This window comes from Lathyrus oleraceus, chromosome 6 (assembly GCF_024323335.1).
Source record: "Lathyrus oleraceus cultivar Zhongwan6 chromosome 6, CAAS_Psat_ZW6_1.0, whole genome shotgun sequence".
NCBI lineage: Eukaryota > Viridiplantae > Streptophyta > Magnoliopsida > Fabales > Fabaceae > Lathyrus > Lathyrus oleraceus.
In genome coordinates this window covers 180405704-180477792 of record NC_066584.1, presented here as the reverse complement: position 1 = coordinate 180477792, position 72089 = coordinate 180405704, and the positions used below count along the sequence as shown (strand labels likewise).

Here is a 72089-nt window from a genome sequence, read left to right as displayed (position 1 = left end):
ACATCCGAGACAAAAGGGGGTGTGAAAACACAGTGGCAGATCATCTATCCCGCATGTCACCTATTAAAGAAACAGAACAAAAGAGACCGATAAAGGATGAGTTCGTTGATGAACACATCCTCGCTGTTATCGGTATCCCGTGGTTCGCAGACTACGCGGATTATTTGGTGGGGGGTGTAATCCCCCACGATTTTGATTCTAATAAAAAGAAAAAGTTTTTTCATGATTGCAGCTTTTACTTGTGGGATGACCCATTCCCATACAAAAGAGGAGTGGATGGGCTGGTCAGAAGATGTGTCCCGGAGGAGGAGCAAAGGGATGTACTTTAGAGCTTGTCATGATTCAGACTATGGAGTGTTGGTGTAAGCCCTAGAGGCCAATAATTTTGGTACTTGTATTGAATTATTTATTAATAATAAAAGGATTTTTCTTTATTATGTTTGTCTAATAAAGTCCCTAGAATAGATAGTCTGTTTAATGTATCAAGTGTGACTTAATCATGAGATCACATTAAACATAAGAACACTATTCTTAAAGTATCCATAGTCGAGCTTTATTGTGAAGTGGGATAACATTAAAGCATTAAGACTATTATGTATATAGACTGATGATCACATCTCATGGATCATGAATAAGGAGTTATCAAGTCTTAAACATAGGTATGAATATTAAGAGTAATATTTATACTGGATTGACCCACTATGAGAATACTATATAGAATGTTATGCAAAGTGTCATAAGTTATTCTCATGGTGATAATGGTGTATACCACCCTTCGACCTGAAACCACTATGGACCCTAGATGTAGAGTCGAGTGCCTTATTGTTGATCAAACATTGTCCGTAACTGGATGACCATAAAGACAGTTGATGGGTACTCAACGAAGCATGTTAAGGGACATGAGTGACCTAGATGGAATTTGCCCATCCTGCATAACAGGATAAATGTCTATGGGCCCAATATTGAACTGGACAAGGATGACACGGTCTATGCCTTATGTTCAATATAGACATAAGGGCAAAAGGGTAATTGTACACATAAGTATTATCACAAAAGGATTTGTCATATCACATGACATTTTCGCGTCTTGGGTAGCAGTGATTTGTTGCTAGATACCGCTCACTGTTTATTATGTTAAATACATGATTTAATATAATTGTCAATGTCACGAAAACCTACAGGGTCACACACAAAAGGACGGATTGATGAGAGATAGAGTAACTAAGGAATACCGTAATGTACGGTGCACTTAAGTGAATTGTAGAACATCGTAAGGTACGGTGTACTTAAGTAGAATACGAAATATGGTAAGGTATCACGCGCTTAAGTCATTTTGGCATATTATAAGATATGGGCCACATACACTTGAGTGGGCTTTTTTTAGCTTGTAGCCCACACAAGTGGTTCTATAAATAGAACCCTTGTATAGAAGCATTTGTGCAGTTGCAATTTCGTTTCTCTCTCTCTCTCACTCAAAGCCTTCATTCGTAGCAGCTAGCACTAAGATTGAAGGAATCCGTTCGTGTGGACTGAGTAGAGGCGTTGTCATCGTTCAACGTTCGTGATCGCTCCGTAGATCTGCATCAAAGGTTACAATCGCCACAAGAGGTAACGATTCTATCATTGATCATGCCCATTCGTAAGGATCACTAAAGGAGAAATTTTAAATTCTGCTGCATTTTGGATCGCTCTTCTCCTTCATGGAGAACATTTCAGTGGAGACCGAACATCAACCAAAGTTCTTCAATCAGGTATATATTGGCCCACTTTGTTCAAAGATGCCCAGGACATCATCAAAGAATGTGACAAATGTCAAAGAACGGGGAATATTTCTAAGAGAAATCAAATGCCGCAAAATGATATGCTGGAGGTTGAATTGTTTGATGTCTGGGGAATAAACTTCATGGGGCCATTTCCACCATCCTGTGGGAAAAATTACATCTTGGTAGCAGTTGACTATGTACCCAAGTGGGTGGAAGTTGTGGCATTACCCACCAATGACGCTAAAGTGGTGGTGACATTTTTGAAGAACAATATCTTTTCAAGATTCGGGGTGCCAAGAGCACTTATTAGTGATGAAGGCATCACTTTTTGAACAAACTCATGTAGAATCTGCTAAAGAAGTATAATGTTAAATACAAGATCGCCACTCCGTATCACCCTCAAACGAGTGGCCAGGTCGAAGTGTCCAACAGGCAGATAAAGAAAATATTGGAAAAGACTATGTGCGCATCTAGGAAGGATTGGGCACTTAAGTTAGAAGATGCACTATGGGCGTACAAAACAGCTTTCAAAGAAAAGACAAAGAAACGACACGATCAGAAGCTGCAGAGAAAAGAGTTTATCAAGGGACAACTGGTGCTCTTGTTCAACTCCAGATTAAAGCTTTTTCCAGGAAAGTTGAAATCCAGGTTGTTGGGTCCGTTTGTGGTCCACAAAGTGTTTCCCCATGCAGCTATCGAACTGAAAAATCCAAATAATAGGGATACCTTCAAGGTAAATGGACAAAGGTTGAAGCACTACTATCAGGGACAAGAAAGTGGTCTGATTGAGAATGTTCGTCTCCAAGGATGAGGGAGACGATCGTCGAGCCATGCAACGTTAAACGCAGCGCTTCGTGGGAGGCAACCCAAGCGGTTTTTATCTAACTATTTCCATGTTTGGTGTGTTTATAGGTTTATTCGTAGGTTCACGGTTACATCGCGTAGTTCATAAGAGAAAGGTTGAGTTAAACTCATATAAGATTGTCGGATACCGGAAGAAGAGGGATAGAACCAAAGACAGTGGAAAAATCGGAAAATTTTGAAAAAACAGGGCCCTGACACGGGTGCCCATGTCACCTGACACGGCCCGTGTCAAGCAAAGAAAGGAAAAGAAACTTTTTTACAGTAGGCTGACACGGCCGTCCGTGTCAGCTGACACGGTCCGTGTCAGCTCTACTAGGAGGAGCATCAAATTACAGTGGCCTGACACGGCCACCCGTGTCAGCTGACACGACCCGTGTCAGGCCCAACGGCCATATTTTTCAAATTTCGTCTTTTTGTGTTTTTGTGGACCCCACCCCAAATTTTCACCACTTAAACACATTTTACCCTTAATCTACCAATAAAATCCTATTTTCTTTCACTCTCTCTCATTTTCACATCATCCTTCTCCTACCTCATTTTTTTTCTTAACCTTCCTCCATAACCACACCACCTTAAAGCTTCCAACTTTAGCACCGTAGTTTGTCCAAATTGCCGGCACCCTTCACGAAAGTTGCTATACTCGCCCCATCCTCTACAAAACTACGGTAATCTTTTTATGTTTCCTGTATTTTTTTGGGTGAGAAATTATGTTGCAGGAATAAAAAATGCCACCGAAAAGAATCTCCAAAGGGAAGCAAACAGATGCAGAATCATCCAGTCCACGGAAACAGACAATCCGTCATCCGAATTCACATGATATCATCTTTGATAACCCGGAGCATGAACGGAGGTACGCATCTCACGTCAAACGGAAAATCACTCCGACAAGGTACCTTTGCTCCGATACTTTATTTCAACTAGGTTTGTCTGAAGAATTGGATAGGATGTTCCATGTTCTAGGAATGCTTGAGTTTGTGCATTGTGAAGCGTCAACCTATGAGCGCATCACCTTAGAATTCTTGAGCATAATTGAGTTCAAGCTGAAAAAAGGTTGGACGGGTACAACGATGTACTTTGGAGGAACAATGTCTTTCAGGTTGTACAATGTCGACCATGAGTTGACAGTGGAGCAGCTGGGTGAAATTCTTCGTCTACCCCTTTATGGCCTCGGAGCCGTACCAGATAGCTTTGATACTAAGACTTTCTGGTTGGCCATTACGGGACGATCCGACTATGTGGCTAAAGGGGCGAAGGCATCGGGTATTCAAAATCCCTGTTTCAGGTATGCCTAGAAGGTGATGGCTTTCACACTTTTTGGCAGGGGCGACAGCACAAGTGTAGCCCGTCAAGGGACTTTGATAGACGAGTTGCACACGATGATGCAACGTCTGATGTTGCAATTTCTGCCACCACAGTGAACCGGTGTGAGTCCCTCTCTATCTTGGATTAAACATTGCGCACAATGTTTAGTTCAAGTGTGAGGTGTTTTTTATTATTTGTTATTTGTTTTGTTTTTAATATTTTTGTTTTAATTATTTGTTTGGTACTTTATATGTTACAGATAAAGGACATTCGTGTCAGATGAATGATGAAGCTTGGAGCGATTGGATGGAAGACACACCCCTCTACTTGCTCTTCTGGAAACCCCCGAAGGTTGATGCTACTGGCCTGAAAAATCGGACGCGACTCTCTGTCACTGGATTTCGTAGGGATACTTTGTAACCGAAGAAAAGACGAAGCTACATCACACTGAGAGATATCTTGGAAACCTGCAAGCTAGACAAAACATGGTGAGGACTACAAAAATCCAAACACTTGTCATCATGAGAGTTGTTCAGGTATGTCTTTGTCTCTCTGGGTTTGCATTAGAGATACTGAAATTTCATAACACAATGTACACACTGCTGCTTGTGTCAGCTGACACGGCCCGTGCCAGCCTCCCTGAAGGGGCGTGTCAAGGCATTGTACTCCAGAAGCCTAACACGGCCTGTCGTGTTGCCTACGCGGCCAGTGTTGGCTTGGGCACTTAATTTTCCAGTTTTGTGTTGTTTTTTGCACAGCTTATCCCAGAGGGAATTTTGGACTTTTGCTAGAGAAAAATTGTCATCAGGAACTATTTACAAGAGATTTGAATATGGAGAGAGAGACTTTTTACATGATCAAAAATTAGAGACAATCAAGATTGAAGGAGTGGGAAGTGAAGAAGAACAAAGATCCTTCAAGAGCGGACGCGATTGAAGATCAACGGAATTCCGAAATTTTTGTAATGTCTCAATTTTACCTTGTATCTGATTTGAATAATATGAGAGGCTAAACACCCCAATGTCAGGGGGTGTCCCTGAATTGATCATGTAATGACTCTGATGTTAGATTTTCCTTAATATATGTTATTTGTTATCAATTTCACTATGTAATTTGCATAATGCTTTCTTTATCAGAAAAATTAAGATTGGCGTATGGTTAACGATTAGCAGGATTGCAATTGTTAAGGTTTTTATACAGTGAAACCATAGTAGATATCACCTAGGACTAGGGATACCCTACGGTTACCGGTTTATTCTTGTTAAATTAAAATGCTTGGTTTCATCATAATCACCTAAGGACTTAGAGGTTAGATTGAATACCAAAGGTTTCCCTCTGAGGTATTAGGGGGAAATAATCTTAAGATCCGATAATTGAAACAATTTTCAGTATTAAGGAGATATACACTCAAGGGTCATTACAGGAGATTTTTATACACCCTCCTTGGCATATCATATTAATCTGTGAAAATATTTATTTATTTTATTTTTCCTTACAGTAAATTTTACCAAACCATAACTATTACTTTTGTTCAATTAAGTGACTGTTTACTCTTATATTGCTGCTCAATCCTCGAGATCGATCTTTGGGAAACATCCCTCTTATTACTACATCGGCAAAAATAGTTGTAAGACCCCAATTTTGACCCTAAGATCCCTCAAGCAATTTCATCATATGCATTAGCATTGGGATGGTGTTTTGATTCTTACAACTATGGATGGTGAAGAGTTCACTCGTCCTGTGGATGCAGATGCAGTCAAGAAATACTTCGCCTAAAAGGAAAATAACAACTTGCTAAGTTGAAAACCCGAAAGGGCGGCTTACACAAAAATGAGTGTCTCGGTGGATTGAAAACCTGAAAGGGTGATCCAGGCAAAAGTTAGAGACATAAAACAGAAAAGAATTATCCTGATAAATTGAGTACCCCATCTTGGGAAAATTTATGCAAAAATTAGGGATTGTGGAAAGTAACTGCCTCCTACTGATCTTCAGATTTGAAGACTTTGTTGAACACAACGGTCGACGATGATCCATCATCCCCAGTAGCGGCCAAGAGCACAATGGATATCAAGAGATGGTGGAAGGATTAGTGGTCATTTGTATTCAATGTAGCCCTTTTCCATGAAAATTACCATTTTCAACTTTGTAAAGATCTATGGAATCTTGTCATTTACAGACTACCATTCTATTAAATAACGTTAAGCTTTTATCCAATTGTTTCTACTCTTATTTATATCAGCCAAATAGTTTTAAATTTTATTATGATTGTGATACGGTGAACTGACTTTGTGTTTTTGCTTTGAAAAGCAATGTTGCGGATAGCAAGAGTCGCCACCGAAAAGGGGAACTTTTATTAATAATTTCTTTAATCAATGTTCATTACAAGAAAAAATGAAAGCTCAAGTCTCCCAGGGACGGCTTCTTTTTGGGCGGAGATATGCATTGAGACTTCGTTCCTCATTAAGCTGGCTGGTGAGCTCTAATACTTTCTTCCTTTCAGCACAGAACTGAGCTTCAAAAGTATCCCTTTCCTCTCTCAACTGGATCCAATATTTCTTCTGTCCTAAAGTACTTCTTTTCACCTAAAGTACTTCTTTTCACCTAGAGTTTTTCTGTCCTAAAGTACTTCTTTTCACCATGCCCCAAGCTCGTACAAACCTTTGACGGAGACCTTGAGAATCGTTGTCATAGTCAAACACAGTACCTTGGATAATTATTTCATGTGGACCATCTCTTCGAGCATAACCAAACTGACGTAGGGCTAAAGCAGGATTATAAGTAATACCTCATCTTATCCCCAGGAGTGGTACGTTAGAGAATTATCCACAACGGTCAATGATGATAACATTTTCTTTGGGTTGGGGACACCAATGGATGTCTGAATGGGAGAGCGACATTATCCTTTGAGACCATTTCAAATTTTGCTCATTCTTCAAGACTGATTGAGGAAGGTGCAAAATAAACCACCTAGATAATAAAGGTACGCAACACATGAGAGTCCCTTGCCTTTTCATAGTACGAGTGTGAAGGGAATGCAAAATGTCTCCAAGCAAGGTGGGCACAGGGTTATGAGTGAGAAATATCTTAACAGCATTCATGTCTATGAATTGATCCGGATTAGGAAATAGCACCAAACCATAGATTAGTAATGCTAGAACATCTTCGAAAGCGTGGACACTCATAGCTTTTAGGAATTCTCGGGCCTTATTTATCAGAAATTTGGCAAGTAAACCCTTAACTTCACTTCTTGTTACCCAATTAGTTTCAATGTCGGACTTTGTCATGTGTAAAGCCGCGGCAACCTCTTCAGACCTCGGAATCTTTTCTAAACCACTGAAAGGTGTTTGATCAAGGATAGGTATCCCAAGCAACCTGGAAAATTCTTCTAATGTGGGTACCAACTGATAATCTAGGAAGGTGAAGCAATGATGTTTAGGATCGAAGAACTGGAATAGAACTCTCATCATATCTTCCTTGAAACCGGTGGTAACTAAATTGAGGAGATAACCATGTTTCTTGATGAACTGAGCATGATCGGGAAGTTCCGACACTAAATCCTTGAGTTGAGGAGAGGTCGCTACAAAATTGATTCGGATGGTCTTCCTGGAAGCCATATCCCTACAAAACAGAGCAAAGTTAAATCCCTAAGTCCTCGAAATGGTTAGTACAATGCCATGATGTCATGATGTTATGATGTTTTGATGTCAAGTAAGTAACAAGCACAAACAAGTCACACCACAATCATTCCTAGGTTTTAAGGCTTACATGAGTTCCATAGGTAAGTACCCTCCCCACTGAAGTTTGGTTGGTTCAACCTGTCCTAGAATAGTAATCGGGTTCTAGAAGGATCTCAAATCATTGACCTTTCCTTAAGTCCACTTCAGTGCAACACCAAGCGGTTGACCAAAATTTCCCTAAAGTCCAATCTCAAAGAGTGTAGTATCGACTATCAACCAACCCCAGTCGGAACCGAAGTTAGTTATCTCACTACTTTCTAATGGCTAGGATGAGTCAATTAGGGTTCTAAAGGTCTGGTTAATGCTTTGATGACACCACGCAGACGCCAAATTTTTCCTCAAGTAAACATGAGGAACATCAGGACATCCAAAGTGTCACATTAACCGTAGCCATCATTTTAACCATTCCAGTATACGCCGGACAGTCGCGATGATCTCTTGCTACTTACCTAAGGTACACTAGATCCGGGTGTAGGATCTTTCACTCAAGCATAGAATACCCAAACAATCCCTTAAAAGTAAATCAGACAAAGAAACAATTTGAAAACATAAATGATCTTATCTTTAAGGTAACCTCTCTTTTTAAGATTCCCCAGCAGAGTCGCCAGTTCTGTGATACGGTGAACTGACTTTGTGTTTTTGCTTTGAAAAGCAATGTTGCGGATAGCAAGAGTCGCCACCGACTTTTCTTTTATCCAATAAGGAAAGGCGGAAAAGAATAGGAAAGACCTTGATTAGATTTTGAGTTCGGGAGGTACATTATACAAAGGGAAGGTGTTAGCACCCTTTGTATCCATGGTTATCCATGGGCTCTTAATTGCTTAACTCACTTATATTTTCCTTGTTTGAGAAAGTGTTTGAGAAATGTGGTGTGTTTAGAAAATATTTTGAAAGGAGAGTTTAACTTTGTAATGATTCTTGTATGAATGTATACAAAGTGTTTATCTCGTTTGATTTTGAAAGATGTTTAGAAAAATATAACTCGGCGATGATTTTGGTGCGAACGTATACCAAGTGGTGATTTTCTAAAAGATGTTTTGAAAACTGTGAGGTGTGAAAAGTATTTTAGTCGGTGAGCAAGCATTTAAGAGTTATACCTAACTAAGGTCTTTATAGGTATTTCCTATCCTTAGGAGGGTAAAACTGTCCTTACTATTGAGAAGTAAGTTGTCTTATCCTTTGGATGTAAAGGGACATCGTGGGGTCGTCGATTGGCCATTGAAGGCAACATTTTTAAGGATACCTTAGCATTCGAAGGGACGATCATCATTTAATCGTAGGCTACAACGAAGGGTCATTGAGGGACAAAGTCATATATTCGAAGGCAACGTTCGAGGGACTATGATTTATCTTGTAGGGACATTGACCTTTTGATCGAAGGGACTATGACTTATCTGTTTAGGGATGATGATGATTTAATCGAAAGGGTCTTTGCTAAGGGTATCCCCACATTCGCGGGACATGACTGTAATATCGTAAGGCAACAAAGAGAGGGTTACCCTAGAGGTGCTAGTGTGGAAATGATATATTATCTTGAATTAATTTATCTAAGTTCGATTATTTATCTTTCCATGCAATCCTATTAGCATACATCTAGACAGTTATATTCACAGTATGGAAAAATTAAAGTGCGGAAAATAAGACTACGCTATTACATGGCTTCGGGATGGGGGTACATAATTTAAAAGGGGATATAAAATATCTAAATCTTAATTAACGAGTACAAAATTAAAAGGGCATGCAAAATAATAAAACCTAATTAAACTAAAAAGAAAGAAATAAAAAAAATTTAAGAATGAATTAAGAATATTTTTAGTCTATAATAATAGAAACTTTGTTTTTATGAATTTATGGGAAAACTTAGACTAAATTGATAGAAATTTTAAAAGAAAAAAGAAAAAAAAATATAATTAGATTTTTATTATTCAAAATAGCCCATTTTAATTAATTAAGTGATATATGAAAATTTAATTAATAAATTAGATTAAATTGTATCCTAGTTTAAATAACTAATATAATATATTAATTAGAAATTTAATTAATGGGTTTTATTTTAATAATAGAAAAATAGTGGTGAATTAATTATAGTGGAAAGGGAGTAAACATAGTAAAAACACTGAAAAGCTAAAAAATAGGTCCTGGGGGCTCAAACACAGGACCTCTACGTTGCAGTGAGGGGGGAGCTACCAACGAGCCATGTTGGTCCATTCGTTATTTATTCGCCTTCATTAAAATATATATTAATTCTACATGGATTTTTCCATTTTGACACAACACCACCATGCATGTTACAACTTTCTCTCTTACGGCAAGCTACTTTATTTTTTCTCATGCTGTTTCTTTCATGTGAATACGATAAACCTGTAACTTCATCTTATATCAAACCACACACATAAAATAAGATCATATGTAATCATCATGCAATAATAAAAATAGTCATGCATAAATCAAGAAGCTTATATTATTTTACTCATGTATTAGTTCTCTTTACTGCAAGTGATAATGATAAAACAAACCTTACACATACATGTTAAAGACAACCAAGGATTTATATTATCACCGTTATATCATCATCATCATTATTATGTAATAACAGCATGTGAAATAAACATAATCATGCTAGAAACAACACTCATATAATAATAATTAAATGGCAGATATAATTCTTTAATCATGCAAACAGAATTTCTCCAACATGCTATGACATATCAAGAACAGATGCATACTTGAATAAAGCACTATCAACATCCACCAAACCATGAATACATCATCTCAATATATATATATATATATATATATATATATATATATATATATATATATATATATATATATATATATATATATATATATATATATATATATATATATATATATATTAAACCAATATTATTCATGCATGAATTAAGGAGTATTGCAAGGTAATCATGCTGGATGCAAATTCCATAATGAACACTTACTGGGGATTTGATTCTTCTAGCTTGCTCACTGTATGTGTGTTGTTCTTATTCAGGCTATGAGTGTTTTATGGTTGCTTCTCTTTTCCCTGCCCGTGAATCTTCTTGCTTCTGCCTTGCCTTGTGTATCTTCTTCTCCTGTATCTCCTCCTTTTTTTCGTCTCCTCTCTCGCTGCAGCCATATGAAGTATTTATAATGGTGTGGATTAGGGTTTAACCTTGCTAAATATTTGGATCCCTTCCTATACTTTAGGAGAGTTAGGGTTTAACCTTGCTAAATATTTGGATCACTTCCTATACTTTAGGAGAGTTAGGGTTTAACCTTGCTAAATATTTATTAAATACAAATATTATTATAAATAATGAATAATTTAAATAAAAATTAATTTAAATTTTAGTTACATAATTGAATTAAAATTTAAACCTATTTCTATTTTTACTTTCATCATTTAAAAAAAAATCAAAATTATTCTTACTTATATCAACCAAAATTATTTTATAATTTATGGGCTTAAAAAAATGTTACTCTTATAAATAAATTTTATTAAGTAAAAAACGTGAATTACTAAATAAATACTATTTATAAATAATGAATAAATGGAACATGAGTCACTAAATTATAAAAAATAGTTATTATAATTTAATGAGCTTTAACAAATAAAATTAATTTAAAATTTTAATTATACAATTAAAATTCAAATCTATTTTTATTTATCATTGAATTAAAACTATTTTATATATATATATATATATATATATATATATATATATAATATATATATATATATATATATATATAATTTATTTATATCATACAGATAACCAAAATTATTATTATTTTTTATATCTGTATCACATAATAAATAAATTAAAATTTATAATTTATATGAGAATGTATGCTAATGAATGAATGCAAATGTGAAATGAATGTCATGCATGAATCAATTTATCATAAAAATTAACAGGCAAATTTTGGGGTATGACAATGATCATTTTTGAAAATCAAAGTTTTAATCAAAACACATTTTCTTAAACATATAAAAGCAGTCATTTTAAATAATCGATTTCATTTAAAAGGAATATCAACAATGGCTCGAAAGCTGTAAGCCCTAAATGTGGAGCAGTATTGGTTCTCCCCAAGCAGTAGGCGCAATTTCTCTTTCATCCCCGACAACATTATTCAGCTCTCAATGTTTGTTGATTTCTCCAGACGATTGATTGTTCGCTATTCCCCAATAAGGTAGCCAGTCGAGTTGGTTTATTAGCCCCCTGCGGAGTGTTTCTTCCCCAACCGAGTTTATGATTATTCCCAACTGAGTGCGGACATTTCGTTACGGCAATTTGTGTTATTTCGGCAGAACGGTGGTTTCCTCATCAGTCGCCATCGGATTTGCTCCCAATCAGAGTTTCCTCCTGGTTCCTCAGCAATTATCCGTGTTTGTTCCCCTGCAGGGTTGTCTCCCATTTGATATGGTGTTGACCTAAAATTCCCCGCAGAATCGATAATGGTTTTCCTCAGCAGATCGCCTCTTTCCCCGGGTAGGTTTGAGCCTTTGGGATGTTGATCTCTCTTTTCTCCAACAGTTGTTTCCCTCTTTTTTTGGATTGACCGAGAATTGTATCGATGGTTTAATTCTGCGACACCCTTGTATCCTTTGTGATCATTTTGTCAGCATAATCATCATATATACATATACATATACATATACACTCATATATTTTCATGGTTGCATCATCATATTTGTTGACTCATTCTCGTGATTCTTACTCTCTGTTATGGCGGTACCTTATCCCCATACAAGTTTGGTGTTTGTCCTCCCTCAATTGTAGAGTGTTAGCCCCTTAAGCAGAAAGACTTTAACCTTTCTACTTTCCCCACTGAGTTATTTCCTCGTGGACGATTATTATTTCAGTTTCCTCCCCAGTTGATTATCTGGATGGAACCACTCCCCTTGAGTTATATCCTCACGGGGTTGAGTCTTTATTGACCGTTTCTCTCTAGATCTTACATAGATAGATGCTTTGGGTCCCCTGAGAGTTTATTACCCAGTAACTGGTAATATTCCTCAGTTTGCAGCTTGTTACTTCTTACCCAATCCCCGGCAAAAGTACCCCTGTTTTCTCCCTAGTGGAGTCCCCAGCGGACTCATTTTTATGTTTTCCCAGGAAGTATATTATTGATATGTTCATCTCAACCGATGATGAATATTTTCTTCCCCTGTTTGAGTTTATCCTTGATATGTTCATCCTAATCGATGACGGATACTCTCATCTTTGGTATTCTACCCAGTAAAAAGGTAGTTTTAATCCCGATTTTATTCCCCAGAGAGTTAATCCTTGATGTGTTCATTCTAACCGATGACTGATTTCCTTCTCTTTGTGGTCTTCTTCCCAGTAACCGGTAGTTGTAAATCCTGCTTTTCTTTCCCCTTGCATAGTTTATCCTTGATATGTTCACTTTAACCAGTGATTGATATTCTCTCCTTCGGTATTCTATCCAGTAACTAATAGATGTAATTCCTATTTCTCTCCTCCCAGAGTTTATCCTTGATATGTTCATCCTAACTGATGATGGATTTTCTCTTTGATGGTATTCTATCCAGCGTTTGATAGATGTAATTCCTACTTTTTGTTCAGTTGGTTTATCCTTGATATGTTCATCCTAACCGATGACGGATATCCTCCTTGGCATCCCCAGGCAAGTTTATCCTTGATATGTTCATCTTAACCGATGACGGATTTTTTTTCCTTTGAGTCTATCCTTGATATGTTCACCTTAATCAGTGACAGATATTCTCATCTTTGGTCTTCTGCCCAGTAACTGGTATTTGTAAATCCTATTTCTGCAGTTTTCCCCAGCAAGGCTATTCTTACCCAGTAATCGGTAATGAATACTCCCTCCTGGTGGTTCCTAGTGAGTCATCCTTGATATGTTCATCTTAGCCGATGACGGGTGTCCTCTATGTCATATCTTTATTATCTCTTTACCCAGTAACCGGTAGTGGATAATAAATTTCTTCTCCTCTTGTGCTAAAGTCTATTTCCTCCCAAGTTGAGTTGAGTGCGCATTTTCTCAGTGAAATCGCTTTTCTTGCATGATTCAAGTACTTCAGTTTTATCCCGATCTACTCGTTTCCCCTACAAGATGTTTTGTTTCCCCGACTGGAATTCCTATGGTTCCCCAACAGTTTTTAAGTCGTAGTCTGGCCTACGCATAATCCTTTTATCCCCTCAGAGTCTCTGTCTCCCCAGTGAGCTTTCCTTACAGAATGCATTCTGCTTCTACGGACCTTCGGTCTCTCTGATTTCTTTTCCTTTGTGGCAATATTTCCCCACAGAGAATTTGCTTTTACATTCATATCACATGCATCATGAGGTCTCTTAGGGACCAAAATTTGTTCCTATATGTTGTTATTTAAGCCCATTCTACTGAGTCGATAAGAAGATCTTAACCTTCATCTCCTTAGTTAGAATGTCCTTAAATATGGGCAGTTGTAAGACCCCGATTTTGAACCTAAGATCCCTCATGCAATTTCATCATATGCATTAGCATTGGAATCATACCTTGGGATCCTCCTTACCCCTCTTTCATTGGGTTTTGTTTTGGGAGAAATCACCAAGCACCATGTGATTGTATCATACTTGTATATTATCATTTCACTAACCAAAATACCAAAAATATGTCTTTATATTTGCCTAACTCTTTTGTAGGAAGGGCATGATCACCATTGATCTATCAAGTTCACATCTAGGGTTTGAGACCCTCATAGCTAAGAGAACAACCAAGGAATGATCCACAATGTCTCTAAGCATCATATATGAGTCCCAATGATCTTTGCATGTTATTTTGATCAAGATTTCTTCAAGAGTTTGGAGTTGGTTTGCCTTGGAAATCCTAGCTTATCTAGGTATTGTAAGTAACTTATTCAACAAGCTTCCTCACCAATTGATCAAATTTCTCAAGGGACACTTCAAAATCCATCATCTCATGCATATATGATCTACCATGAGCCTAAAAAGTCAAGAGATTTGCAAGTTAACAAGTTGGTTGATGGTGGTTGGCTAGATGGATTCATCTTATCAAAACTGGGTCTCCCTAGACCCTATCTCCTACAATTTTCATCATATGAAAATGAATCCAAGCGTAAAGTTACTCTACATGACATTCCAAACAACTTTAATGTTGAATTCTAGAGCTAATTTTGCTTGGAAAGTCATTTTCTATGTTGAAACATTATAGGTCATTTTGTCTAAACCCTAATTTGAAAGTTAACTTCCCAAGGTCATAACTTGCTCAATTTTTATGATATGAAATATTTTCAAGTTGTGTCATACCCCAATTTTATCCGGGCATATTTAAATTTTCGTAGAATTAGTTTCATTTTTAATTTAGCATCATATGCATAACATGACATACATTCGCATCATGAATAATACCTAAGATGTCAGTCAAAATGAATTTATTGAAAATACAGACCAATCAATCGAATCATTTCTCAAAGACAGGCAAAGTCAGCAGTGACTGTTTCGGTTATAGCTTGAACCGCCTGAGTCTTTTTAATCGATACAAAATTATTTCAGAATTTGAGGAAAAGACTGTATTTTTTTTAATAAATATGTTTTGTGCTGACAATTTTAGTGTGACCGGTTTAATTTTCCAAATCAAATTTGCATTCGATTTCTATTTTTTTAATGGATCAATAGTTTTGGTTAGTTAGTTAATTAAAGTAGTTAAAATTTATTTAAATCAAATGTTAATTAGTTTCTTTTATTAATTCTATTTCCTTAAAAGAATAATGAATATATTAAAATAAATATGTATATATTTGCATTGGATCCTTTTTTTTAAATAAAAAAAAACAAATAAATAAATAATAGCAATGCCAACAGCTCCCACGTCTCTCCATCTGACAGCTCATAAAGATCTCAAAAGATCCTTTCCTCCAACGTCTTTCTCCTCTCTACTCGCCATGTGTCCCTCAACCTTATCCGCTAACCTCACAAAATCTGAAAATAAATCTCTCTCGTCTCCACTCACAAACGAGGCCACCTCACAAACCTCACACACTCACATTCAAAAAGAAACGGACTCTCTCTCTCATTTTGACAGATTCACTCAGCTCTCTCACAAAACTACGCCTACTCACTCACGAATTTCTCATCCGAAAAACCCTTTCCGCTTCCCTCACACTTTCATTCTCAGAAATTTCCGCTCATCGATTCACCCTTCATCCTCACGAAGACCCTTTCTTCTCCACCGTCAAAATCGTCGATAACTACCGTCAAACCCATCTTCGACCTCTTCAAACCCTTAACCTCCGCTTCTTCATCTACCCAAAACCCACACAAATCCGCTCAAAATCGCACCACCCTCAAAACCCTCATCTCACCGTCGAAATCGTCCCACTACCACTGTGATTCAAACCCTCAAACCGTCACCAACCGAAAACCCATCATTCCGACACCGCCGTGGAAATCTCCGGCCTAACGTCTTCAACTTACACCGCCGACGCCATCACTGTTCATCACTTCGGAACAGCTAGCTCAAATCTCTCTTGCGACAACAACAATGCGTCATCTTCAAATTAAATCTTTTTGATGTTTTCGAATTCAAGGAGTTTTTTTTTATTTTCCGTTTTGGTTGTCATCTGTTGATAATCTGTACGCAGGTTGTGAGTGTTATTCAAAGTTTTGGCAACAGTTGTCTTGACATGGCTGAGTCCCGTTTCAATTGCGCCAACAAGAACGAGACATAGCAACATCCGTCACTGACAACATTACTCAGCGAGTCCCAACGACGACCTCAAGGTGACGAGTACAACGATACCAGCTTGCATCTTCGACGTCATAGGGGTTCGTCTTCTTTGGCTTAAAATCATTTGTCCTATGCGATTTTGGTTTGTATCTGTCACATTTTGATTTGGTTGCATCATTCTGTTTGCGTTCTTTTGGGGATTTACTGCGCTCTATTTGTTTTGTGTTGGGCTGTTTTGATTTCTAGGTTGAATAGATAATTTGTAAACCAACTGAATCAAGATGTCAATTAGTTGATTTCATGTTCATTCTGTTACTTGATTTCATGCGTTAAACTCGTAAATTCTACTGATGTTACCTCAGTGATAGAGTCAATTTGTGTTGAGTAGGTTTTTTAACTTCAATTTCGAAGTCGGTTTCCTTTCATTTGCTGTTGGATTTCATCTGCAGAATTGTGAGGAAAGGTTGTAGTGAATTTCTCAAGTGTTGTGGCAATTGCTGTGGAGTTCTTTAAATTAGTTACAGTCACATGTTAAGCTGAGTTTTAATGATATGTTTTTGAGTTGCATTGTATTTATCTAATGTGCCTTTCAATTTTAATGCTGCTTGGATTAAACATGTAAATATTGTGAGTTTCAATTTTGAGTTAAATACAGTTTTGAGCCCATAACTCGTTATCTATTCAGTTTTGGATTAAATACAGTTCTGAGTTTAAATCTTGTGACAAATCTTTACTAGGCCAAAAGTTTAAATTGGCAATGTTATTTAGGAAGAAAGATTCATCTCCATGTAAATGTTAGTTTTTATGTGAAGTAGAAATTTATCAAGTTACTGGACTGGTGTGGTGAGGACAATGTGTGGTATTATTATTATTATTGTTATTTGTTTCATTTTCTTGAAATTCAAAATAAACTTTTATCCACGGATTCGGTAAATTCATACCGATATGCCGCTCAAATTGTAATAAATCAATTATACGACTTCACCGCGTTTAGATCTCACATACGACTTTTAATTCCATGGTCGTCATGTATAAACCGGTTCCTAAGCACCTTTTGTCACCGATTCAATTTTTATAAATCAAAGTTGTCACTAATTTGTTTTTTTCATAAAAAATATTATTAGTTGAATTTTTGTTTGATTAATTGCTTTTAATTAATTAACCTTAATTAACTTAATTATTTGAGATAATTAAATAATTTTGATAATTAGTTTTAATTAATTCGATTAATCAACTTAAGTAAAATTTGATAATAATCAAAGGATTTTCTTTTCCATCACCATTTCATAAACCTTTTTTCAATTTTATTTCAATTTCAATTCATTTCCAAACCAAGTTCATTTGATTCAAACCAATTTCAAAAAGCACATCATAACAATTCTTGATTCAAGCATCAAGCCCATTTTAAAAACACCCTTGTAAGTCGATCGCTTTTAGCATCGCCATCAACCTCACATAGCTTACTCTTGGGCTTCCTTACAATGAAACCTACTTGGTTATTGATTAATCGAGTAGATGAAATAATACACTAAATACAATTCATTTCATAAACACGAATTCAAATCATTTTTCAAACCACTCAACTTCAAAAGAATTTTCTCTTTCAAACATAAACTTGAGATGAAAAGGGGATAGGAAGCGTACGCTTCACTATTTCTCAAGCACTCGAATAATTGGCGTACGCCATATTGCGCGAGTTCTTGTCATCCGATTAAATCTTAAATCACACAATTTCAAATCATTTTCTTAAAAAAAAATCAAATATAATTTCTAAATTCAAATTATTTTCAAACCACAATATTTCAAATCATTTCTACAAATTCCAAATCCTTTTTATTCTATATTTCAGATGAAAAGAGGATAGGAGGCGTACGCCTCACTATCTTTCGATTATTCGAATAATTGGCGTACGCCACATTGCTTGAATCTTCGTCATCAAATTAAAACCTTAAAAAACTCTATAAAATTAAAATCATTTTCCCAATTTAATTATTCTAAAAAGTCTCTATTTTAAATAATTAATCTTTAAATGAAAAGGAGATTAATGAGCATCCGCTCCATTATCTCTCGATTATTCGAATAATTGGCGTACGTCATATTGCTTGAATTTTTGTCATTTAATTAAAACCCCAAAACTCCTTAAAACTAAAATTAATCCCTCAATTAACTATAAATTCTAAAAGCTTTATTTTAATAATTAATCTTTGAATGAAAAGGAGAATAGTGAGCATCCGCTTCATTGTCTCTCGATTATTCGAATAATTGGCGTACGCCACATTGCTCGAATCTTCGTCATCCAATCAAAACCAATCGAATTCTTCAAGACATTTTCACAAATCAAATTTAATTCTTCGCCCCCGTGCGACCAACAACTTAAAAATTCTTTTCAAAAGAACACTGTTAATCCTTTCTAATGCGCATAACAAACCAACGCTTAAGCCTCCGCCGAGAGTAGACAAGCCAGCGTTTAGCCGTTAGAACGCCGACCTACACAGTCGTTCATCAAAACAAAACACGCCAAATATTCGTAGTAGCCCGAACTACGAATGCTCTGATTTCCTTATTGCACCATAAGGATACGTAGGCACGAGATTGCGAAATCTTGGCGAGCACACTAATAAAAAACCTCCCATTTCCCCCTCCTGAGGTCTTCACCCATATTTATCATCAACCCTAATTACTCAAAGAAAGCAAATAATAGTTAACTAACATTCAAATAGCAAATTAGACTAAAAGGTTCCCGTTGAGTACAACGGACGTGAGGGGTGCTAATACCTTCCCCTTGCGTAATCGACTCCCGAACCCGAATATGGTTACGACGACCATTATTCTATTTTCTAAGAGGTTTTATCGATATTTTCCTACTCCTTCATTGGGATAAATAAAGTTCGGTGGCAACTCTGTTCGAACTAAATTTTTCCGCGACCATCGCGAGGAATCGTATTTTTCGGGATGCGACAGATGGCGACTCTGCTGGGGACTATAGCTCCATGCTAGAGAGAGTCAGGCCTAATTTAGTTCAAATTGCTATGAATGTTAAAACATTGTTTTCTTCCTTATTACTTCTTTATATCTTGTTGTATTATTTATGCTATGTGATTTATTCTACTATTATGTTGGGTGATTTATGGTTTCTGACACATGTTGTGAGATAAGCTCCGTACCCGAGCTTTGAGAAGAACTTAGAACCCGGAGTTGTGTAGTATTGAACCGAGGGGTGTACACCTCATTGGGACAATACGAAAACTCCACCTAGAGTAGATGTGTTCAGAATTTCCATCATAATATGGCTAGCCCATTATTACGAGGAAACGTTGAACATGGTCCATGACTCTGGGAACCTCATCTTAAACTGAAGTCCGTCTTCATGATTGGCGATCGTGTAGTATTGAACCGAAGGGTCTACACCCTGTTCGAACAATACGAGGATCCCACTTAGAATAGATTGATTCAGAACTCTCATCACGATGTGGCTAGCCCATTATTGTGATGGGATGCTGAACACAATCCATGACTCTAAGTTATGTCTTGGAAAGGAACAACTTTAGGAGCCATCCTTTGTGTGTGGGGTAGAGAACATAGAACCTCCTTATAGGGTGTAGCATATGATACTCATGATATCCTGGATCCTAGTTATACCTGAATTACATTTCCTTTGCATACCTAAATACAAAATTTCATGCATTCTCATCTCATCAGCATAAAATGCATATCATTTTCATAAACAAAAAACTCATCCCATCCTTTGTCCATAACCCGCAGTTGAATTCCCGACACTCGTATCGGACTTGAAGTAGTTCTTGAAAGACCATGGATTCGCTAGAGCAAAGCCACATTGCTTTGAGAGGAGATGTGGACTCAATAAAAAAACCAGGTAGACCAACTTGTAGAGGCTATGATAGCTTTAGCAAAGAGGGAGGACAACATTCAGCAGACTTCAGTTATTGAGAATGTAGTTCCGCCTCCAGTAAATGATCTTACCCAACCTCGGCCTATGCAAACCCCAGTTAATAACTCGGTTGTACAAGAACGTCATATTGTTCGAGATAAGGGTTCCTCATATAATGATGATGTTGAGTATCATAGCTTTGCATTCTCTGTGCCGGATTCCCATGGGACAAGCCTTGTGGTTAATACTGAACAACCACAAGATGATGAGATTGCTAAAAGATGTTGCGTGCTAGAGAAAAGACTCAAGGCCATAGAAGGACAAGATACTATTGAACAGAGTGCCTTAGACATGTGTTTGGTACCGGGCCTCGTTATACCCTCAAAATTTAAAGTACCAGAATTTGAGAAGTACAAAGGGGATAGCTGTCCAAAGCACTATTTGGTGATGTTTTGTCGAAAAATGACCTCTCATGCTCACAATGATAAGTTAATGATTCACTGTTTTCAGGACAGTTTGACTGGGGCATCATTGAATTGGTATATGAAGTTAGAAAGGAATCATGTTCAGTCCTGGATGGACCTAGCTAATGCCTTTTTGAATCAATACAAATACAATTTGGACATGGCTCCCGATCGCATGCAGTTGAGAGCCTTATCTCAAGAAAGCAACGAATCCTTCAGAGGGTATGCCCAAAGATGGAGAGAGTTAGCAGCTCGCGTTGAACCACCACTCTTAGACAAAGAAGTGATGGAATTATTCAGGGATACCTTGCAAAGTCCTTACTTCGAAAGGATGATCGGCAGTGCAGCATCAGACTTCGCTCACTTGGTGTCAATTGGAGAACGCATCGAGAATGGCCTCAAAAGTGGAAAAATCCAATGCGCCTCAAATAGCCAGAGCAGGGAGAGTGAATCTATTCCTAGTTCCCAAAAGGAAGAAGAGGCTGAAATTAACGCAGTCTGGGAAGCTCCACAAGCTTCACACCAGACAACATTCTCTCCACATGGTCAGTATCCTACAACTCAAGGACCTCCTCAATATCAACGATGGATTCCACCTCAACAGCCATACAAACGACATAACACTCCACATCAGCAGCGCCAACATGCTCAACAAAGGCCAAGGAAGCCAGAGAGACATATTGATCCGCTTCCAATGCCATACAGTCAAGCACTTCCATATTTGATTAAGAGAGGATTGATAGTGTCAAAGGAGCTAAAACCAGTAAGTGCTCCATACCCACCAGGCTTTGACGCCAACGCTCGATGTGACTTTCATGTTGGGGCACATGGGCATTCAACTGAAGACTGCAAGGTGCTCAAGAGTAAGATACAAACCCTGCTTGATTCTAAGATGTTCTCATTTGCGCCTCGAAGCTTGCAAATCAATAATACTTCTTCTCCTAGCTATGTGGGTCCATCAGTCCAAACCATGGAAGAGATTTCCGAGAATATGTCTGAAGATGATTGTCATACTAGTCTCGACGAGCAGAACTACCACCACTATGAAGAAGGATAGCCCAACAGTGAACCAAACACGAGAGAGTTTCCTCTACACTAGCAACCATTTGGCTACTCCTCGCATTTCATTTGTGTTTTTCTTTGCATGTTAAGTACTTATCTGCTTTCAAGTATTGTTGATTTCCTTTAATGGTAATATTAATGAAATGATTATGCATGTTTTGAACGAATCCTTTCGTATTCACTCATTTTTTCCGTTGATATAAAAAAATATTTCTCCCATTCACTTATCAAACTGTTGTTTTAGCAAAGATTGAAGGGAGAATGACGAAAACTAAATACCCATAATTGTTGATTGTATGCTTTCAGATAAAACCTTGCTGATGATGTACAGGCATTGTTTCAAATCCCCAAACACTGGAGAGATAAGGAGTTAATCCCTAGTCAACCACTTTGAGCCTAGAAGTAGGAGTTTCTTTCGAATTTACAAACCCTTACATCTAACCTGGGGCAGGGTAGTGTTCAGTTGATTTGACTACGCATTCAAATTACAAGATGAAATATCTCGTACAAGGACCAATCACATGATGTTCTTCGCACACATCCTGAAGTGTCGAAGGAACCATACAAATCCAAATCTTATGTCGGTTATTCTTCAATGACCAATGACTTGGCAGTCACAAATTTTAAAAAAAAACAAAGAAAGAGCCCGCTAAGTCGAACACCGAAAAAGGAGACTTAGGCAAAAATTAGGGCAATCCCGGTGGACTAAAAAGCTTCAAAAAGCGGTCTAGGAAAAAGTTAGGGATCAAAGCAAAAATCAAAAGAGGTCATGAAAAACCTTAACAAAATAAAACAAGATTCAGTGACCATCATGTCAAGAATCAAAGGGTCACCAACATTCATGAAAAGTGAAATAAGGTGGCTGCCATTTCAGGAGACCTCGGATCACCATCTTTATCCTTACACCTTCAAAAAGACAAATGTGTATGTTGAATTAACTGAGCGTAGGGTTGGAGATCATCATGAAGAAGGGGTGGGTTAAAACAAAATTTGAGCCTTACATCCTTTGTTTCAATAACCATGAACCAAGCCACGTTACAACCCCTAAAAGACCTAACTGAGGTAGGGATTATTCTGAAAGCGTACTACAGCAAGGTTGCGTAAACTGACTCCTAAATATTTGCTAAATCACCTGTATTGGTATCATATTCTCGTTGTATCTTTCACACACTAGCTAAATCAGCAATGTGTTTGAACTAATGGTTCATTCGTCACACACTATCACTATCACTTCAATACATGATTTTTCAAACCTGCATGAGTATCGCATTAAAATTACCATTTATTGAATAAACAATTTTAACTGCAAGTAGGTACTTGACATCAAGGAGCTTCAAAGAAGCAATCAGAAAAGAATTTGATCATTCGTCAAAGCTGACCCAAATCAAGACTACTTCCTAACCCTATGGATCAGGGGCATGGCATCCAATGACTATAAATTGGTCAGTCAAAAAAAAATCCCTAAGCATCAGTGGATCAAGGAGTCAAATTATTACAACATACTCAGTCAATCTGGGGCACGCCTTTCAAAATCTCAATCAGGGGGAAACACTACAAGACTCATACACTTGGGCAAAATTTGGTTCAGTCCATGGTATAATCATTCCCAGGGTTTCCTTTCAAAGGCGGATTCCTTCAAAGACCCTACAGGCTGGGGCAGACAAGTCGCAAAGAGCCTTAGGACAGAGCAAAAGCATAATCGTCATGCATTAATTATGTCGCTACGCTCATTAAATCATTTGAAAGCCGTCATGGCATACCAGTAAAAGAAGTTGAGGTTCTCTCAAGAACAAACACAAAATCTATCAATAAAGGATCAAACTTGGGGCACCAAAAGCATCCACATCTATCTTCTGATCATCGCATCGTCAAAATTACAGAATGTCGGGAAGTCAAAACCTTTCACCAACAAAAGTCCAATCCAAATTGGCAATTACCAAAAAAACAAAGTCCAATCCATATTGGCAGCTACCAAAAATAAAAGTCCACTTTGTTGGCATCTCCAAAATCAAAGTCCAATCCCTATTGGCATCTCCAAAACCAAAGTCCAATTCATATTGCCAACCACTGAAAGTCCACTTTGCTGACATCTTCATAAACTCAAATCCAATCAACATTGGTACCCAGAAAGTCTCACCTTCAAAAAGGGAGATCAATCCAGAAACAACCAATAATCCTCTTGCATTACCACAATAAACACACATAACTTTCCTGCCAAATAAGGAAGTTCCATATCAAAAATCTCCTACACAAAAATGAGAAATTTTCATTAACATGCATCACATGCATACATAACATTATAATTCCTTCCCATCAATCCTTGGATGAGGACATAACCTGATCCCTCTTTTCCATCAGCCCTCTGATGATGACATTTCACAACAAATTTTTCCACCAACCCTTTGGTGATGCCACTCCATAGTGAAGTCTCTTTTCCGTCAACCCTTTGACGATGACCAAAATTTTCCACCAACCCTTTGGTGATGCCACTCCATAGTGAAGTCTCTTTTCCGTCAACCCTTTGACGATGACCATACTTTTCCACCAACCCTTTGGTGATGCCACTCCATAGTGAAGTTTCTTTCCATCAACCCTTTGACGATGATACTACATATACAATCTTTTCCACCAACCCTTTGGTGATGCCACTCTATAGTGAAGTTTCTTTCCGTCAACCCATTGACGATGACAACTACCTTTCCATCGGCCCTCTGATGACGACAACCTTTTCCATCAACCCTTTGATGATGCCACTCCATAGTGAAGTTTTTTCCATCAACTCTTTGATGATGTCACTCCACAGTGAAGTTTTTTCCATCAGCCCCCTGATGATGACGGTTACCTTTCCGTCAACCCTTTGACGATGACAGTTGCCTTTCCATCAACTCTTTGATGATGATATTCCCCAATAACCTCAACAAAAAAAACCCTACAAAATTCCAGAACTCGTTATATTTTCTTTCTACATTTCCCCATTGCATTTCAAAGGACAAAATTTGGGTATTTTCGTATTTAATTACCTTCCACCGCGAATGTATGAAGACCGTTGTCATTCTTACCTTCTAGTTCAAGCTAATTAAATAGGGGCAGCTGTCATACCCCAATTTTGTCCGGGCATATTTAAATTTTCGTAGAATTAGTTTCATTTTTAATTTAGCATCATATGCATAACATGACATACATTCGCATCATGAATAATACCTAAGATGTCAGTCAAAATGAATTTATTGAAAATACAGACCAATCAATCGAATCATTTCTCAAAGACAGGCAAAGTCAGTAGTGACTGTTTCGGTTATAGCTTGAACCGCCTGAGTCTTTTTAATCGATACAAAATTATTTCAGAATTTAAGGAAAAGACTGTATTTTTTTTAATAAATATGTTTTGTGCTGACAATTTTAGTGTGACCGGTTTAATTTTCCAAATCAAATTTGCATTCGATTTCTATTTTTTTAATGGATCAATAGTTTTGGTTAGTTAGTTAATTAAAGTAGTTAAAATTTATTTAAATCAAATGTTAATTAGTTTCTTTTATTAATTCTATTTCCTTAAAAGAATAATGAATATATTAAAATAAATATGTATATATTTGCATTGGATCCTTTTTTTTAAATAAAAAAAACAAATAAATAAATAATAGCAATGCCAACAGCTCCCATGTCTCTCCATCTGATAGCTCATAAAGATCTCAAAAGATCCTTTCCTCCAACGTCTTTCTCCTCTCTACTCGCCATGTGTCCCTCAACCTTATCCGCTAACCTCACAAAATCTGAAAATAAATCTCTCTCGTCTCCACTCATAAACGAGGCCACCTCACAAACCTCACACACTCACATTCAAAAAGAAACGGACTCTCTCTCTCATTTTGACAGATTCACTCAGCTCTCTCACAAAACCACGCCTACTCACTCACGAATTTCTCATCCGAAAAACCCTTTCCGCTTCCCTCACACTTTCATTCTCAGAAATTTCCGCTCATCGATTCACCCTTCATCCTCACGAAGACCCTTTCTTCTCCACCGTCAAAATCGCCGATAACCACCGTCAAACCCATCTTCGACCTCTTCAAACCCTTAACCTCCGCTTCTTCATCTACCCAAAACCCACACAAATCCGCTCAAAATTGCACCACCCTCAAAACCTTCATCTCACCGTCGAAATCGTCCCACTACCACTGCGATTCAAACCCTCAAACCGTCACCAACCGAAAACCCATCATTCCGACACCGCCGTGGAAATCTCCGGCCTAACGTCTTCAACTTACATCACCGACGCCATCACTGTTCATCACTTCGGAACAGCCAGCTCAAATCTCTCTTGCGACAACAACAATGCGTCATCTTCAAATTAAATCTTTTTGATGTTTTCGAATTCAAGGAGTTTTTTTTTATTTTCCGTTTTGGTTGTCATCTGTTGATAATCTGTACGCAGGTTGTGAGTGTTATTCAAAGTTTTGGCAACAGTTGTCTTGACATGGCTGAGTCCCGTTTCAATTGCGCCACCAAGAACGAGACATAGCAACATCCGTCACTGACAACATTACTCAGCGAGTCCCAACGACGACCTCAACGCGACGAGTACAACGATACCAGCTTGCATCTTCGACGTCATAGGGGTTCGTCTTCTTTGGCTTAAAATCATTTGTCCTATGCGATTTTGGTTTGTATCTGTCACATTTTGATTTGGTTGCATCATTCTGTTTGCGTTCTTTTGGGGATTTACTGCGCTCTATTTGTTTTATGTTGGGCTGTTTTGATTTCTAGGTTGAATAGATAATTTGTAAACCAACTGAATCAAGATGTCAATTAGTTGATTTCATGTTCATTCTGTTACTTGATTTCATGCGTTAAACTCGGAAATTCTACTGATGTTACCTCAGTGATAGAGTCAATTTGTGTTGAGTAGGTTTTTTAACTTCAATTTCGAAGTCGGTTTCCTTTCATTTGCTGTTGGATTTCATCTGCAGAATTGTGAGGAAAGGTTGTAGTGAATTTCTCAAGTGTTGTGGCAATTGCTGTGGAGTTCTTTAAATTAGTTACAGTCACATGTTAAGCTGAGTTTTAATGATATGTTTTTGAGTTGCATTGTATTTATCTAATGTGCCTTTCAATTTTAATGCTGCTTGGATTAAACATGTAAATATTGTGAGTTTCAATTTTGAGTTAAATACAGTTTTGGGCCCATAACTCGTTATCTATTCAGTTTTGGATTAAATACAGTTCTGAGTTTAAATCTTGTGACAAATCTTTACTAGGCCAAAAGTTTAAATTGGCAATGTTATTTAGGAAGAAAGATTCATCTCCATGTAAATGTTAGTTTTTATGTGAAGTAGAAATTTATCAAGTTACTGGACTGGTGTGGTGAGGACAATGTGTGGTATTATTATTATTATTGTTATTTGTTTCATTTTCTTGAAATTCAAAATAAACTTTTATCCACGGATTCGGTAAATTCATACCGATATGCCGCTCAAATTGTAATAAATCAATTATACGACTTCACCGCGTTTAGATCTCACATACGACTTTTAATTCCATGGTCGTCATGTATAAACCGGTTCCTAAGCACATTTTGTCACCGATTCAATTTTTATAAATCAAAGTTGTCACTAATTTGTTTTTTTCATAAAAAATATTATTAGTTGAATTTTTGTTTGATTAATTGCTTTTAATTAATTAACCTTAATTAACTTAATTATTTGAGATAATTAAATAATTTTGATAATTAGTTTTAATTAATTCGATTAATCAACTTAAGTAAAATTTGATAATAATCAAAGGATTTTCTTTTCCATCACCATTTCATAAACCTTTTTTCAATTTTATTTCAATTTCAATTCATTTCCAAACCAAGTTCATTTGATTCAAACCAATTTCAAAAAGCACATCATAACAATTCTTGATTCAAGCATCAAGCCCATTTTAAAAACACCCTTGTAAGTCGATCGCTTTTAGCATCGCCATCAACCTCACATAGCTTACTCTTGGGCTTCCTTACAATGAAACCTACTTGGTTATTGATTAATCGAGTAGATGAAATAATACACTAAATACAATTCATTTCATAAACACGAATTCAAATCATTTTTCAAACCACTCAACTTCAAAAGAATTTTCTCTTTCAAACATAAACTTGAGATGAAAAGGGGATAGGAAGCGTACGCTTCACTATTTCTCAAGCACTCGAATAATTGGCGTACGCCATATTGTGCGAGTTCTTGTCATCCGATTAAATCTTAAATCACACAATTTCAAATCATTTTCTTAAAAAAAAATCAAATATAATTTCTAAATTCAAATTATTTTCAAACCACAATATTTCAAATCATTTCTACAAATTCCAAATCCTTTTTATTCTATATTTCAGATGAAAAGAGGATAGGAGGCGTACGCCTCACTATCTTTCGATTATTCGAATAATTGGCGTACGCCACATTGCTTGAATCTTCGTCATCAAATTAAAACCTTAAAAAACTCTATAAAATTAAAATCATTTTCCCAATTTAATTATTCTAAAAAGTCTCTATTTTAAATAATTAATCTTTAAATGAAAAGGAGATTAATGAGCATCCGCTCCATTATCTCTCGATTATTCGAATAATTGGCGTACGCCATATTGCTTGAATTTTTGTCATTTAATTAAAACCCCAAAACTCCTTAAAACTAAAATTAATCCCTCAATTAACTATAAATTCTAAAAGCTTTATTTTAATAATTAATCTTTGAATGAAAAGGAGAATAGTGAGCATCCGCTTCATTGTCTCTCGATTATTCGAATAATTGGCGTACGCCACATTGCTCGAATCTTCGTCATCCAATCAAAACCAATCGAATTCTTTAAGACATTTTCACAAATCAAATTTAATTCTTCGCCCCCGTGCGACCAACAACTTAAAAATTCTTTTCAAAAGAACACTGTTAATCCTTTCTAATGCGCATAACAAACCAACGCTTAAGCCTCCGTCGAGAGTAGACAAGCCAGCGTTTAGCCGTTAGAACGCCGACCTACACAGTCGTTCATCAAAATAAAACACACCAAATATTCGTAGTAGCCCGAACTACGAATGCTCTGATTTCCTTATTGCACCATAAGGATACGTAGGCACGAGATTGCGAAATCTTGGCGAGCACACTAATAAAAAACCTCCCATTTCCCCCTCCTGAGGTCTTCACCCATATTTATCATCAACCCTAATTACTCGAAGAAAGCAAATAATAGTTAACTAACATTCAAATAGAAAATTAGACTAAAAGGTTCCCGTTGAGTACAACGGACGTGAGGGGTGCTAATACCTTCCTCTTGCGTAATCGACTCCCGAACCCGAATATGGTTACGACGACCATTATTCTATTTTCTAAGAGGTTTTATCGATATTTTCCTACTCCTTCATTGGGATAAATAAAGTTCGGTGGCGACTCTGTTCGAACTAAATTTTTCCGCGACCATCGCAAGGAATCGTATTTTTCGGGATGCGACAAGTTGCACAATCAAATTCAAGATGTATAATTCAACTTTGATGTTTGGAGTGAAAGCTAAATCAACTTTTATGAGCATGTGACATGAGGATACAATATAGGTCATTTTGGACCCAATACCATTGAACAAATGATTTTCCTCAACTTCAAAAATGCACAACTCTTTCATTCTAAATCCAAATACTTTCAAATTGGTGACCATTTTTAAGGTCTTTGAAAGAGATGCAACTTTTATGAAGTCACTTTTCTCATTTGGAGATCACATAAAAAGTTTAGTAAGGTAGAACATTGAAGTATATGACTCGACACTTAGAAAACTTTCCAACATGTTGAAATTTCTAAACTTCCACCTTAAAATTCACCATGATACAAGTTTCAAATGGAAAAGTGTTCAACACAAGAGTTGTTCCTCTTGATCTAAGCTTTCCAAAGAGTTCTAATTAATTCACTTTGGGTCAAGTCTTCTAGGGATGCGCATGGTGTTAACAGACCTGCATCAATTGGCAAAATTAAAACTTCAAATGATCATTTCACATTGCCTTGCCAATCAAGCTTGATTCAGACCTCATTTCAGTTGGTTTTGGACCTTAGTGCATTGCTTCATGGGCATGTACACGCCCATGCAAGCTTGAACATGACATTGCCAAATTTGGAAGAAATTTCAAGTGTGCAAATAACACTTGAATTTGCTATAAATAGAGACCCTCTGAGCTCATTTCAAGGGATCCTTGCGCGCCAACTTTTCCTCCACTCTTCAAACCCTCACAATTCAAAGGAAAACCTGATAATTTTCACTTAAAAATTGAGTTTGAATCTCACTGTTTGGAGATTCAAAAACTCCAGGATCCAAATCTTCTTACCATTCCTAATCCACTTCTACAAGCTATTGGAGCAAGATCAAACAAAAATTGAAGCAAGAGAGATCAAGTTCTGCACAGCATTGAAGGTATTTTCCAGATTTTTTCTTCTCTTTGATTCTCACTCAATTCTCATCAATTCTCTTGGATCTTTGGTTGTCTGAAGTCCTACCAATGTAGGCAAGAAGATTGAGTTGCTTTGAGGTCAAATCAAAGCAACTCAGTGGACACACCTCAAAATTCAACTCCTCATATCTTTCTATATATTTGGAGTTAGTTAAAATTGAGGTCAGATTCGTGCTTTACGCCATTTTTTCTTTCAGATCATGTCCTTCTTTTTCATTTATGTCATGGTAATGATTGGACCAGTCCAGCCAAGGTCGCCTGAGAAGACGACTGTCGCTTTGCTCCGGCACTGATGTGGCGTGGTCCTGAACCATTGATCTAGTTTAAAATGTTCTAATCACAAGTGTTGGTTTGGATGACCAGTTGTGTGACGCGCTAACTAAGTTCCATCATGGAATGTGCCTTTGTGTCCACTTGATCTGTCACCTCAATTAATGAGGGAGATCAAGTGGTCCACGTTTTTTTGTATTTTCTGATTTTCGTTTTATTCCTTTGATTTTCATTAATTCATATTAATTTTAATATTGATCCAAAAAATATGAAAGTTTCACGAAAAAAATTTAAATAAAATCCTCTTTCATATTTTGAATTAAAATTATTTTTTGGATCATTATTAATATTTTTTATAATTTAATTGATTTTGTGATTATTTTTAATTGTTTAAAAATACTTTTAAGTTTCCAAAAATTCTGAAATTTTTTCTCCAAGGTCATTTGGCCTTGTTTGACCTATGATAAATCTCACGACCATTTCTTTGGTGTTTTGATGAGGTTTTAGGAAATTGACCAATCATACTTAATTTAATGCATTATTTTTAGTATTTTTTAAATTGAGTAATTGTCAAATAACTGTGTTGAGCCATTTTGATTGACTTTGGAAGTTTGACTTGTGTTGTTGGGCCTTGGTCAAGGTTGATTTGACTTTGCTAGGTTAAGATCATTGGATTTAAGGTATTGATGGAATGTACATTCCATCTCCCAAAATGAATGAATGATCTTAATTTATTAAAAGTCCTCCTTTGTCCAATTTGAGTTTGATCTATCTTCCCTCCCTCTTCATCTCATTCCCTTTCTTTATGCATTCATGTCATGGACCTAAATATCTCTACATCCTAAGGCTAGTTGATTGCAAAATCAACATAAGTATGGATGAGATTAGGCCACCACTTTTGCATGTTCTTTTTGTGTGTGGTATGTTTCATGAGCATAGTCCATTATATTATGTCTCTAACATGCATTAACACCAAAATTCTATTGCCCGACCTCAAATAGTTGTGACTTTTACATAAGTCCAATTACAATTGCTTAACATATCGTTAAATTTTGACACAAAAAGGCATAGCATTCTATATAGTGAGATTGTAAGTTTCCCCTCTTTCATGGTATTGTGTGGAAACTTGGCCTTTTGTCCTTCCTTTGGAAGATGCCTTGGTTCAAGGATCCATGCTTGTGATAAGTGGGTTGAGTGTCCTCCAAAGAATGACTTAAAAAAAAGCAAAAGCAATACTAACTTATAACTCATTAACAACTAACATTTAATTTCAAGTCATTTACTTTAGTCACTTTATTTTTTAAGCCTTATTCATTTGCCATTATTCATACCATTCTAATTGTTTATGTTAATGTCATTTTTACTTTGTCCACTTGGACCATATTTGTGTGATATATTTTGTTTGTGTATATTGTGTTTGGTTGTTTGTTCTTTGACCATTAATGTACATAATAAGAACAAAAACCCTAAAAAAAAACATCTTGTGTGGACTGTTGGTTTGATCTGAGACAATTGGACTTAGAATTTAGGCAACACTCCCTATGCAAAGGACTTGGACAGTGCCAACTTTCATGTAACCAAGTGGTTGTAATTTGAAACTTCATCTGATACATCATTGAAGATCCATTTGAGTTCATCTGCAACATGATCATTATGAAGTTGTTATTTTGAACTTGTGACTTGTGGCATTGAGGAATTCATCTGCTACATGGGCAAATTTGAATAAGATCATGGAGTTGCTAAGCTTGGATGTGGCTATCTTTATTTGATGCCTTGCTCTTCAAGTTGATATATTGTGCATTGTTTGTTGCTTGATTCTAATGTCCAGGGGAATTTGGGTTTCTATATGATACTCTTGTCTATTGGATTGCAGCCCATTGGTTAGATCTTTTCAACTCTCAACTTTTAAATTTGTGCTTAGGATTAGTCCCTTCATCTCCTCCCCATTTCTTTAATTTCAAAATCTCTCCCTCTTGTTTTTAAAATCTTTGCTTGTGCTTGTTTTTCTAAACTTAGACCCTTTGCAAATTAGAAACTTTGGCCTTATGCCATTGCATTTTCAAACTTCTTTTCTTAAATCAAACTTGTAAATAGACTTAACTATACTTGACTTAAAAATTTCAAAATTCAAAAAAAGAACTAGCTCATTCAAACCATTTTTAGGCCTATGTGCCTTTCAAACTTAATTTTTTGTTAAAAAGCAATACATCCACTTTGAAATTTATATCACGAACTACGAGGTTTTGATCCCTCATTTTTATGTCGGTACATAGGCACAAGTCCAAAGGTCTTGTCAAACAAAAAATATATAATTAATGAATTCTTTCCTCATCCCCCCATTCTATTTGCTTGCAAACGTCATTTGTACAAAATACATATTCATACAAAAAAGGGCTCCCTAGGAGTACCTAGGACACATTGGGTGCTAACACCTTCCCTCTGTGTAACCAACCCCTTTACCTGTAATCTCTGGCATTTTATTAGTTTTGATTTGAAAACTTCTTATTTTTGGGTTTTGTTCGTACTTTTCCCTTTTCCCTTGGAAATAATAAAAGCACGGTGGCGACTCTTGTTATTTGACGTCTAGCTTATCCATAGCTTGATGATCATGAATTTACCGCTACAGAAATTAAGTGGCGACTCTGCTGGGGAGTAGTCTCCAGTGGGTTTAGCCTACTGTTTTGTGTGATTATAATTGTATATTTGATGTATGTATATTTGTTTGTGTGATATAATCTGCTTGTTGTGCTTGGTGATCTCTGAGTGGTGAGATAAGTTCTAACCCTAACTTGAGTGAAATTAAGATAGGAGGATGGTATAGTCATGTTCGACTTGTGCGGAGTAGTCCTTAACAAGTTGGCTTGAGACCCATCTGCTCAGTGGATACCCTATTGGATTTGGAAATGTCACACAAGTATTTATGGTTAGGCATTACTACCTCTGATTTGGGGTCCGAGAAGTTGAGGAACGTAGAACATTTACCCCCTTTTGGCCTATTTAGGACGTAGTGCGGAGACTGTTCAAGTGTAGACTTGATAAGAGTTGTTACGCGATACTACACTTAGATGAGTTTCTCTTGAGAATATTATGGGTTGATGAGTCAGTCATCCTAACCTGTAATATCTGATAGATGGAATTAAGACTCTAGGAACTTTTTAAAACATGATCTATAGGTTTTTATCCTTAGTTCACTCCTTTGGGATGGTTCTTACCCAGACTCCATGCTCGTGACTTACAACAAACCCTTGATTCTTGGTTGATCTAATCAAGTCTTGTCAATATCAATGGAACTTGGGTGTTGATAAGGTGTAAACCATAATCCACCAAAATGGATGATTGATCTTAACAATAACTTGATTCATCCCTTGACCTTTGTTTGTTTTCCTTGTGTGTGATCCCTTATTTGTGGTTGTTGCATTCATGCATTCATGCGCATCATCACATTCATGACACGAAAATTTCAAGGAACTGAGGTGTTATTTGCAAATATTTTCAGACCATGGATTGTGGACGAAGGAATACTAAGAAGTACAGTTTTAGATGTCCCGACTTGAAAAAGTTGAGGAAGCTAGCATATTTTGTATTAGATCCCTTGGACTTCAAACAACGCCATGGGAAGCTTTTGTCTATCTTGTCTGTTGATGTGGTTGAAGGACTCGTGAGTGTGTTGGTTCAGTTTTGTGATCCTCTCTACCGTTGCTTCACTTTTCCGGATTATCAGCTTGTGCCTATGTTGGAGGAGTATGCCCATCTTTTGGGAATACCTGTTTCTAGCAGAGTGTCTTTTAGTGGATTGGAATAGATTCCCATATCTCATCTTATAGTTGAAGCTCTTCACTTGAAGAAGTCTGAGATTGAGGCTCATTGGGTGAAGAAAGGAGGATTGTTTGGGTTTCCATCTGATTTCCTCATCAAAGAAGCTACTGCTTTTGCTCAAGCCGGTAGTATGGACGCTTTTGAAGCTATCTTTGTGTTGCTCATCTATGGATTAACTTTGTTCCCTAACATTGACGGTTTTGTTGATGTTAATGCCATTAGAATCTTCTTGATTGGGAATCATGTGTCTACTTTGTTGGGTGATATGTACTTTTATTTGCATCTAAGGAATTCTAAGGGTGGTGGAACTATTGTCTGTTGCATTCCTCTTCTGTACAAGTGGTTTATTTCGCACTTGCCTCAGACACCTGCTTTTGTGGAGAACAAACAATGTCTACGGTGGTCTCAGAGACTTATGTTTCTCACTAATGATGGTATAGTTTGGTATGATCCTTCTTTGAGCAGTTTGGAGATTATTGATAGTTGTGGTGAATTCTCTAATGTGCCTCTCATTGGTACACAAGGAGGAATTAACTACAACCCTATTTTGGCTCGTCGTCAACTTGGGTTCCCCTTGAGAGACAAGCCTAATAACACTCAGTTAGAAGATCTTTTCTATCAAGAGGGTAAAGATACCCAACATTTGAAGCAGAAGATTGTGCATGCTTGGCATAATGTGCATAGGAAAGGAAGATCTGAGCTTGGTCCATGCAATTGTGTAGCTTTGGAAGCTTACACTCTTTGGGTGAAGAAGAGGGATTTAGAATTAAAGATGCCTTATCCTTGTGAAAGAACTATATCTATGGTTGTGGTTGAGCCATTAACTCTCCCTATCCAAGATATAGAGGAGTTGGAAGACGCACTCGCCAAGATGAAGCTGAAAGAGAAAAACGATCCATAACGCAGCGAAATTTAAAATTTCTCCTTTAGTGATCCTTACGAATGGGCATGATCAGTGATAGAATCGTTACCTCTTGTGGCGATTGAAACCTTTGATGCAGATCTACGGAGCGATCACGAACGTTGAATGATGACAACGCCTTTACTCAGTCCACACGAACGGATTCCTTCAATCTCAGTGCTAGCTGCTACGAATGAAGGCTTTGAGTGAGTGAGTGAGAGAGAGAGAGAGAGAGAGAGAGAGAGAGACGAAATTGCAACTGCACAAATGCTTCTACATAAGGGTTCTATTTATAGAACCACTTGTGTGGGCTGCAAGCTAAAAAAGCCCACTCAAGTGTATGTGGCACATATCTTATAATATGCCAAAATCACTTAAGCGCGTGGTACCTTACCATATTTCGTATTCTACTTAAGTACATCGTACCTTACTGTCGCATCCGCGAAAAACAATCGGCGGGCTGAAACAAAAACAACACAGAGCCGCCACCGTGCGTTATTTATCCCAAAGAGGGAAAGGAAACGCTCAGAGTAAACCTGGGAAAAGCATGGTCTCGCGACCAAAGAGAAAGGGTACGGGAGTCGGTTACGCAAGGGGAAGGTATTAGCACCCCTCACGTCCGTCGTACTCGACGGGATCCACGCTCTAAAAGAAAGAAAAGGTTGCTAAAACAAACATCACACACACACTCACCGAAGACAACACAGGTGGGGTTAAGAGGAAGAGGGCTCGCTAGGACATCGCATCCTATGCATACGTATCTCGTCTGGAACGAGAATCAGAGCTGCCGTAGTTCGGCTTACGCACGCCAAACAAGACACACACAATCACAGGCAAACTTGGAACCCGAATGCCAATCGCTGGACTTACATCGGCTTCCTAACCAAACAAACACAATCAGGATACGGACAGCCAATCGCTGGGCTTACATCCATATCCTGACACACAAGAGCAAACAAGCAACAAGTTGCTAAGGAGTCAGGCACTCGAGCCTAGCAACTGTCAAGCAAACGCACACAAAAAAGAAAAAAAGTGCCCGGAGAGACCTCGCACGGTCTCCTGCCTACGTACCTCATCTGGTATGAGGATCAGGGCGACGTAGTTCCCCTGAAAGGGAAAGAAATTCTAGCCAGAAACAAAGGGGAGACACACTACTAGGGAGCTGTACTCGAGCCTAGTGTTATCATGCATCATTGCCCTATGTTGTGGTTTCTATCTACTTGTACAACAGCAAGCTAATCCTAACCAGGAAAAACAAGCATGCAAGCATCCATCAAAATAAAACAAACATTTCACATAGCACACACTATATCCAGTCAAGTGAGGCTCCAACAAGGGTGGACTGCCGAGGCAAGTCATCTGTACAAGGTAGTGTTCGCTCTTAACCCTGACATTGAGAGTCAGGGTGAAGCAGATGAAAGGTGAGTGAAGGTTAGACTTCACAGCTCTTATCCCTGGCCAGGGAGAGCTTCAGACAAAGGAGCGTGGGTCCAGAATGGAGGGACCCTTCTACGCTCAAGACTCTGACTCGACTGTGCAACAGCACAAGATCTGGGGTTAATGTCCCAATGCATCAACACAGTGGTGTGAGCAGAGGGACGACTCAACAGAATAGCGGGGGATAGATTGCATATCCCTTGGGTTCCGCCAATTGCCTCATCGAGGTCTTTACCTGCTTGGCACAAAAGTAAACAATCACAAACATCGCCTCTTAAGGAGGACTTCAGACAGTTGCCTGGCTAAATAACAAGCCAGGTCTTCCAGACTACATGGAGACAAGAGAGTCTACCTCAACTGGTTTATAAAACCAAGCAGCAGCACAGCAAGTTCTTAAAGAACTATAAGCAACTTAATGTACCTGAAATCAATCAAGTATCATCAGTACTCAGACAAACTAACAGTAAACAGCAAATGTTAATCTGTACAATCAAACACAAATTAATGCACACAAGTGCAAGCCATGAGCTCAAACTCAAGCATCAAACCCTACAACACAAAGCCAATGTCAGTCATAAACAATTCACAAGTCAACGTAATTAACTTGAATTTTCCTCCTTAAGCCTTTTGCATCTCAACCTGAAAATCCAAACCAAACATGAGAAACAAGACCACTAGGCCAAGCCTAGGGTCCAAAGGAGATGAAAAATTCAAAACAGCAAGTGAAAATTATCCACAATCACAATCAAACAAACTAAAAGCAAAACCAATTGGTCCCATGCTCATATCAATCACCATTATCATTTTATGCACAAAATAGCATCCAACATGCAATTTGCAACTCCAAGTGACCAAACAGAAAGATCTCAATCAAAAGCATACCAAAACATTTCAATTAATTCCACAAAAATTCAAGTCTAAACATAACACATTCAATGAATAGCATGTCAAATTTCAGCTCAATTGGAAAAAAGGAAGTAGGTCAATGAAAATCAAGAAGTTCAGACAAGTTCAAGCAAGCCAACACATGGTATCCAAACAAACATCAACTTCCAAAAATCATAAATCAGTGACAACACATGGTAAATGAATGGGATCAAAACCACAATGACCTATAATGTGTCTACAATCACTCCACCAAATTTCACATTCATCCAATTAATCATGAGAATTTCACAAGCAAAATACAATCATGTATCACAAAATGTCACAAAATGGTTCAACAGAAGAGAAAATTACAATCAATTAGGAAATGCTATCAAAAATTCCAGAAAATATCACATGTGATCTCAACATACATATGTTCATTCATGCAAAATTTCAACTCAATTCAACATCTCTAAGCACATCAAATAAAATCATGAAGTTGACCTAGCTTGGTGTGACACAAATTGTCACACCTCTAATCAAAAATTCATATCTCTTCAACCAAGTATCCAAAAATTACAAACTCTACATGAAAATTACCATCAAAGTGTCCAGAATATGCACAAAAAATTTCATTCATTTCTTTGAAAGCATCATCATTTTATGAAGGATATGGCAAGACATATACAAATGTGGCACATTCAATCAACCTCTAAGCAATTTAATTTTTTACACGTGCACAAAAATCACAAAAATCATGATTAAATTCTACACATCACAAGGAGCATGGTGAAAAAAACCTCACAAAAATTGGACAAGAAATGAATCAGATATGGATTTTATAAGTTCAAGCATCAAAATGAAATGAAGAAAAAGAAAAAGAAAATGAAATAATGGAAATAATATGATCCAGTGGCATTTTTGTAATACTTAAGCGCACAGGCAAAACGACGTCGCCTCAATTAGATGTCATGGCGCTCGCTCATTGGCCAGAGGACGGCGGGAAACACGATTTGAAAGCAGGCCATGGCAATTAAAGATCAAACGCGCAATTCATCATCTTCTTCCAACACAAATTTCCAGAAATTGGACATGCGAAGATCTCAACCAAATTCATCGTACCATACATCAAAATGACCGGTGAATCATGTACATCACGAATATGAAAAGCATTTTACCTAACTATCAACATATCAACCGGATCGAGCAAGAAAAGGTTTACACATCAAACTTCAAACTCAGATTTCTCTCACTATACTTAACCAAATCACAAACCACAAACAGCATGTTAATCTACGTTGAAAGACCTACAGAAGCCACATCATAATTCATGCAATGGAAGAAATCGAATTTTACCTTGTAGGTGATGGCAGTGCTCGATTTGCGCTTTTCCAGGTGCAAAACTCCAAAACAGATGAAGATTGAGGATGTAGAAAGTAATTGGAAAGGCTAGCTCAGCTCAAAGATGCTCCAATTGCAAGAATGATGAAGTTGCCATTGATGTACAAGCTTATGACAGTCCACGATCTTGAAGCTTTTGGCATGGATTTAGCAAAACAGCTCACCAATACCACATGTAGAGCATGGATCAAGCAAGAACGAAGCAAATTGATGAAGATTTGGATGAGAAATGATCAAAAATGTGTGATGAAGTTTGAGAGAATTTGAGAGAATTGGAGGGAAAAACAGTTACAAATCTTGGAGAATGAAATGTAATTTGCAATTCTGTTACAATTAGCAATATATACCATCTCCTTAATCCATCTCTTAATCATCATTAGCAAAAATTGGCTTGATTAGTGTAATTGCCACTTTAAGTGAAAGTTCAAAAATGACCTTGCCAATTAACCAATGTAACAGTGCCATGACAGTTCTCACAACTTCTAAATGATATTTGGAGTGTGTTGGAAGTGGTCTTGTGTGAAAAATCCAAGTAATGCTCAAATTCACTATCTCACACCAAAAATGCTAAATAGTCCACTTGAAAAATGACTTTTTGCCTTGACCATTTTTGATGAATTTTGATTATGCATCATGAAAGTACATGTGAAATGGGGTTTGCTCAAAGAAAGATCACCCAAATTGGACATTCCATGTGAAAGTTATGCCACTTTGATTTTAGGTATTTTTGGAAAATGAATGGACCATAACTTGCTAACCACTCATGAGAAATTCAAGTTCTTGGACTTTTTGAAAAGGTGAGAGCAAGATCTACAACTTTCATGTTGAACAAAAATCCATTTGAAGCTTTTTTGGACATGTAATTTTGTGGTGAAAAACTTTCCATTTTTGGAAACTTCCATTACAAGTCACTTTCTATTTTTGGCAACTTTTCTCCTGACTTTATTTTCTTCATTCTTGAGGTTTGAAATGTCAAATGAAACTTGTTTCAACATGAATGAAGTGTATCCAACTCTCTCCCACCTCCAAATCCATAAAATCAAGTACAGTTGACCACAGTTGACTTTTTCAACTGATAGATGAATTTGGCAATGCACTGATCAAGTTGAGCCCCAAACTTCTGATGAAATGGCTCAATGATGAAACCCTAGCTTCCCTAAGCTCAATATAATCACATGATGATCCCCATATCCATTGTAGACCCCATCTCCTTGCCATGCCCTGATTGGCCCAATGCAGATGATTCAACTTATTAGGATTGATTAGGGTTGACCAGTGGTCAAAACCCTAATCTCAAAGTATCTGATCAAGCATGATGAATCCCTTGGATGATAACAAGACCATGATGATGATGATGTATCATTGCAACCAAGATCAAGACCAATCTCCTTGAGAATCAAAACCCTAATTTGAACCACCACCCTCAGATAGTTAATGATCAGTCCAATGAAACCCTGGCTTGCATCCTGACCTCTTCATCTTCTGATCAAGACTTATGAAGATGACTTGTACAATGTAACCACATGATATGCAATTATGCAATGCCTAATGACCTACAAATGATATGCAATATGTTAAGCTAGTCCCAAGAGAGGAGGGCAAATTTTGAGGTGTTACACTTACGATGTTCTACAATTCACTTAAGTGCGCCGTACATTACGGTATTCCTTAGTTACTCTATCTCTCATCAATCCGTCCTTTTGTGTGTGACCTTGTAGGTTTTCGCGGCATTGGCAATTATATTAAATCACGTATTTAACATAATAAACAGTGAGAGGTATCTAGCAACACATCACTGTTTCCCAAGACACGAAAATGTCATGTGACCTGACAAATCATTTTGTGATAATACTTATGTGTACAATTACCCTTTTGCCCTTATGTCTATATTGAACACAAGGCATAGACTGTGTCATCCTTGTCCAATTCAATATTGGGCCCATATGTTAGACTATGGCACGGATCTAGAAGGGGGGTTGAATAGATCCCAATTAAAAACTTGAGTCGGCGCTGCCAATTTGAAAGAAAATTGGTTTTGAAAATTTGTTTTAAGTGCGGAAGCAGCCGAGGAAAATTTTAGTCTAAAACGAACCGTTATTGGAAAACCGGATATGCGTTAAGCTAATGGATTAGAGATAAAATGAAATACAAATCACTACACTATTTGCACACTCAATTGATATTTTTCACTAACTAGTAAGCCTAGTTCCAATGATCCAAAATACCAAATTAAACTGAGTGCAAACTTAAGACAACTTTGGCTTATGCAAATTCACAAACACTTGGTGTGCATACACTCCAAGAGATATTTGAGTTGAGTTAGTAATTCAAATTTATCTAGTACAATATACTATTGTACTTTGTATTCAAACAGCAGTTTTAATCTCTTACTCAACTTATATCAACGTTTGGTAAACTTGCTTAAACTAAAATCACTTAATTTTTAAGCTGAAAAGCACTTATGCAGAAAATTAAAGAAGACAGAGATTTGATGAGGCAGTTCCCCCGCCGTCCTCGCTTCGGGGTACGTCTGCCCTCAATTCTAAAAATAGAATTGAGATGATTAATTAGATATCACCTGTGAAATTTAACCGTTTATACAAGGATTGCAAAGCATGTAAACAACAGAACTTCCAATGTGTTGAATGATGCTTCCTATCCTTGCTCCTTGATTCAAGATGAATCAAGACCTTCGATCGTTGATGCTAGACCTCCGATTCCAGCCCCTTTGTTGAAGAATCTTCCGTTCTTCAAACCCTCGGCCCGGCTGATCTCAAACACAACGAGTCGAACCCGAATCCTTCACTTCAATGTCACCGAATCCGCTACTAGACTGATGAAGACTTCCTCTTCTCAATCACCTTCGCTCGGCTGAATATTGATGAAGCGATTCGTGCAAAAACCCCCAAACACAAACCCGCATTGGAGGACAAAACCCTAATGGTTTTATTCAAGAAAGAACCTGCCACAAGCTTCAACTCGAACTGGATTCTTCGATCACAGCTTCGAACCTTATCACCTTTACTCGATCACGAACCACATCAAAAGTAATTGTTTGCAGATGATGAGTTGTGAAATGTTGAAGATGAAGATGATGAGTCTTGGACACCTTTTTCACTCTTTCTTGTTTCCTTGAACACTTGAACTCAAATTAGCAAATGTTGGTTAATAAAAGTGTTTTAACTTCTATATATAGTAACTGACAAAACCAATTAAAAATAACAGAATTTCAAACAGTGGAAATAACTCAGAAAACTGAGTTTACGCACGAGCGGTCGACCATAGGTCGGTGTGCGCTGAGCCGTGAGTGATGCGCCGACCCCTATGGTCGACCCATGGTTCCATGCGCTGGCTTCTGGTCGACTCAAGGGATTTTTGCGCTAACCCGTGAGTTATGCGCCGACCCTTATGGTCGACGCAAAGAAGCATGCGCTGACCAATCTCAGTTCTGCTGAGCTTTGCGCTGACCCGTGAGCGTTGAGCTGACCCCTATGGTCGACTCAAGGCTTTCAAATCTGCATAAAACTGTGTTTTGTGATTTTCATGCATTTCGTCATGATCACACTTTGTCCACATATGTTTTTGATCATTATAATAGGTTTAGACAAACGTAGAAAAGGATATGGTGGGTAATGTGTTTCATTTATTTGTAGACGTGCATGATGGTCTTTTGTCATCATCGAAACTTGCGATCGTATGTTGTCTGACTCTTTGTCTTTACACCATAGACATTTATCCTGTTACGCAGGATGGGCAAATTCCATCTAGGTCACTCATGTCCCTTAGCATGCTTCGTGGAGTACCCATCTAGGGTACATAGTGTCTTTATGGTCATCCAATTACGGACAATGTTTGATCAGCAATAAGGCACTCGACTCTACATCTAGGGTCCATAGTGGTTTCAGGTCGAAGGGTGGTATACACCATTATCACCATGAGAATAACTTATGACACTTTGCATAACATTTTATATAGTATTCTCATAGCGGGTCAATCCAGTATAAATATTACTCTTAATATTCATACCTATGTTTAAGACTTGATAACTCCTTATCCGTGATCCATGAGATGTGATCATTAGTCTATATACATAATAGTCTTAATGCTTTAGTGTTCTTATGTTTAATGTGATCTCATGATTAAGTCACACTTGATACATTAAACAGACTATCTATTCTAGGGACTTTATTTAGACAAACATAATAAAGAAAAAGCCTTTTATTATTAATAAATAATTTGATACAAGTACCAAAAGTATTGGCCTTTAGGCCTTACACCAACATAAGTGAGAGAAGGATATGTGGGAAGAACGGTTCCATGCTTTGAGCAAAAAGCATGAGGAGTTGCAGCTTGAGTCTAAGGACAAAGATGCACTTATTGAGCTACTTGAAGACCGAGTGACAAAGAGACAGAGAGAACCAGAGGTTTCATCTTCCTCTAGTATGCCTCAGCCTTCCGTTGCTTGGAAGAAGATTATTGATCAGCTTGTCCTCGAGAAGACTCAGATGAAGGCTTCTTTTGAGTCAGAGATCTGTCGCATTCGAAGGAAGTACGCGCCTAAAGCCTGATCTTCTGAAATTGTTGTTAGGGATCCTTAGGATGACTAGCCTCCTTTTCTCTTGTATTTTTCATTTGGTTTCTGAAATTGTACTCAATGTAATCCTTCCAATTATATAAATAAAAGAGATTTTTATGGTCATATCAAATTGTTGCAATTATTGTTAAATATATATATATATATATATATATATATATATATATATATATATATATATATATATATATATATATATATATATATATATATATATATACACATAAAGATTTGCAAATATTATAGTAAGTTCCTTGAAAATGAAAAAACAATCAAGCATTGCATTTCATACATCATTTGCATAAGCAGATTTCTCTTTCGTCAGATGTCTCATTGGTGTTGCTTCTGCGCTTCAACCAAGCTGACTCATCGGTACAATACTCGCGCCAATCACTCCAGAATTATGGAACATCTCGAGCAAGAGAATAGAGATTTGAAAGAGGTGGTCACCCGCCTGACTGCCATGATGGAGTCAGTTCTAGCTGCACAGAGTCAGTCTTCTCCAACACCTGCAACTCCTCCTCCTCAGAGGACTGTTATTTCAGAGGTAGCTACCTCTACTATTCCTGCAACTGCTACTCATTTTGTGTCTGCCATGCCTGCCGGATTCCTGTGGGGAATGCCTCTGAACTTCGTGCTTGAAGGCTTTGCTCCTACATTTGCTTCTATGTCGGCATCTAGCCCAGTCATGTCTGTGCCACCACCTGTCGTGCACACTTTGCCTCGTGTGGAAGACACCATTTATTATTCCGAGCCGTCTGAGGGCCCGAATGTATATGAGAAAATGGACGAGATGAAAGATCAATTTCCTGAGTTGCGCAAGGAGTTGAAAACCTTGAGAGGTAAGGATATATTTGGGAAGAGTGCTGCTGAATTGTGTCTGGTGCCGAATGTGAAGATTCCGGTGAAATTCAAAGTGCCTGACTTTGAAAAATACAAAGGGAACACATGTTCGCTCAGTCATTTGGTGATGTATGCCTGCAAAATGTCCACCCAAACAGACAATGATCAGCTGTTGATCCACTACTTTCAAGATAGTCTGATCGGTGTTGCGCTAAGATGGTATATGGGGTTGGATAGTGCGAGCATCCACACTTTCAACAATTTGGGTGAAGCATTCGTAAAGCAGTACAAGTACAACGTTGATATGGCTCCCGATCGAGATCAGTTGAGATCATTGTCTCAGAAGGATAAGGAAACTTTTAAGGAGTATGCATAGAGGTGGAGAGAACTCGCTGCTCAGATCAACCCTCCTTTAGAGGAAAAGGAGATGACCAAGATTTTCCTGAAGACCCTTAGCTCATTTTACTATGAGAGGATGATCGCCAGTGCCCCCAGTGATTTTACCGAAATGGTAAATATGGGGATGAGGCTAGAAGAAGGTGTCAGAGAAGGACAATTGTCTAAGGAGGAAGTATCGTCCATCAAGAGGTACGGCAGCAGTTTTTGTAAGAAGAAGGAAAGTGAAACCAATGCAATTTCCAGTGGGAGGCAGAGAAGGCCTCAAATCAGAAGAAGTCAACCATCCCCTCAACATCATCATTAGGTACCGCCAGTAATTCCTGTGTTTTCAGCAAATCAATCATCACCAGTTCAACAACAACAACGTCAACAACAACAACCACAACAATGAACAAACACCTACAACAACAACAATACCAACAATCATCAACAATAGAATTTTGAAAGGAAGAAGGTCTCTTTTAACCTGATTCCGGTGACCTATGCAGAGCTTTACCCATCGTTGGTTCTCAAGAACCTACTCCAACCAAGAAATCCTCAGAATATACCTGAACCACTTCCATGGTGGTACAAACCAGACCTCCGTTGTGCTTTTTATCAAGGAGCACCCGGACATGACATTGAGAAACGTTATCCACTCAAATATGAAGTCCAGAAGCTATTGAAAAGTGGAATGGTTTCCTTGGAGGACCGTGCACCCAACGTGAAAGCTAACCCACTGGCCACTCATGGAAATTCATTTGTCAATATGGTGGACGGCTGCCCCGGGGAGTTCAAAGTGTTCGACGTTCGTTTCATTCAAAGGTCCTTGGTGACGATGCATAAGGACATTTGCTTGGTGAGCGATTGTGAGCATGACCATGATGGTTGTGCTATCTGCAGTGTTAATTCAAGAGGTTGTGAGATTGTGAAAAGAGACATCCAGTGGTTGATGGATGAGGGTATGATTCAGATTGTTCAATCCTGACACATAGATGACGATGTCAATGTGATTGTTCTTGTGTTTAAGAATCCTGAGAGAGTGGTGATTTAGTATGATAGCATCAACAGTAACAGTATCAGCCAAAGATTGGTATCACTGTTGGTCATACGGTTGGTGGGTCCAATCCCGTACGCATCCGATAAGGCTGTTCCTTATCAGTATAATGCAACTACGGTGAAGGATGGTCAAGAGGTTCCATTACCTACGACCAATTTTGTCATGAGCATTGCTGATGTTACCAAGGTGACCCGCAGTGGTCGAGTGTTTGGGCCGGTGTTCCCAAAAGATATGGAAGAGTCAATAGTTGGTAAGAAGGTAGAAGTGCCCGCAGTAGATCCGGTTAGTACATCAAAGCGTCAGTCTGGTGAATCCAGCAGTTTGAAGACTAACGATTATGATGAAGTGCTTAGGCTGATAAAGAAAAGTGAGTTCAATGTGGTGAAGCAGCTGCTCCAAACCCCCTCAAAGATTTATGTACTATCTCTGTTAATGAATTCCGAAGCGCACAGCGAAGCACTCCAAAGAGTTCTAGAACAAGCGTTTGTGGAACATGATGTTACGGTGGATCAGTTCGATCATATTGTAGCTAACATCACTTCCTGCAACAATCTCATTTTCTATGATGAAGAACTTCCTAAGGAGGGTAGGAATCATAATCTGGCTTTGCATATCTCGATGAATTGCAAAGATGACGCTTTATCCAATGTGCTTTTTGACATCGGATCTTCGTTGAATGTGCTTCCAAAGTCAACATTATCAAAGTTGTCATACCAAGGAGCGCCTATGAGGTATAATGGGGTAATTGTCAAAGCTTTCAACGGTTCGCACAAGACAGTGATAGGTGAAGTGGACCTCCCGGTGAAGATAGGTCCGAGTGATTTTCAAATTACTTTTCAAGTAATGGATATCCACCCGGCTTACAGTTGTCTGTTGGGAAGGCCATGGATCCACGAGGCAGGAGTTGTTACCTCCACATTGCATTAGAAGCTCAAATTTATGAAGAATGGCAAGCTTGTCATTCTTGGTGGGGAGAAGGCACTATTGGTTAGCCACTTGTCATCTTTATCTTATGTTGAAGTTGAGGATGAGGTTGGAACTCCAATCCAAGCCTTATCTATTGCTGCTGAAAAGAGAGTTGGGGCACCTATGTCCTCATTAAAAGATGCAAGGAAGATTGTTGAAGAAGGAACTGTTGATTAGTGGGGACGAGTGGTAGAGGTCTCCGACAATAAGAATAGAACCGGTATGGGTTTTCAGCAAGGGTTGTCAGCTACTAGATCAAAGAATATGCAACTTAGCTTCCGTAGCGGAGGGTTCATTCATGACAATGAACGACACTTAGTTGTTGTCCTAGAGGATGACAAAGAGGAAGGTTGCACCAATTTTGTGACGCATGGAAAGGCTTGCAATAATTGGAATGCTGTTAATATTCCTGTTATTATGCATCGATTTAAGTAATTGCTTTTATTTGTTTTTAAAAATACTTCTCATATGCCTAAGGGAGAAGTGAACATTGTTGGGCATTTCAAATTGATCATTAATAAAGTTTAATTATATTCATCCACATCTATGATGTTTTGCTTTTACTTTTTGCTTTATTCTGAAAATGATAATCATAAATAAAACAATATAATTGTCCATCTGCATAGTATTTGGTCACAAATTCACCTCTCTAAAATCAAAATATCAAATCATTATGTAGGTTGGTTTCTAACCCCATTGAATACAATGATCTTTCTCCTTCTCCAAATTTTGAATTCCCTATGTTTGAGGATGTGGAGGAAAGTGATGAAGAAGTAAGTGATGAATTGTCTCATCTTCTTGAGCATGAAGGAAAAGCCATTCAGCCATTCGAAGAATAGATTGAGTTAGTCAACTTGGGTTCCGAGGATGATGTGAAGGAAGTCAAGATTGGGGCTTGACTGTGTCCAGATGTTAAGAAGGGGTTGACTGATCTTCTCCGAGAGTATTCAGATGTGTTTGCTTGGTCCTATCAAAACATGTCTGGTTTGGATTCTGAGATAGTGGAGCATAGATTACCGTTGAAGCTAGAATGCCCGCCAGTCAAGTAGAAGTTGAGAAGAATGCATCCTGATATGGCAGTGAAGATCAAAGAAGAAGTGCCGAAGAAGATTGATGTCGGTTTCCTTGTGACCGCTGAGTATCCGCAATGGGTGCCCAATATTGTGTCTGTGCCAAAGAAAGATGGAAAAGTATGCATGTGTGTTGATTATAGAGATTTGAATAAAGTCAGTCCGAAAGATGATTTCCCCCTGCCACACATTGATATGTTGGTAGACAATACTGCTAAATTCAAAGTCTTTTCGTTTATGGACGAATTTTCCGGATATAATCAGATCAAGATGGCACCCGAGGATATGGATAAGACCATATTCATTACACCTTGGGGAACATTCTGTTATAGAGTGATGCCTTTCGGTTTGAAGAATGCTGGTGCAACTTACCAAAGAGCAATGACTAATCTTTTTCATCATATGATGCATAAAGAGATTGAAGTTTATGTTGATGATATGATTGCTAAATCCATTAATGAGGAGGAACATGTTGAGCATTTGTTGAAGCTATTACAGCGTTTGAGGAAGTATAAACTCCGCTTAAATCCCAATAAGTGTACTTTTGGTGTTCGTTCTGGTAAGTTGTTGGGCTTTATTGTCAGCGAGAAGGGTATTGAAGTTGATCCCGCCAAGGTCAAAGCAATACAAGAGATGCTTGCGCCCAAGACTGAGAAGCAAGTCAGAGGTTTTCTCGGTCGCTTAAATTATATCTCAAGATTCATTTCACACATGACTCCCACATGTGCGCCTATATTCATGTTTCTTCAGAAAGATCAGTCTTGTGATTTGACCGAAGATTGCCAGAAAGCTTTTGATAGTTGTCGTATCCCAAAATTTTCCCTCTCCCATTTACATCTTTCATTCGACCTACGACTTGGAATTCATTTGTACACATTCATCTATATGCATATGCATCGTGCATTCATGCTAATACAAGCATCTATAGATTCAAAGCTGGTGATTGTTTCAAACCCTAATTAGGGGAAGTTTTAACCCTGATACGCCTTGCATCCTTATTTGTCATCCTATGCTTAGGAATCCCTAATTCACGCATCTTGGTTGATTGAGGTCATTGGCTGACTTTCTGGTCCACTAGTTGATCAAAGTCAACCATCCGTGCCCAAGTCCATATTGTCTCGACTTTAGCAATGTCAACCATTATCTATGCCTTTCGATCACGTTGCTGTTGATTTCATTGTTTTTCTATTTTAAAATAAATTTAATTGATCTTAATTATATCTTAGATTTTAATTTGATTTCATTTTAACTTCTAATTGATGAATTAAAAATTAAATCTAATTTCAAATCAACTGTTTAATTCCAATTTTTATTTGATTTCTTTTACTTGATTTTAATTTCAAAATAAATTCCAATTTTTATTTGATTTTTTTTACTTGATTTTAATTTCAAAATAAATCTAATTTCAAAATTCAAACTCTAATTGATTTTTATTTTCAAATGAATGTTACAACGGATATCAAATTAATCATAATTATAAATTAATTTGACTTTAATTGATCTTTATTGGCTTTTGATTTTAATTCCATTTTTAGATCAGTTTTAAAATTATTCTTATAATTCAGTGCCCATTTTTAGATCATTTTTTAATTAGCCTTATCCAATCATTCATAATTTTCATTTTTATTGGTTTCTATCTCAAAGTTTATTTCAATTCAATTTAAAATCACATGATACTCAAAATTAATAGGTATTTATGATTCAGAACTGTACATTCTCAATTTCAATTTTCTACATCTTTATAACATTCAATATAATTCCATTACACGTTCCACGTTTTAACTCATTTACAAAATTACAACTAATAAATAATACGCATTCAAATACAACCATTCAGAAATATGTAGTATTAATGCAAAAAAAAAAAAACCACTACAGGAAGCAACGGCAACAGGGAATTCTTGGACGAGGCTTTAAACTGAATGTCAACATTCAAAGTTGCTCGCGAGGCATGATGCTCCTGGTACTTATTTTCCAGTTCACGACTCAAGTCCCGGCTCTAGTACTCCGGTGTCACCTGTAAGTGTAAACCAGGATTTGCACAAGACATTCTAGGATACATTTCATAACTTCTAAGGATTCCACATTAGAACCACGACATACCGCAAAGAGCCATGCATTCACACCTGACAAAAGCTAGCATAACAACAGTTAATGAATTTTCGTAACAGGTTTCAAAACAATTCTGATTTCTAACAATTCATTAACTATCCGATTTTCATCAATAACAATTCGATACACATTGAATTTCAAACCGTAGCATAACAACAGTTAATAAACTTTATTGATTCTTCATCCATAACCGTAATTAAGTAGCCTAGCAGAAAGTTTCGGCTGCCGGCATAAGCTGAACGTTACAGGACTCACAAACCATTTCGAAAGGAAGCGAGGTTTGGTTTGTATTTCGATTTCCAGTTGTATTTATAAGTCCATTTCATGTAAATTTCCAGTTGGATTTCTAACCAACATTCCCATTTCTAACTAACACCAACTATAGACTTTTCTAACCGAGTTAAAATAGAGTATTCTAAATAACTTATTCCAAATAACAAATAATCACAACACAATTTTCCTAGCATGCCCAAAGAAACAATAATGCGAAGAATAGTTTTCATTTGCAGCACAGTTGAATGTTCATCTTAATTGCAATTTATAATTAACTGAACTAATCTAAATAAAACTTTCTAACATGACTATTCCATAACTCACAATTCTTTAACAAAGCTTTTAAAACTAACTACCTAACTGTTCTTCTAGCACTAGCCAATTGGCACGACATTTAACCACTAATAGAATTCAACTCCTAATATCTAACAGTCTTACTACCAGAACACGCTGCGCGAAGGTACCTGCACTAACAGGTTCGCACTCGGGCCAATACCTCTTCTCAATGGAAACTTCACATGTGTTTTTTTATCTCAACCTGCAAAAGTAATTAGCAGCATACAAGGTTAAACCATCTAACACAAATAAGGAATTTTCATTTTTTATTCTAAATTATAACCAAATACTAACAAAGGCCACCGAGTTCAGCAGCGGCAGAAAACCGTCTGAGCCGAAAGCATACAAGCTGCCAACACCAACTCCAAGCGCAGGATGCTGCAGCTATAACGTACGCACCGACGGTCACAACGGCAATAAGAATACACCAATCTGTAAGCCAACGATGCAATCCGCTTCTGTACCGTTCGACACATCTGAAACCAAATGACAGGGAAAGTCAGGGTAACAACTTCTTTTCATTTAAGCAGCATAAGAGAAATCAAACCAAATAACAAAACCCAGTTAAAAGAATTCAGCAAACTAACCATAAACACAACCTTTGCCAATAACCAATAGAACTAATTTTTTCCTTTTCTCTTCTTGAACAAAACAGAATAATTACAGGATGAATATAGCTTCGATCCAGCTCCATCTGACCGCTTTTTTCTCCTAACAAATTTCAACCATTCCAACTTCATAATAATTAACTCATAACAGATTTCTAACAGTAATCTTAACATATGATTCCAACCGAATTCTACCGCCAGCTAACATTAACTAACTTAATTAACCCTCTACTGACAGATTTCCAGTTAATGAGCATAACACAAACCTAACCCAATTGTTTAACATCTAACTATCAGATTTAGTTTATTCAAAATCACAAGACCTACAGCAAAATCAAGCAGAACATCAGCAGATGGAAACATTCAAGCATAAATTGCAACTGCCATAAGAACTTCCTAACAGGAAATGGTTCTAGTTAACATTAACCTAACATACTAATCTGTTGGAATAGCCCATAACAGGTCGAATCCATGTTAGTGGCCAACCGAAATAGTGGTAGCATCAATCAGTTCCTAGCAGATTTGAACATCACGGAATTAAAGCCAAATTGACAGAACTCATATAAGCAGAACACCAGTTTGGGAGACGACATTTCGGTTCAACTTTTGTTTCAAATTTCCAAGAAAAAACTACAGTTCCAATTACATACATTGCCTATGAACAAGTCCACGACGACAACTTCCCATGACGAACTGTGACCAACAAGTGTGCCGTGCTCCGAGCTAGCTCGAGAATGTCCTTGTGTAGGTCTTTCATTCGATCAACCCCCTGCACAAATCGAATGCAAGTTAAACAAAAATAGCATCCCATTAACTAGCATCATATTTTACATTTCAACTTCATTTCAATCGAATTTAATTCTAACTAACATTAATATTTCTAACTAAAAATCCAGTCAGAATTTCAAACAAGCTTGTAACATGTAAGCATCAACTAGTAGCATACATATACGACATCAAAATCCACCGTCTACCGGACATGTAAACCTTTATCACTGTTATTTCACAATCACCACCAATGGTGCATTTCCAGAACAGAGCCAACAATGTCCAATGGGAACAGAACTGCATACATGGATACCAAAAGGATGCTAATCATCATCACAGCTGGCCTTTGTCTAACATGGCTAGCTCATAATAAGATGCACATGTGAACCGAGTAAAAAAAAACATGCAGCTTTATTCATAATCATGCAGCTTTCTGCAGCATAACATTTAACCACAAAAACAAGCCAAAACTCATATTTGGAGTCCCCCTTTTGCGAAAGCTTCAACTACTAACTACTCTAGCATAATTAATAACTAACTCGATAGCCTAATATCCAATTTCAGCACAGCCGTAAATCCACGGTATGATCTAGCAGAGATATTGCGAAAGCTTCAACTACTAACTACTCTAGCATAATTAATAACTAACTCGATAGCCTAATATCCAATTTCAGCACAGCCGTAAATCCACGGTATGATCTAGCAGAGATAAGTCCGACCAACTGAACCGTTAACAAATTTAATGAGAAAAACTCACAGTGTAAACAAAGAAGAAGAGAAATGACAGGTTCTGCAAGTGCGTGTGGAAAACACTTTCATCTTGGCTTCTATGCGTACAGTTTCACCATTCTCAACTTCACCATCACCCTACAAAGCTCAAAACAGGAGCAGCAAACCATTAGCTGAGGACCTGAATTCTCGCTTCACACCCTCTTAATCAGAATTCACTTAACGGATCGAGTTACATACCAGCAGAAATAGGTTGATCTCTAGCAGTCATCATCCGACTAAACACCATTTCCATTTCAGAATTTCGACCTGACTGTACCAACTGCTTCAACCTGCAGAAAGGCCATAAGTTAATAACAACACAAATGTATCTCGTAGTGGCAGCCGATCTCACATGAGTAAACATTTCACAAAATTGCATAAAGAAGTCTCACTCTAACAGTATTAAAAGAAGACGTTAATTACTAACCAGAGAATCCTGCATTCTAACTATCTAACAGAAACTAATCGCCTCACTAACAGTGTAACAGGAAGCCACCTACAACATCCAGTTAAAATTCATTTTCATTAAGTCATTAATAAAAAAAAACCAACATAACCAACTTAACTAACTGAGTTAACTAACTGAGTTTGCTATCAACTCAGTGAGTCATCCCTAACTGACTCCAAGCCACCCTCAACTAACTCCAGACCTCATTCCTAGCCTAACCTAATTCCGAACATCAACTCTATTTAAGAGATTTATCACTCACACTTTGAGGCCCTTGCATTTTTTGGCTTGAACATGCACTCTCTATCTTGCAACCTCCTCCCTCACCAGAGCTCAATCTATCTCAAAGAAGCCATTGAAGCTTCGCATCGAAGCAATTCTGCTGGACCTAAGCCACCTCAGTCTCTTTTCACCGCTCACAAAGTCAGAAGAAGAAGAAAGAAGAAGTTGTAGAAAACACACAAAGAAAGTCACCTGTGAACGGCATCGACGACACCGGAACCTCCGCGTCGCTTCAGTATGGTAAGTATCGTAACTCGTATACGTGGTGTCATGATTTCATTCCATTAGTTGATGCGAATTGCTAGCCTCGTTTCCATGTTGTTCTTGATGTTGGTTGACGCAAAGAGAGTGGAATTAGGGCTCGAATTATCAAACTGCAATTCCTCCGATCTCCTTCTGTATCAAACTGCAATTCCTCCGACCTCCTTCTGTATCAAACTGCAATTCCTCCGATCTCCTTCTGTATCAAACTGCAATTCCTCCGATCTCCTTCTGTATCAAACTGCAATTCCTCCGATCTCCTTCTGTATCAAACTGCAATTCCTCCGATCTCCTTCTGTTAATTCCATGATTCCGTGCTCCACCAGTTTTTGATTCCTTTAATCCCTTCCTGCTTTGTTCTTCCCCAATCTTCTTCTTCTCTCCAATCTTCCTCACCCTAACCTGTTTCTTCAACCAAGAACTCTAACTCCCTCCAATTACAGAATAAAACAGCACCTGTAATCACCCTGAACAAGGACCTACAACCACCTATAACAGAGTGAGCCTTCGGAAATCTCGGAGACTTTTTGAACTCTCTCCAACTGTGGAACCAAATTCAACAGAACCGCCTTTCCATTAACAACAACCTTCGCCATCGCTCTGTTTACGTTCGCTCGAACCTACCAATAATCCACACACGACGGACTCAGAGCAGAAGTAGAATATAAACGAGAAGGAAAAGAGGAAGAAGAAGCAGTACAACGAGAAGTTAGGAAGGTCGAAGCAAAGGCATACCAGGGGAGTTTCGAGGAAGATCGTCTCGACAAATGCAAGCACTGATCGGAATCAAAGCTTCACCATCAACCGCACGTTCGTTACGAAGGCAAAGCTTGCGCACGAGTGGAACCTCCACCATTCATCTTCAGTACACCGCGGTTGAGGGTCGATGAACATTGATGACATTTTACACCGATAGGTCTCTTCTCCTCTTTATCTTTCGATTCTGCAAATCTTGAGAGCGTCCTTGTTTCTTCCATTGGTACTATGGCCTCGTTTGAAATTCGATGGTGAGCGAAGCCTTGGAGGTTGGTCATTCATGGCGGAATTTGCGTTTTGAGAGAAATTTTTGATGTCGTGAATGACGGCTAGGTCGCAGGGATCACTCTCGTTGCTAATCCATTTCCGTGGACCTCTTTGGGGAATTTGGGCCTTTGGCCCAGTTGTTCATTTTTTGTTTTTGCACCTCCAATCCGTTTCTCACCCCTTATTTCGGATCTTACCCAAGGCCCATTTGGAGAGATTGCTGCCCCTTAAGCCCGAGTCCAGCTTGTGGTTGGGCCTGGGTTTTGTTGGTTTTTTTTAAGTTAATTAACAATTAGTGGATTAGCTAGTAAGGGTTTAGTTAAGGATTAAAGTTATAGTTAGCTAGTAGCTAATTAGATTTAGAAGTAACTAAGATAATAGAATTTGATCAATCCTAGATCTTCATCAATTTTTAGATTTCGATTGATTTTAGAAGTTAATCAATTTTAGAGCTTAATTGATTTTAGATATTAGAATAGCGTTAGGACTTAATTACAATTTTACTCTAATTAAATCTTAGTTAGAATTTAATTTGGTACCTAATATTAATATTTTGTTAATTGGCCATTTTATCCCTTAGGGGTTATCTCGTCATTTTCACCATACATTTGTATGTTCCCTTAACTCTTTTAACATAGATTTTTAATCTAAAAGTTTGACTAACTATAACATGCTCCCTTAGGATTTAACATAGAATTTTTTAATCAACTTTGACTAACCATTAACATGATCCCTTAGATTAGTTTGATTAAACTCTAACCATTAGACTAGGTTCTAACCTAGTTTCCTAAATCATTTCAAACCCTTCGATTGAATTGATCAAAAGTAATTTTGATCAATTAAATCCCTTGAACTGGTATAATCCCACAGTCTAAATTGAGTGACCAAAAGACCCTTGGTCACTTAATAAGACTTTTCTTCCAAGCTGTGGAGCTCGAGGCCTTAACTCAAGATCTTCAATCAAGGCATCCTCAGTCACACCAAGCAGCGGATTATACAAGACAAATCAAAGGTCAACACTTGGTAAATATGATTCAAATTGTACGAAACGAGCCTTAAGCAATGAGGAATGATGAGTGGGAGTCTCTCCTACCCTTGTCTAGAGCGACTTTGCGTATGGGGCGTATGCCCCAAATATTCAAAGCGTTTGCCCTTATTAATAGACTTTAGTACAATACGAATCGATTAAACTACCAAGTCTTCTTCATATAAGTTCAACATCAACACAAGGATCAACAACAAAGGTTCTTCACCAATAACTTGTCAATCAAGAGAAGTATCATTCACTTCAAGTCTTAAGTAATGAGGAATGATGAGAGGGAGTCTCTCCTACCCTTGTCTAGAGCGAATTTGCGTATGGGGTGTATGCCCCAAATATTCAAAGTGTTCGCCTTTATTCATAGACTTTAGTGTGATTCCTATCAATCGACTGTCAAGTCTCTTATCACTTCATTCTCTCTCCATTCCATTCTAATCAATTCAATCTCAATCATTCATTTCTTTTGCCTTCGTCATCTTCTTTTCAGCCCTAGTGGGCTGAACTACGGAAGCTCTGATTTCCTCATTGCATAATGAGGGTATGTAGGCAGGAGAATCCAGTTTCTTCACGAGCTATCTTATTTATCAATCTACCTAATCCTACTCCATTCATGCAATTTATACCATCTCTTCGAGATCAATCATACTTCTCCTTGGACTCCTTGTCCATCCTTTCAGGACGTCTTGATGACAGTTCATTTCTTCAATCAAGAGTTGTTTAGCTCTCATCCCTAACATCTGATCCATCTTTGTTTGGCTCTCATCCCAAACACTCGTTTCATCCTTGTTTGGCTCTCATCCCAAACACTCACTTCATTCTTGTTTGGCTCTCATCCCAAACATCTAATTCATTCTTGTTTAGCTCTCATCCCAAACATTTTATTCATTCTTTTTCGGCTAACACGCCATTTTGCTCTTTGATTAAGGGTCTACCCTTCTCTTGGATCCAAGCTACTATCCTGATTTGATCTCGAATTGGCGATTCCCCAGCAAGTCATACACTACTCCTTACACTCCAGTACTACCCCATCTCTCTCTTTACATTCTCGTAGTTCCGAATTACGATTGCTCTGACTTTCTCATTATACGATGAGAATACGTAAGCACGAGGATGCGAATCCTTGGCAAGCATACTTCTAATTATTCCTTCTTCGCCTTAGGGCATCATTCATATCTTCCACCCTCCATCATCTACCTTCGATCATAAATCGTTCACCTAGTGACATATCTGTCTTTTTGACATCGAAATACACTTCTTTGGAATTCCATACATATCCTTTTAGGACGCCTAACGAATAGTCCGCATTTCATGCCTAGAGTTGTTTGGCTCTCATCCCAAACATTTAATTCCTTCTTTTTAGCTAAAACCCTACAGTGGCGCCCTGCTAATCCACGTATCGGTTAACGCTGTTTCCCTCTGGTAAAATCTCACTTCTCTTATGGATTCCAATACACTTTCACCTTTCGATTTTAAGCATTATTTCTTCAATCACTCATCACCAGATACTTTATTTTGTGACTTCGGTCACTTCACTCCGTTCATTTCCATGATACCTTCAATACTACCTTCTTTCACTCCATGTGATATACTTTATCTTTGAGCCAAAAACATTATACCTTTGTGCTCCATCTTATACCTCCTTGTGAACCAAGAGTTGTTTGGCTCTCATCCCAAACACATAATTCCTCTCTTTTCGGTTGTTCCAGTACAGTGATATAAGTTATCTACGCCCTCACTTGTCGGTTCAAACAACATGTTTACTCTTGGGTTCACGTCTTCACCCCTTTCTTGGAGTACAAACAACGTTATTCTTTAGTTCAAACCATACTTCTATCACACTCCTTTCCATCTCCCATTTCTAGTTCCTTGAACTACGAAGCTCTGAATTCCTCATTGCACTATGAGGATACGTAGGCATGAGGGCCCTAATCCTCACCGAGCACTTTATCTATTTCTATTCCTTTTCCCATTCTTTTGCGAGTAATCTTTAGCTAACACCTATTCGAGCGAGAACAATCAAAACGGTTTCCATGGAGTACCATGGATGTTTGAGGTGCTAATAACTTCCCCTTGCATAACCGACTTCCTTACCCAGTATATCTCTTTCCCCCGGGTTTTATCGATGTTTTCCCTTCCCTTTGGGGATAAATAAAGTTCGATGGCGATTCTGTTGTATGTTCGAGCGTGCGATACGCTCAGGTATATTTCCGCTAGCTTCAGCTGGCGACTCTGCTGGGGACACTTTGCTACTTGGAGTACTTCCTAATCGCTAAAAGGAGTCTATCCCAGTCTAGGTCGTTTGCTCGCTAGTTTCTAGGTGTTCATCTTTATACTTTACTCGCTTTATTTTATCTGTTATTTACTTTATTATTGCATTTTGGCATCCTGGATATCTGTATATGATGTTGTTTGGGTTAGGCTATTGATACATAAGGGAGAAGCTCTATACCCGAGCTTGAGTACACACACAGGATAATAACGTGACTAGAGTCGTGTTTGACCTCCGTGGAGTTATTTCGAGATTATGGTTGACACGAGACATCACACCTAGAGTAGATCCTTTTGGGAGCATCATTGTCCGACGAGTCATTCGTCCAAGACAATGGTATCTCAAATTGGGTCGTTGGCTCTAGGGACCTTTTAGGACCACCCTTTAAGTATAGTACACACCTGTGAGGGGATAGGGGTCTTTCTTGCAGGAAACCAAGGCTCTTCATACCTGTGTTCTTGTGTATACGTCGAACCTTTGAACCTGCAACAGACAGATTATGCAGTTTATCTAGAGCATGCCAGAATTCTGACTATATGGCATCCTGCCATTATTGTATCACATAGCATCATTACATCATTACATTAACCATTACATGTTACATTTGCATTTTTCATAGACCTATTGTGCCAGTTGCTAGTGTCAGTGCAGCCATGGATAAGACCGACCGAAGAAAAACCTATCAGTACAAATTGAGAGACTCCAAGGTCGATGAGTTAAGGAAGCTCAGCGAGTTCCTAACCGAAGATTACCGAGTAGCCTTCAAGCAAGCCTATGTAAATCTGTTAGGGGTTTTAAACACCAAGGAGGATTCAGGGTTGATGTTCACTTTCGCACAGTTCTATGACCCCATTTTACACTGCTTCACGTTCCAGGACTTTCTTCTAGCTCCCACACTAGAGGAGTTTACCCATCTACTACAGTTTCCAGTCAAGAATTAAGCTCCATACATGATTGATGAAGACTTCCCAGATTCGGCAGATATAGCTCAGGCCTTGTGCATGAAGAAGGATCTAGTCGAGGCCACTCTCCGAATCAAGGGTAACACGCAGGGTCTACCGTCCAAATTCCTATTCGAGAACGCCACTATGTTTGCCAACAGTGGAAGCTGGGACACATTTTACGCCAGCTTTGTATTACTCATCTATGGATTGGTGTTATTCCCGAATGTTGAAGGCTTCTTTGACAAGGCTGCCATCACCATATTCATCTCCCAGAATCCGGTTCCCACCTTACTAGCTGATGTATTCTTCTCCTTCCATTGGAGAAATATGAAGAAAGAGGGAACTATCAATTGTTGTATTCCTTTGCTGCAGAAATGGATTGTGTCCCATCTCCCGAAGAAAGGGTCGTTTGTTGATAATGTGGGTGATCAGAAGAGGGAAAGGTTCAACAAAGCAGATACTGATATCCAGATTGAGAAAAACAAAAGGAGAAAGGTGGGAGATGCTCTGAAAGGGTCTTTTGAGACCATTGCGAACAAGAAGAAAGAGTTGGCTGAAGCTCAGTATCGAGCCTGCAAGCGAGAGATTGACTACCAAGGTCAAATCAAATCTCTACAAGACCTATTGGAGAAATCGCAGAAGGAGTTGAAGGACGAGTAAGACCGCGCCAAGAAGCTAGAAACAATCCTCGCACAACTCCAAAGTGACATCGACAAAAGGTTTAAAGAGATACGATCTTTGAATCGCCAGGGCCATCGAAACTTGGAGGAAAGGAAACAGCTGAAAGAGGAAGCTACCCAATGGGAGATTCAAAGTCGTCACTTGCAAGTTCTCCTGGACCAGAAAGAAGAATTTGTGCAAGACATCTTGAATGGACCGAGTATTTCCTTGATACATGACCTCATCAGGGATGCCCGGTATTGGACCGATAGACATGCCCGCTTGGCCGAATTTGCTAGCCAATCACTCGAGGACCTTCCTGGGTTGTTGAAGAAGGCCTATGCTGACATGTTTCCTCACAACACCCCGAAGATTATTTTTCATTTCGTTTTTGTATGTAGGGTTGTTATGGAAAGGATCAAGTCCGATCTCCATGCTAGTGCATCAAAATGACCCCGAGTTGTAATAATTTGTACTGTTTGGCTTTCAAATAAATAAAAGAGATGTTGTTGAAATACTTCTATTGTCTTATCCCTATTCACTGTATGACTATGTATGCACACTAGCACACTGGCACCCTAAAAATAATATTTTTTCTACTTGTTAAACATGCATTTATTACATTCATAGCCTAAAGCTAACAGAAAACAAAATGCTTACCTCCGCTGTTTTGCCGCAGCAACAACGACGACTCGTCATCCGTACTACACACGTTCCAGCAAATCCAGACTCATGGCTGAATACGAAGCCGACAACGCTGCTGTCCGTGAATCCCTTGCCCAGGTGCAAGGAGAGATGAACCTATTCAGGGGCAACATGGAGACCATCCTCGAGTGCCTTCAGTCTCAGAGGAACCCTGCCTCTGCTGCTGCCAACGTCACCGGTGTTGTTGGGGTGACCATTCTTGATACCGCTGTTGGCACTACCGTCGACCCTCCGGCGGAAAATGTGGTGCCTAACTCTGGGAACCGTCAGGTGGTCCCCACAGATCCTGCTAGGCTTGTTGCTGCCTACCCGTGGGGAATGCCCCCACACCTTGCTGCTAGCCTCGCCAGTGGAGGATCCTTCTTCCCTCACCCGACTTTTACTACTACTGCTGGAAACACTGGTTTCCCATGGGTTCTCCCTACTCTCCAAACTACCCCGATTAATGTTGCTAATCCGGATGACAACCAGGGTCAGGTCCCTGACGATCTCTCTAACGATGAAGAAGACTAACGAGGCCCGCGCCTCCACTTTCAACTTCCCAGTCAGACTGCTCAAGCTGCGAGCACTGGTCAGGTCCCGACCGTCCCTTTTGGCTACCCAGAGGCAAACTCTGTGCCCATGATGACATACCCTGCATCCCAGTACGTGCAGACAGCGGCACCTCAGGCCCCTAATGCTCAACCTGGAATGCAATACTTTCAGCCTGCTACTGCCGCTCAGACTGTGCCACCGGGTTTCTCCTACCCGCCAATGTGGTTCACCCCAAACATGCCTGCATCGGTCGCCCCCGAAGCCTCTCGACCGGCCAGTCAGGTCGCTCCTCCCACTGTTGATCCGGTTAGACCTGCGGATTACCAGCTCTTGGACGACAGAATAAGGGTCATCGAGGGCTTCTCTTCCTTTGGCATAGATGCTCGAGACCTCTACTTGGTCCCGAACGTGGTGTTACCCCAGAAGTTCAAGGTGTCTGACCTCCCCAAGTACAAAGGCCTTAGCTGTCCCCGCAGTCATCTCACTATGTACTGCAAGAAGATGGCTTCACACATTGATAACGACAACCTCTTGATTCATTGCTTCCAAGATAGCCTGGTTGGGGCTTCCTTGGGTTGGTATATGTGTCTGGAGCGCTCAAAGATCCGGTCATGGAGGGACCTCTCCGAGGCATTCTTGAAACAATATAAGTACAACCTTGACATGGCTCTGACAAGGCTTCAATTACAAAATCAGTCGCAGAGATCTAATGAAACCTTCAAAGAGTATGCTCAACATTGACGCGAAATGGCGTCTAGGGTTCGGACAACATTATCTGACAATGAGTTGGTGGACATCTTCATGGGTACGTTGCAAGGCCTGTATTTTGAAAAGATGATTGGCAGTTCAACAACAAATTTCGCTGACATGGTTACTATTGGGGAACGTGTTGAGAGTGGGCTGAAATCTGGGAAAATAACAGGCACGACCGCACAGCAGACAATCAACAAGAGGTTGCATGGGGGCTTCGCTAAAAAGAAGGAGGGGGAAGCAAATGTTGTAACGGCGAGGGCTCGCCCCCGATATCAATTTCCGATAACCCTTATGCCGTATTATCCATATTCGTACGTTGATGCAGCTCAATACCAACAACCGCCTTTCCAGTATCAACCGCAGAAAGGCAATCAACAATCAACACATGCTCAGAAAAATCCAAACCAACAATATAATAACGATAACAGAGGGCAAAACCGAGGTCAGAATAACATAGGAAATTCTGGTAACCTCCCTCAGTTTGACAAGATCTCGGGGCCATATGCAGAGTTAATACCATATCTAGTCCATGTGGGAGCCATTGTGCCGAGGGAATTGTCGACAGCTTCTCTTCCTTTCAATCGACACCACAATCCTAATGCCACATGTGCTTACCATGCAAGGTATATATGATACTCCACTAAGGACTGTTGGACCCTCAAAAAGAGGATCCAAAAGTTAATTGACCAAGGGGTTCTGTCATTTTCTGAAGAAAAACTAAATGTAAAGACAAATCCTTTGCCAAATTATAGTGGCGTGTCAGTCAACACCGTGATTGAAGAGACAAGTACCAAAGTTATACTGAGAGTTGAAGAGGTGAAGACTCCGATGTCCATTATATTACAAAATCTTGAACAGTTTGGGTTTTTAGAAGGGGTGCATGATGATTGCCTAATATGCGAGTTCGATCAAGATAATTGCGAGCAGTTGGAAGGGTGCGTACAGGCACTGATGGATCAAGGGTTAATACAGTTCTCTAAATCTCAAGCAGCAGAAGAAGTGGCAGTGATTGAACCAATAACAATTGTATACAGGAGAAAGAAGGTTGAAGCTCCTCCCTAAAGGATTCAGCCGATTCATTTCCGTGTTCCAACTTCGTTTCCGTATCAGAATACCAATGCAGTGCCTTGGAATTATGAGACCACAACGTACTTGGGAGGAAAAGAAATTTGCATTCCTGATACAGCAATCGTCAACATCGCTGGAGCGGGAGGCATGACTCGAAGTGGCAGTGTATTCGCTCCTAAATACACTCCTAGGGTGTCTCCAGCACCCACAATTGTCTCGCCTAAAGAGAAGGCAACTTCTACACCGACTCCGCAGGCAGGGACAAATGTACTGGCTACTATGATCGTGACGACTGCTCCGGTATTGACGAAAGTTATTGACAATGATAAAGCTGTAAAGGCCGAAGCGTTCAAGGGTAAATGACCGATGGTTGAAAAAGAACAGTCTGAGGATCACAAGAAGAGTATCACCTTTGAGGAAAGTCAAGAGTTCCTCAAGTTGATTAAGAAGGGTGACTTCAAGATTATTGAACAGTTGAATCAATAAAATTCAGTTTATTCCAGCAAACGTGTTTGTTCTATGTTTTGTATGCAAAATAACTGACTTGTCTTACTCACATAATGCTTTAAAATTTCGGGGAACAATAAAAAGCTACATTAAAGAGAAACAAGTTGCATTACCATTGAAATCCGATCAACCTAATAAGTGATCGGTGACTCAACAGTGGTGGTACTTGAATACCTGTGACATTCGATCGACTGGGGCACCATGGGGACTCCGGCCTTTCAGTGTTCCTTCACAGGCAGGGGATTCCGTGATGGCAGCGTTGGCACCAATTAAAACTTCTCGGCAATCATGTTCTAATTCTTGATGACGAGTCGGAGTTCCCATCACAATAAAGACTCATCCCTACATACGACAAGCAAGACAAAAACATGCATCATAAAAAAATAATAAGCATACATCATGCACTGCATAAAACATATCCTCCACACTGGTAATAAAGCCAATCACCTGGTCCGGCAAATTTCGGGCACGTAAGTATTTAATCCTCTTCTATCTTGAATACCCGAAAAGCTCTCGCAATTCGTCCATTCAAGTCTAAGCCGATTAAATAGGACAACTGTCGTACCCCAAAATTTGCCCTCTCCCATTTACATCTTTCATTCGACCTACGACTTGGAATTCATTTGTACACATTCATCTATATGCATATGCATCGTATATTCATGCTAATACAAGCATTTATAGATTCAAAGTTGGTGATTGTTTCAAACCCTAATCAGGGGAAGTTTTAACCCTGATACGCCTTGCAGCCTTATTTGTCACCCTATGCTTAGGAATCGCTAATTCAAGCCTCTCGGTTGATTGAGGTCATTAGTTGACTTTCTGGTCCACTAGTTGATCAAAGTCGACCATCCGTGCCCAAGTCCATATTGTCTCGACTTTAGCAATGTCAATCATTATCTATGCCTTTCGATCACGGTGCTGTTGATTTCATTGTGTTTCAATTTTAAAATAAATTTAATTGATCTTAATTATATCTTAGATTTTAATTTGATTTCATTTTAACTTCTAACTGATGAATTTCAAATTAAATCTAATTTCAAGTCAAATGTTTAATTCCAATTTTTATTTGATTTTTTAACTTGATTTTAATTTCAAAATAAATCTAATTTCAAACTTCAATTGATGATTCAAACTTTAATTGATTTTAATTTTCAAATGAATATTAAAACGGATATCAAAATAATCATAATTATAAATTAATTTGACTTTAATTGATTTTTATTGACTTTTGATTTTAATTCCATTTTTAGATCAGCTTTAAAATTATTCTTATAATTCAGTGCCCATTTTTAGATCATTTTTTAATTAGCCTTATCCAATCATTCATAATTTTCATTTTTATTGGTTTCTATCTCAAAGTTTATTTCAATTCAATTTAAAATCACATGATACTCAAAATTAATAGGTATTTATGATTCAGAACTATACATTCTCAATTTCAATTTTCTACATCTTTATAACATTCAATATAATTCCATTACACGTTCCACGTTTTAACTCATTTACAACTAATAAATAATACGCATTCAAATACAACCATTCAGAAATATGTACTATTAATGCAAAAAAAAAACCACTACAGGAAGCAACGGCAACAGGGAATTCTTGGACGAGGCTTTAAACTGAACGTTAACATTCAAAGTTGCTCGCGAGGCATGATGCTCCTGGTACTTATTTTCCCGTTCACGGCACAAGCCCCGGCTCTAGTACTCCGGCGTCCCCTGTAAGTGTAAACCAGGATTTGCACAAGACATTCTAGGATACATTTCATAACTTCTAAGGATTCCACATTAGAACCACGACATACCGCAAAGAGCCATGCATTCACACCTGACAAAAGCTAGCATAACAACAATTAATGAATTTTTGTAACAGGTTTCAAAACAATTCTGATTTCTAACAATTCATTAACTATCCGATTTTCATCAATAACAATTCGATACACATTGAATTTCAAACCGTAGCATAACAACAGTTAATAAATTTTATTGATTCTTCATCCATAACCGTAATTAAGTAGCCTAGCAGAAAGTTTCGGCTGCCGGCATAAGCTGAACATTACAGGACTCACAAACCATTTCGAAAGGAAGCGAGATTTGGTTTGTATTTCGATTTCCAGTTGTATTTATAAGTCCATTTCATGTAAATTTCCAGTTGGATTTCTAACCAACATTCCCATTTCTAACTAACACCAACTATAGACTTTTCTAACCGAGTTAAAATAGAGTATTCTAAATAACTTATTCCAAATAACAAATAATCACAACACAGAATTTTCCTAGCATGCCCAAAGAAACAATAATGCGAAGAATAGTTTTCATTTGCAGCACAGTTGAATGTTCATCTTAATTGCAATTTATAATTAACTGAACTAATCTAAATAAAACTTTCTAACATAACTACTCCATAACTCACAATTCTTTAACAAAGCTTTTAAAACTAACTACCTAACTGTTTTTCTAGCACTAGCCAATTGGCACGACAGTTAACCACTAATAGAATTCAACTCCTAATAGCTAACAATCTTACTACCAGAACATGCAGCACGAAGGTACCCGCACGTTCGCACTCGGGCCAATACCTCTTCTCAATGGAAACTTCACATGTGTTTTTTTATCTCAACCTGCAAAAGTAATTAGCAGCATACAAGGTTAAACCATCTAACACAAATAAGGAATTTTCATTTTTTATTCTAAATTATAACCAAATACTAACAAAGACCATCGAGTTCAGCAGCGACAGAAAATCGTCAGAGCCGAAAGCATACAAGCTGTCAACACCAGCTGAAATTCTAGTATCAGATATGAGATGTCGAAGGTAATGTCACGATACTAATATCTGAACAATATAAACAAGATAAAAGATAAAGAACAGTAATGCAAGTGACACAAGCAATTGTTAACCCAGTTCGGTGCAAACTCACCTACGTCTAGGGGCTACCAAATCAGGAAGGAAATCCACTAAACAGAATTAGTTCAAAGACTCTCAGTAAACAACTTCAAGTTACAGTCTTTTCACCTAATCTCTACCCGTGTGACTTCTACCTAAGAACTCTTAGATATGAGATCCTACTCACTCCCCCTCAATCACAGCAGTGATGTAAAACAAGTATTACAATAAAAAGAAGACACTCTTCAAAAACACATATTTGATCTTGCTTAAAAGCTTCAACCAAGTAAACACACACTCTTGCTTTAAAGCTTAGAGTGGACAAATTACAACTCAAAAGTCAGTCCAATTCAATCATCTATGGATGAATGAATGGCTCACAATACACACGACCACACAAGACTAAAACCCTTATTTTCTCTCAATATTTCGTTTGTTATTTCTTGTGTATAAAACCAGATTTTCCATGCCCTATTTATATAAACGTTTGACTGGGCTTGGACATCATAAAACCCTAAAACTATTTTCCATTCATATCTTCTCATGACAGCTGATCATATCTCGTTGGAAAATAAGTCAATCTGGTTGTAATTACTGATTGAATGACACGTTCAATCATCACATCAATCACACAGAGATTAGCATAAAAAACGCAATCACATAATACATAACATTCAAACTGAATGTTCTGTATACAAATGTTATGACATCGAGTATGACATCTCAGTAAAATCCTGCATATCCATATTTTAAACACCCTGCAGGAACATGTTATCTCATATCAAGACAACACTTGTGACAACTCTTGAACACTCTATGTTTTACCAAAATTGTTGCCAACACATAGAACCAACAAACTCCCCCTTTGACAAATTTTGGCTAAAACATACATCAGACCATTTGTTCACAAGATAATAACCACATCAGCAGTTTAGCAGCAGAAGTATTGAAACACACATACTAGCTAAAATAGCAACTAGTAAACACATATTAAACACACATGCGCTTCCTCCTCCTCAGTCTGCTCAACACATATATCTCCTTCAACATTATCTGTGACATACACCTCCCTATCTGACATCACCTTTAACAACACATGTACATACATCATCTTCAATATCATCTGTCATCTGTCATTTGTTTATAGCATAGCTACTTTAGCTACAACTCCTTTAGCTACTTCTCCCCCTTTTTAGCCAAAAGAGACCAAAGAGACCAATGAGACAAAATAAATGTCTATTAGTCAAACATAATGTCACATAGAATGTCAAAACATATGGTTAGGTGTTATGAAACCACAAACATACACAGCTTAACAAGCTGAGATAAAAATCCAGAGAAACCAAAAAGAACCCAAAAACAATACATCAAGGCATCAAAACATGACTGCAAAAGAAAAACCACCATCAGAACATCCAGAACAGCACACCATCAGACAAGTGGAGGACAACTTTAACAAAACTAGTCAGAGGAGCTTGCATCTTCATCAACTTCAGAACCAGAACTGCCACTTGATTCATCTTGAGATTCAGACCTCTCACTAGAGGTTTGGGCTTCTGTTTCCTTGGTCTGTCCAACATTATCTCTATCAGCTTGCTCCAAGCTATCAATCAGAACCTCCAAAGCTTCTTTTCTGGCTTTAGCCACCCTTATCTCAGTCTCCAATTCCTTACAAGTTTCTTTCAGTTCAGCAATCAGACCACCTTTTAAGGTTGTCTTCTTCACAGCAGATGTCATGACAATGTCATTGACATGACTGCCTTTAAACAATTTGTAATGAACTGATAGAGGGGGTTTCCTTCTACTAGGAAGATCATTTGTGCTCAGAATTCCAGGTTTCTGGCTCAGGATGATCCCACAAATTATTGAGGGAAAAGCTATGGGTAGCTTCACTGCATTTGTAGAAGCATGTTTGACAATTTTTTCAAACATGAATCTACCATAATCAAAATTCAGCTTGGTTTCAACAACAAATATGAACCTTCCAAGAGCATTTGAGACTGTAGAGATGTGATTGGTTGGTACCCAATTTGTGACCCTATCTTGTGCAAAATAACATATTTCACAATTAGCTTTCCAGCAGGGAGATGCTTCTTGCTAGGCCACTCCTTGACCTGTTTTGCAGTTATTTCCCTACATACCTCATTGTCTGTGGCTTCTAGTTCACATGAACCTTTTGTTCCTCTTCCTAGAAACTTGTTGATCACAGTTGGAGAAAAATTGACACACTTCCCTCTTACAAACACCTTACAAAACTCCTTGCTGTTTTTATCAGCAATGTCCTCAGGGATGTTCACCACAAATTCTTTAACCAGACCTTCAAAACACTGAGGTAACCCAGTAACATTTTTCATTAATCCAACAGATTTAATCAGGTCCATGACCTATTTAACCTCCATAGCATCCTTGCCCAGTTCTCTTTCCACAACCACCCTTCTTTGGATTACAAACTTCCATTTTGTTGCTCCATCTTCAAGATGGAAGGAAATATTATCCAAGTGTACAACAACAACTTTTGCAGGGGATTTCCTAACAGTTCTTCTCTTGACATGAGATATGTCAGGGACACCGTCTTCAACATCTTCATCTGAGTCAGAACTTTCTCTTACTTTTCTCTTCTTCACCTCCACTTTGCTCCAAGACTTTGAGGGGCCTACAACAGTAGCCTTCTTAGCAGTTTTGGTTGTCATCATATCAACCACAGGCCTTCCCTTTCTGGTCTTCATCCTCTTAGCCACACCAGGCTTCAAGTGATGAAGCAAGCTATCATCTTTATCATCCAAACTCTCAACTTCTTGGTCAATCACCTTCTTAGCAGAGTCATGCTTCTTAGACTGAGAAGCATTGGCAGTAGGTGATGCCACAGATTTCTCATTAGATAAAGTTTGCCCTAAAGAGCATAATCCTTCAGCAGCTATATCTTTTTCAGACCTAGATGAATCATTCTCTTTCTCATTGTGAGGTCCAACCTCAGGAGAGAGGTCCCTTCTTGATAGAGGAGTACAAACTCCCTTTACATAGTGTCCTTCATTGAGGATCCTCGTGACAAGATTTCTAATGACACGATCAGTGTGATGCATGTCATCCTTAGAACTAGGAGTATAAGTAGAGCTGGAGGGGATATTGGAACTGTTACCTTGAGTAGGGCATGCAGTGGAGGGTGCACAAGGAGCATCGTCTGGAATGACAGACAAGGGAATCACGTCCAAAATGTCTTCATTAATAAAGTCCATAGAGGGCGTTCTATCTTTGTGCGCAGGTTTGGTATTTTTAGAACTAGACGGTGAAGGATGTTGTGGCATCTTGTTGTTCTTGTGGAAAGGTTTCTGTTGCCCTAGCAGATAAGGTTGATGAAGTTGAAGGAAGGTGGAAATGTTTTAGTAGAGGTTGCGTGTAAAAAGGTTATAGATGGAAGTTCCATTACTAGGTGATGATTTACCATAAATGGGGCACTTTATTTTAAGTGGACAGACAATATTTTTATTACCTTTTCCACTCCAAATTAATTATTGTAAATTCTCGTAGATACAAATCCCTAATTTCCCTCTTAGACATTCAAATTGGTTAGCATCCAAAGCCTTTGTAAATATATCAGCTAATTGCATTTCAGTAGCAACATGCTCCAGGGCTATGATTTTCTCTTCCACTAGTTCTCTAATAAAATGATGACGAATATCAATATGTTTTGTCCTGCTATGCTGAATAGGATTTTTAGAAATATTTATAGCACTCAGGTTGTCACTATACAATGTCATGACATCTTGCGTGACATTGTATTCAGTCAGCATTTGTTTCATCCAAACCAGTTGAGAACAACTACTACCAGCTGCTATGTATTCAGCTTCAGCAGTGGACAGAGACACACAATTATGTTTCTTACTAAACCATGATATTAAGTTGTTCCCCAAGAAGAAACATCCTCCTGATATGCTTTTCCTGTCATCAGCACTTCCAGCCCAGTCAGCATCACAGTATCCAGTCAGCATAGATCCAGATCCTTGAGTGTACAACATCCCATAGTCACTGGTGCCATTGACATATTTAAGTATCCTTTTCACTTGGTTTATGTGACTGACTTTTGGTTCAGCTTGATATCTAGCACAAACACCTACAGCAAAGGCAATGTTAGATCTGCTTGTTGTGAGATATAGCAGATTTCCTATCATGCTTCTGTAGAGACTTTGATCTACACTAACACCATTTTCATCTTTGGAGACTTTCAGATGTGTAGGAGCAGGTGTCCTTTTATGACTTGCATTCTCCATGCCAAACTTCTTAACAATGTTTTTGGCATATTTGGTTTGAGATAGAAAGATAGAATCTTCCATCTGCTTGACTTGTAGCCCAAGAAAATAGGCCAGCTCTCCAACAAGGCTCATTTCAAATTCAAACTGCATTTGTTTGACAAAATGTTCGACCATCTGATCTGACATCCCACCAAACACAATATCATCCACATATATTTGAGCCACCATGAGTTTTCCTCCTTCATTCTTAACAAATAGGGTCTTGTCAATGTCTCCCTTCCTGTATCCATTGTTAATGAGAAACACTGTGAGTCTATCATACCAAGCCCTAGGAGCTTGTTTCAAACCATAGAGAGCTTTCCTCAACTTATACACATGTTTTGGAAGATTTGGATTTGTAAACCCTTTAGGTTATTCAACATACACTTCCTCATTTAAGTAACCATTTAAGAAGGCACTTTTTACATCCATTTGGAATAGTTTAAACTTCAGAATACATGCCACTCCAAGCAATAGTCTAATGGACTCAAGGCGAGCTAAATGGGTAAATGTTTCATCAAAGTCAACTCCTTCAACTTGGGTGTATCCTTGTGCTACTAATCTTGCTTTATTTTAGTAACCACCCCTTGTTCATCAGATTTATTCTTGTAAATCCACTTTGTTCCAATAACATTTATTCCTTCAGGTCTTGGAACCAGTTCCCATACTTCATTTCTCTTAAATTGGCCTAACTCTTCCTGCATGGCATTGATCCAGAATTCATCAATCAAGGCTTCCTTGACATTCCTAGGCTCAATCTTGGATATAAAGTAGCCATGTGAGATCACTTCCCTTGATCTAGTTGTGACCCCTTTATTTGGGTCTCCTATAATGAGATCTTTAGGATGATCCTTCTGAATTCTGATAGAGGGTCCCTTATTAATTTTGTCAGCTTCAGGTTCAGCTTGAGTGAGTTCACTCTCATTACTTTTGTCTGGGAAATCAGCTGGGGGATCATTTAGGGATGTCTCAACATCGTCTATGACATCAGTCTGTTGATCATCAACCACAACATTGATAGATTCCATCATTACTTTTGTTCTGGAATTAAAGACTCCAACTGCTCTGCTGTTTGTGGAGTAGCCCAGAAATATTCCTTCATCACTCTTGGGATCCATCTTCCTTCTTTGTTCACGATCAGTCAAGATATAACATTTACTACCAAACACATGGAAGTATTTGACTGTAGGTCTTATTCCTTTCCAGACTTCATATAAAGTAGTAGGAGTCCCTTTCTTCAAGGTTACTCTGTTGTGAACATAGCAGGTTGTGTTCATAGCTTCAGCCCAGAAGTGGTAGGGCAATTTCTTAGCATGAATCATATCTCTGGCAGATTCTTGTAGAGTTCTATTTTTCCTTTCTACCACACCATTTTGCTGAGGAGTAATGGGAGATGAGAACTCATGACTAATTCCTTCAGATGCACAGAATCCAGCAAATTTGTTGTTCTTAAATTCTTTCCCATGATCACTTCTGATTCTGATAACCTGACTTTCCTTTTCTCTTTGAAGTCTTAGACAGAGATCTTTGAAAACTTCAAATACATCATATTTTTCCCTTATAAAATTAACCCAGGTGTATCTGGAGAAGTCATCCACCACCACATAAGTATACTTTTTCCCACAAAGACTTTCCACCTGCATAGGTCCCATCAAGTCCATGTGGAGAAGTTCTAGCACTTTGGAAGTGGTGTCA

The 72089-nt window shown here is 38.2% G+C and overlaps 1 long non-coding RNA gene across 10 annotated transcripts; it reads right to left on the bottom strand.

Moving 5' to 3' along the window:
• Nucleotides 1-49569: 49569 nt before the first annotated feature.
• Nucleotides 49570-54825, bottom strand: LOC127091592 (uncharacterized). Of its 10 annotated transcripts, none has more exons than XR_007791945.1 (9): nt 54450-54825; nt 53646-54334; nt 53434-53576; nt 53151-53219; nt 52922-53013; nt 52710-52819; nt 51164-51953; nt 50871-51052; nt 49570-50778 (listed from the first exon to the last, which is right to left on the bottom strand). It is a non-coding gene; the product is annotated as an uncharacterized LOC127091592 (long non-coding RNA). The 10 variants fall into 10 exon arrangements; XR_007791941.1 differs by lacking the exon at nt 53434-53576 and having other exon boundaries at nt 51164-51287; nt 51835-51953; nt 54450-54822; XR_007791946.1 differs by lacking the exon at nt 53151-53219.
• Nucleotides 54826-72089: the final 17264 nt, after the last annotated feature.